Raw genomic sequence first — 72089 nt, forward strand, 5'->3', positions numbered from 1 at the left:
AATTTTGAGTAATCCTGAGAACTTCTAGCATGTTCCAAGGTCATAAAAAGTGGACAATTAGCATAGATAATTGAGAGATTGAATAGGACAAAATTGATTTGCAAATATAAAAAAATTAAGATCTTTCTTGCACGTTGAGTGTCAAGGAGCAATCCATATCTATTACACCAGGGAAGCACCAAGTACCACTGCTATAAAAAGTACATCTTTGTCTTCCAAGTAGGCAACATGGTATAATTTTTCATACTTACCTGTACCTTTTAATAACCCAGAAAACTTGTTAAAATACAGAATTATGGGCTCTATTCCAGATGTACTGAATCATAGAATTGGTGTTAGAATGAAACATGGATATCTATATTTTCTTTCTTTTCAGTCCTGCACTAATCTACGGATTGCTCATAGAGAACCAGATATCTGGTCAGATGATAAAATATCAGCTTTTAGGTTCAGACAAGTCGGGATTTAAATGGAAACTCAGCCACCAAGTTACATAAATTCTATGAGCTACAAATCCTTTATTTGTACGAGGATAAAAATACTTACCTTTTAGGTATATAGGGAGATTAAATGGGATACTATACTTGTGGTTTTCATTTCAGTGTTTAGCACATAGTAGATACTCAATAAATATTAGTACATTTCTCTATTCCTTAATTTTTCTTCTTCTTCTTCTTCTTCTTCTTCTTCTTTTTTTTCTTTTTGTTTGATGGAATCTCACTCTGCCATCCAGGCTCAAGGGTAGTGGCGCAATCTCAGCTCACTGCAACCTCTGCCTCCCAGGTTCAAGTGATTCTCCTGCCTCAGCCTCCTGAGTAGCTGGGACTACCAGTGCCTGCCACTACACCTGGCTAATTTTGGTGTTTTTCATAGAAATGGGGTTTCACTAGTTGGCCGGGCTGGTCTCAAACTCCTGAGCTCAGGTGATCCACCCACCTCAGCCTCCCAAAGTGCTGAGATTACAGGCATGAGCCACCACACCCAGCTATTCCTTCATTTTTCTGCTTGATTTTAGGACATCATTGGAATTCTGAGTTAGTCTACCTTTCTGGTGTCTAATATAAAAGTTCTTTTTAATGTGATGAAAAAACTTTTTTTCCTGTGATGAAAAAGAGCTTCATCTGTAATTGTTCTAGATTCTGACTGGCAGATCAGAATACAGAATGATGCTTTTGAAATGACTATGTTATTGCCCTTAATTAACCTCAGCTTACTTTTCTATAGAATGAAATGACAGCTCTTGTCTGAACTATCTTTCAAGGGATTTTATGAGGATCAAATGAGATAGATAATGTCTCATTTTATAAATTAAATTCCTATATAAATATAAATATACTGTTCATTTTCCATTTGTATGTCTTAGATGACTCTAGGGTGAGAATGCATAAGAAAAGGAAAGAAACATTGATTTGCTTGTTTATTGACTGCCTATTCATGCAATCATTTATCACTGCAAATATTTATTAAGAAGCCATATGAAATTTTTGCACTTGTATTATTTTATGTAATATTTACATTGACCCTAAAAGATAGTTATTATTTTTTTATTTAGAAATTTAAAATTCAGAAAAGATGCATGATTAGACCAAGGTCACATAGCTAGTGGCAAGGTTGAGATGCTACTTTGAGTCAGTTTGACCATTAATAAGACCAGACAGCACACGAACATGAAGAGAGGTCACTTTTAAAAAGATGTTAAAACCTTGAGTGTTTTTGATGTCTCACCCAGACCCTTTGCTGAGTAATAAGGATTTTGTGCCTCTTACCACCACTGCAGTTTTTCATCTGAAGAAATTAGATATTTCTTATTCCTTCCCCTACACTGGCAAAGTCATGCAGACTTATTGATATTTGTGTTTGACAAGATGGCAATTTAAATTCTTCTGTCAGTTAGAGCTCATCCACCAGTCACCAAGTAGAACAAAATGTGCAGTGACATGGAGAACAGGGTAACAATGACGCTTGTGAAACTGAGACAACCACAAATGATTCGTTGAGTTTCTATCATTTTCAGAAATGCAAAGACAGAAGCAACTTGGCTTTTAAGGCAAAACATACAGGATAATTGTGGCTCCATAAATAATTGTCACCCTAAGGTCTTCAGGGTGGTGAGATCACACTGTGATTTCAAAATTGCAACTTAGATCCCAATCATAACCTGCATAACTGTAGAGTCCTCACCACTTTTCCCATTGTCTTCTTTGTCTGGTCTCCTGGATTTCTCATGGTGGGATGAGGTGGCGGGGGGTTCTCACATGGACTCATCATGTCAGGCTAGGTTTCAACTCACAATGCTTTGTGGAATCTCCCTTAATTTCTTTCAGTATTTCCTTTGGGTTATTATTTCTGTCATTGCTTCTTCTCTGAGCCTAAGCTCTTGACTTCAGCATCCTCTAGGCTCTGACCATACCATTGTTGTAGCTTCTCTGTGTGTGAGTCACATGACCTGCCACTAAGGTTCTTTTTTTTTCTCATCATCACTGAATAAATTTTTGGATGAATCCTTTCATCTAAGCCAGGCGACCCCAAACTACAGCCCGCGGGCTGCATGCGCCCCCCTGAGGCCATTTATCTGGCCCACCCGCCGCACTTCAGGAAGGGGCACCTCTTTCATTGGTGGTCAGTGAGAGGAGCACAGTATGTGGTGGTCCTCCAACGGTCTGAGGGACAGTGAACTGGCCCCCTGAGCCCTCATTGATCCTGGTAGCTAAAAGAACCAACCTGAGGTTCTTGGATTACTGTGGGCTGGAGGAAAAGAAAGTGAAATAATGGATTCTGTCACTTAATTAGATCCAATAGATTGCACGCACTGAGGAGGATTCCATGGCATTGCTGCTTGAGCCCCGTTTTTGCCATCCTTTGGTTTATATGCAGCTCTTTTTTACTGGCCAGAGAGGCTTGTTCAGACTGATTTAAGAAACAGTCTTCACACTGCACAGAGACAGGTGAAATGGCCTTGATTTCATGGAGACAGGCAAAGATGAGCAGGGCCACCTCCAGCTAAGTACAGTGGCAGAGCAAGTAATGGCAGAAGCCCTAGTTTGGTGGAGCCCCAGCTTCTTACAAATAACAAATAAAGTCTGTATTTATTATTTTCTTGCTAAGGAATGGTAAGAAGAAATTGGACTGACCTTTTGCTGTAGGAGTGGTAAGAAGAAATTGGACTGACCTCTATTGCTGTAGATCAGAGGCAATAACAATAGCTAGGAGAAGAGGATGTCCAGGAACACTGGACAGCCCTTAGATTCTCTCTCTTCCACATGATTATGGGGTTCTTAGAGTGATCATGGAAGGGAGGAAGAGAAAGTAAAGAAAGACATTTTTGAAATAGGTACTATGTATTCTTAGAGTCTTTTTTTTTTTTGAAGTTTTTAATACTTTTACTTGGAAACTTAGAGCCAACTCCAGTTCTTCTGTCAATTCTTGTTGAGTTTACAGTGGCTATGGGGGCAGGGCCTATTTTTTGTTTTGTTTTGTTTTGTTTGGTTCTGTTCATCTGTTTGTTAACAGGTGCAAGTCCAAAGCAAAAATAATTGATCAGTTGACCAATGGTCAGTTGCATGCCTCCAAGGCAGGAGCTCCTCCACCCACTCCACCACCCCAGCTGGGGTGGGGATCAGAGTGTTTGCAATTATGAAGGAAGGAAGGGGTTCTGAGGACAGCATGCTTGGCTGAAAGCCCACCTGGCTGGGAGTCTTTCTTTCTCTTCAATAAATTCACACCATGGGTTCTGCAGACATTGTTAGCATTGACCTGTTAATGGAATGAGGCCCCCAGCTGAGAAAGCAAGCTGGCATCCTGGAGGAGGAGACTTCTACTGCAAGGCCTGGATGACAAAGAGCTGGTGAAGCCATGGACAAGCAGAGAAGGAGCAAGAAGAGGATGCCAGGCAGAGGGAACAACTTGAGCAAAGACCTGGCACTTATGGGCTCACTGTTAATATTAAAAAGAATTTGCACTCAAACTGTTGAACCAGGTCCTATCAAGTGTTCAGGCAATTCTCCCATAGGGCCTTTGAAGTTTTCAGTTGACCTCCCTATTGTTCAACCATCTGCTATTCTATGTCAGAATCCCATTTCTGGGCAGGGCTTAGATTTTCCTTCTGTCTCAAGACTTCTTGGCACCTGTTACATCAGTGGATACAAACAAAGTTAGGGAGAGGTTGCAAATAGGGCCTGAGGCTATATATAGTTCAGACAGGGCTTAGCAGGTAGGACCTTGAGGTTAGCTTCGCAGCCAGTATTTTTGGGAACATGCTTGCATATTGTACACATTTGATGTTCCTATCCATGTAATAATTCATTCAGTATATTAAGAAAAAATGGCAGTGCTATTTTTTTTTCCTTTTTTCCTTTTCTTTTCTTTTCTTTTTTTTTTAGTGAAGGAGACTGAGGCTAAGAAGGCCTGGATGTCTTGCATGAGATTATGCAAGTAAAGGTTGCTAAGCCAGCGTTTGAGCTCAGGTCTTTTGACTCAAATCTGGTGCTGCTTCCAGAACTGTGGGCTACTTCTCAGGATCAGAACCAGCCCTTATCAAAACCATGAAGTTGATGGAGTTGTCTTTGGGCTTTCACTGTTATTCCCTTTACCTTTTACTCTCACCCAGGGGCAGAGATCCAACTTGTGCTTTCTGTTAAGTCTCTTAGCTCTCACATGTGATGAAACAGAAAAATGACTTGGGCTTTGGAATCAGTTCTGACACAAGCAGGGCTGGCTTTATGGGCTTACAAGTCATGCACTTGCCCAGGATGCTGCCCTTAGAAGGATTTGTACTTGGCTTAATGCTCTGCTATCTCCGTTCTGAAATTCTTCATAATCTGTTGAACACAAGGTCCTGCATTTTTATGTTACTCTGGACTCTGTAAGTGAATTAGCTGGTTCTGCTAATAAGCTTAGGAGTTTGATTATGTTTCTTATCTGGATCTCAGTTTTCACCTCTGTAAATTAGAACCAATACAGTTATTATATCTCAAAGCATTCTTAAGAAGAATAAATCAGATACAATAGAAAATTTCCTAACAAACTTTTGTACATGCGTGATTCTCACTAAATCTTAACCTATTTACATGTAATCTAGCATGGAAACCTCTTTACTAATGCCCTACCTACTAGGTGAGCACTAAAACATTGGTCATATCTATGCAGAGCTTAGTTTTCTGCAAGAGAAGATGGTTATTTAGATTTTGCTGTGGTGAGAGCAGATTAAATAACAAGGGGATTTAATGCATCATGCATCAGTTACTAGTTTGAACAAATGTGTAGACTTGGTAAGCAGGATGATGAGGAAAACAAATGCTGCAGCAGAAACACTGGCTGAGAAATCAGACAGTTCCCATGACTCCCCAGCCAATACCAGGAGCACTCGTACTTCTCAAAGCAGCATTGAACTTGCTCAGCTATGGCTGGCCCAAGGTAAACAATCAAAACAAAACAAAACAAAACAAAGCAACAAACTAGAAAACCAATGTAAAGAAGAGAAGAGAATGCAGAAACTGAGGTCTGAAACTGAGGATGTTTTTAAACCTTTCTGTCTAGGGCTGGTCTAACCAGCTCAAATATATTATTTCATTTAAACTTCCTAAAAACCCGAAGGGGTAGGTAACATTAGTAGCATTTTGTAGATAAGGAAATTAAGCTCACAGAATACTTACAACTTTAGAACACCCGTAGAATTGATAGTGTTTAGAATACAAAGTATTTGAAAAGAACAGAGCTAGATGAGATAATCAAGATTGTCTAGACAGTGATGTCAAATGAGTTGCATCTCATGCCTTAAATGTAATTTTTTTTTTGTTAAGGCTGAGCTATGGTTTGCATATTTGTCCCTTTCAAAACTCATGTTAAAATTAAATCTCCAGTGCGGTGGCATTAAGAGGTGGGACCTTTAAGAGGTGATAGAATCATGAGGACTCTGCTCTCATTAATGGGTTAATCCACTCATAGATTAATGGATGAGTGGGTTAATGGATTAATGGGTCATCATGGGAGGCCAACCAGTGGCTTTATTTATTTTTATAATGTGCTCTCTCAGGAAGAGAGATCTGAGTGAGCACATTAGCACGCTCAGTCCCCTCACTATGTGATGCCCAGTGCCACCTCAGGACCCTGCAGACAGTCCCTACCATCAAGAAAGTCCTCACCAGATGTAACTCCTCAATCTTGGACTTCTCAGCCCCAAACTATAATAAATAAATCCTTTTTCTGTATCATACATCAGCATCTCCTGGAAGGCTTTTACAGCATAGGCTGCTGAGCATCACCAACAGAATTTTCGATGCAGCACATCTGAGATGGGGCCTGAGAATTTGCAGGTTCCCAGATGAGGCCAATGCTACTGTCTGGATCCACCCTGTGAGGCTTCCTATTGGTAATTTTCTTGAGCATTGATCTGATTCCTTTTAAAATGAAATGAAATTATTCAAACATGCATTTAAAAAAATCATACAGACTTAGTTTTTAATGTCTGTCAACAGCAGAATATTTGTCAATAAGAAGTTCTGAAAATTTGCATCAAAAATTGTTTAATTAGTTCTTGCTTTGGCAGCACATATACTAAAATTGGAATGATCAGAGAAGATTAGCATGGCCCTGGTGCAAGGATGACATAGAAATTCATGAAGCATTCCCTGTTTTTTGGAACCTCTCTGTATTGTTGGTGGGAGCATAAGATGATGCAACCACTATGGAAAATAGTATGGAGGTTCCTCAAAAAATTAAAAATAGAATTATTATATGATCCAGCAATCTGCTTTTGGGACTATATCCAAAATAAAACGGGATCTTGAAGAGGTATTTGCATACCTATATTCATTATAGCATTCTTCACAATAATCAAGAGGTGGAAGTAAACTAAATGTTTGATGACAGGTAAATGGATGAAGAAATGTGGTATATACACACATGAAATATTACTCAATTTTTAGAAGGGAAATATGCTTTTTTTTTATTGTGTAGCACATGAATAAACCTCGAGGACATTATATTAAGTGAAATACACCAGCCACAGAAGAGACACATCACTGTGTGATTCCATTCATATAAAGTATCAAAAGTAGCCAAAATCATAAACACACAAAGTAGAATGGTGGTTTCCAGGGTTTGCAGGGAGAGGAAAACTAGAGTTGGTATTCAGTGCTTATAGAGTTTCAGTTTTATAAGATGAGAAGGTTCTAGAGATCTGTTGCAAAACTATATGAATATACTTAACACTACAGAACTATATACTTAAAAATGATGAAGAGGGTACATTTTATGCTGTGTATATTTTATCACAATTTTAAAGATTGTTTATGTAAGGATAACACCTTCCCTGTAGGGCATAACAATCGTTTGTTTTAAAGATGTCTGAAGAGAAGTGGAGAGGGGCTCTCTGTGTGGCCACTCTAATGGGAGCCAGGTACTTACACTAATTCCAGTCTTAGCAAGTCCCATGTTCTCTGTGGATCTTGCCTCTCCAAGGTCCTTCTTTAAAGCATGGGTACCAGGTCCAAGCCAAAGATTCTAACCTGGCCTGTGATGTGACCTGGGTAGTAAAGTTTTTTGAAAGCTCCTTAGAGCTTGAATTGTAGCCAGGACTATAGGTCATTTGTTGGATCTGTGATTTGTCACTTGTCAAAGGTTAAAAATGATCCTGAGGGTCTTGTCAAACTCCATATGCTGAAGTCTCCTCCATTCTCTTCCTCACTGTCCCAGGTAATTCTGATTACCACCGTCTCCTCTCCCTCAACTAATATGGGAAATATACCATTAGAAAGCCCTTTTCAGAGAAAATATGTTCATGAACCTCAGTTGCAGGAGCTTGAGTTCATTGTCAGCTGGGTTTGTACGTGATCAAGGTCCTTACTGAGATTGGTAAGACAGTCACAGTTTGGGCCAGGCATCCCCAAACTTATTACACGGGGGGCCAGTTCACTGTCCCTCAGACTGTTGGAGGGCCGCCACATACTGTGCTCCTCTCACTGACCACCAATGAAAGAGGTGCCCCTTTCTGAAGTGCGGCAGGGGGCCAGATAAATGGCCTCAGGGGGCCGCATGCGGCCCACAGGCTGTAGTTTGGGGACACCTGGTTTAGGCTGTACATGTACACATAGCCCACCTATCTTTTTTAATCCGCAGAGTTGGTCAAAGCTTATAGGTAAAATACAGCACTGGTGCTTAAAATCAAACTGCTGAATGATAACAAAGCTTCACTATTTTGTTTAGAAATTAAGTTTGACAGGCTATGAATAATTTAGAAGATGATCTGAAGAACAAAGGAATAAAATTTTGTTATAAGTTCAACATTTCTGTGGAGGTATTAAGCCCTGCCAAGGGTTATTTTCCTTGACTTCCTAAAAATCAGCGGTGTCAGAGGGAACTTGAAGAATCCTGGAGGATTGTAGCTGTAGTGTCAGAGTGTGCTTAGTATAAAATAATCCCAAGTGGAAACAATTTTCTACATATTTAGTCATTGTAAGCCAGTTTAGATACCCATGAGATCAGAAATTTGGCAGTACAGGAGACAGGGAACTTGCCAACTTAATGTTTAATATTAATTAAATTTAATATAAACCAGTTATATGTTTTTCAGATATTCCCAGGCAGAATGCCAGAGAAGGATAAATAAATCTATATTCATATTATACACAGTTAAATTATATCATCAAAATTTATTCTTAATTATACATTCACATTATATAATATATATTATTATATCTTCTAATTTTCTGAACATTTCTAGAATGACTGAAAAGGAGAAATGGATTACCAAATCAATACTTTTCATGAAATAGAAACATTTACTTGTGTACTGACACAAGTATTATTCATACAAGTACAAATTCTCTGTACATTATGAAGAAGGCTAAAATAACGTTACATGCCCTGCACAATAAACATTCTGGAGTGGGAGCAGTTAACGTTTCCCAGAATTTTGTGAGACAATATGGAGAAGGTGATTACTTAACTGTGTTTTAAAGCATTTCTAAGACTATCCAGCACCACCTGGAAACACCATTACTGAGCTGGTGCTACCTTGGAAAGGTATCCAGTAACACTTAGAGAGCAAAGGGAGGATAGCAATCTTGGTGGATAATCACTGCATCAAAAGCTTTGATGGCTTTCTCTTTAGGATGATAGTCACATCTTACATATGTAATAAAACTTTCATTGTTCCTTGGTCCTCTGGTACAAGCATGTGATATTTACAACAGGGTGAGAAGTCTCCAATTTCTACTGAGTATCCCAATTTCTGTTATAGTTGGTCTTTCTAATATTTAGATGATTAATAATTAATGAAATGTATAGAAAATTAAATTAGGCTTCTCAGCATTGGCTTTAACGTAGCAGAAACACTGGTTGTACATATGGGAGAGAATGAAAAAGTTGTGGCTACAGGGTCATAGAACCTAGGTCCATAATCCTTGTCATGTTCTAAACTCACCCCACAGACCTCAGATTTTGTTAGATTTAAGACAGGAGATAAATCTGTACTTCACAAGCCAGAATTGTTAATAAATTCGTGGCGAGTTTTGAAAATATGCAGATTCTCAAGAATGATTAGCCCATAATTTATGCATGAAGTAAGCCCTAGGAATGTGCATTTATAAAACTCATCCAGAAGAGATTGCTGCTTCCAATCAAGATAGAATAGCAGAAACTATGTTAACTCTCCTACAGAAACTAAAAACCAGACAAAACACATGACACAATGATTTTTAAAACATTAAGTATAAAACAGAAGGCAATAACTCCTGGGAGATACAAAACAAATGAGGTGAGCCCTGCAATTATTTCAGCTAACTGCTTTGAGAGAATTTCCAGGTTGTGTTGTTGGTGGGAGGGATCCAGACTGAGCCTGGTGGTCTCCGTGGACTGGAGAAATTGACTTGGGAATCCAAGGAAGCCAAAGTAACTAGAGTCACAGCGTGAAGTGCCAGAGAAGAGAAAGCAGTGCACAGAAAAGACTCTGAAAAACAGCAGAGTTCCCCCCTAGTCTTCATCTGAGTACTGGTCAGTTAGCTGCACACACGTAGAAAACTACACAATGACAAGAAAAAAAAAAAAAACAACATCAACTCTTGATTAAAGCTCTCAGCACACCAGAATAAAAAAGAAAGCACAGTCAACTTATTAAAAGATATTTATGACAATTTATAGCTAACATTAAACTTAAAATGGAAAAATTATGTTTCTTTAAAATCAGAACCAAGAAAGGATTATCTGCTCTCATCACTTCTATTCCATGTTGTACTGGACATTCTAACTAGTGCAATTAGACAAGAAAAAGAAAAAAAAATGCATCCAGATTGAAAATGGTGAAGTAAATTTGTCTTTACTTGCAGGTGACCTCATTTTCTAAGTAGATAATCCCATGGAGTTTATATAACAGTTATTTGAACTAATAATCAAGTTTAGCAAAGTTGCAAGATGGAAGATTAACATACAAAATTCAATTGTATTTAAATATCTTAGCAATAAATATTTAGAAATCAAAATAAACGTCATGATTAATAGCATATAAACATGAAATACTTAGGAGCAGCAGGTGAGAAAGGAGAATGTATAATCCAAGTATATAATAATTAATACTCTTAAACAAAATTTGAACAGCACTTTCTACTAACTCTGTAGATATTGGATGTTAGTGGTGAGTGGTGAGGATTAAATGAGATAGAAGCATGTTGTAGAAAATGAAGAACAAAATATCACACTTATATTAGGAATTTTGTAATGCTAGTAATGCTAGTAAAAAATACGTGGTTTTCAAGCACCCTCTGCCCCCAAGTCATGTTTTCTTTTAGAATCTGGGATAGTAGAAGCATTTCTTTCGGGAGAATAATGCAAGCTGTGCGATTTGTTCTATTTCCATTGCTGCTGTGGTTAGATAGATGCTCAGAACCAATTATGAATTATAGTCTTAGTAATTCTAAAATACCTATCAATTTTATAACTGAGGTATCTTTCCTTTGGTTCTAGTTTTTTGTTTCAATTAACTTTCTTATAAACTGTTGATAAAAACTCTGCAAAACTAAACACTATACAAAACACATGACACAATGATTTTTAAAACATTAACTATCAGACAACAGAAGGCAATAACTCCTGAGAGATGCAAAACAAATGAAGTGAGCCTATTTTTTATTGAGAAGAGAGAAATAAATAAATAATGTATGTACGTACATTATAAATAATTATAATGATGTACGTATATGTATGTATATGTGTGTATATTTTATATATATATATGTACATAGAAAACCCTAGCTACATATTTATTCACACTCACTCAATAAACATATAGGAACTACTGAGGTAGATTTTATAGAATCCCTACCTGGATGGAAACTAGCCTCATTGTTGTACAATCACCCAGCATTTGTGAGTGGGTGTGTGTGTATGTGAGTCTATCTTGTGTTGTCTGTGTCTACCTTGATTCCATTGAATTTCATTCTTGAGGGACTTTGGGTTGAAAGAAAATCCGTCCTTTTTTGGCCAAGGAGGATGAGGCGTTAGTTAATTAAATTCCGCGTAGGCATTTTCCCTGATGCAATAATACTAAATCCAGGGATAAGTTGTCTTGGCAACTGCTTTGTTACTAACGTGCTTTTTAGGCTTGTGAATAAACATGTTTGAGAATGTAAATCGCCAGCTGAGGTTCAACAGATTATTTTTTCTCTTGTTCTACCAAAGAAACTGGACACTAATTGATAATACAGTGCACTTCCATTTATGTTTGAATAATGCAGCAACATTTACAGCTCAGTCTTTGGATGATCACATATATTATTCATGCTTTCAAAATGTAACGAAGATACATACTTAATATCAGTTTTCCAATTCAACTTTATAACCAAGCTCAGAGATGGTTATAGTTTTTGGCAGAGATTTTTAATTTTCCTCAAATGCTTTCTTGGGATTCACAAAACAGCTTCAAGCATAAACGTGTTTAGCTTGGGGGAAGGGGAGGGGCGAAAACAATGCAAATGTGATGACATACACATGCAAAAATCATTCTGGTGATGAATCTGGCAAAAATTTGACTATAGTTCTTTTTCTCTATTAATTTATTTTTAATTAAAAAATACCTTTTAGCATTCAGTGCACTGGAAAAATTGGCTAGAGAGTCAATTCCTTAACTATCCATTTTGTGACCAGCTAATGTGCACTGATGTCCTTTCTTAACACTAAAATAATATGTACTGATAGAAATATTTTTACTAGATAATAAAGTAGTACTCACTTACAGAGGCTTCATATAGAGGCTTCATATTGAGCTCTTCGTAGAAACCTAGGGTATTAAACAATTATGCAAGAGTGAAAGGGGCCTAAGATCATTTTGTCTGAATACGTCACCTTATAGAAGTGAGTATTGAGATTCAGATAAAACATAAATATCCTAAGCCTAAGGGCTAAAACAATCCCTTCATAACATTTTTTTTCTTCCTTATAGAGATAAAATGGTAGTTAAAAAATATGGGCTTCTGAGTTATATAGATGTTGTTTTAAATTCGGATTACATTAAAAAAAAACAACAACTAACTTCCATAATCTTGATGCTCATATAATTCTTATGATCAGGTAGTGAGTTCCCTCTCTATAAAATACATGGAAGGTTTCTACCAGCTGGAACTTATAAAGATGACAAAGGGCCAAAAATTCCATAGAGAGCTTCAACAGTAGACTCAATCAAGCAGAAGAGAGAATCAATGAGCTCAAAGACAGGTCATTTGAAATTACCCAGTCAGAGGAACAAAAAGAAAAAGAAAAAAGAGTGGAGAAAGCCTATAGGAATTTAGGACACCATCAAGCAAAATAATAAAGATGACAAAGAAAATTTGTGAGACACTGATCCCACTCTGCCATGAGAACTTTATAAGGTGTGCAACACATGGTTATAGTCAATAGCTCTACAGAACAAAATGTGTTTAACAATTGGTTTTCATTTAGTGCCTACTGGTGAACTGTTTCATTTTGGGTTGCTAAGGAAGAGGCTGCTGGCATGTTCTGTCTGAATCTTTTTCTCTGTGACCCATTTTGCTCTTTATCTAAGTAGCTTATTGGGCAACAAAACCCTGTTCTTTAGTTCTTTGTATGTCACAGTTTTAAAAGCCTGAAAGATACTACAGCTCTCTCTCTCTAGCACAATGGGCTTAACTCTTTTTTAAAGCCCAGCACTTCTGAAGTATATGGTATGTTTCTTCAAAGAGAGTCACTTACGAGGGCAATACTGTCCAATAGAACTTTGATGGGAATATTCTGTGTCTGCACCAACCAGTATTGTAGCTACTAGCCTCATGTGACTATTGAGCATTTGACATATGCCTAAAGTGACAGAGGAGCTGAATGTTTAATTTTACTTAATGTAAATTTAAGTTTAAATAGCTGTACGAATAGAGGTTACTATGTTGTACAGTGCAGATCTAGAAACTGAGTGGAGAGATATGGGGAGCCTGCTTCTCTATCTCCGTTTCTTCCCATTTCCTCAACTCTTTCTTTCTACTTCAAGTTTTTTCTCTACATGATAAAGTAATCCAGGCCAAATAGCATTCTTACTCTTATTATTCCAAGGAAACACATGTACTTTTTAATGGAATCCTTTTGGGGGCAGTCTAAACTGGAAAAAAAAAAAGAAGAGAATTTTAAGCTCTGTAGAATCCTGACAGGGCAAATTAAAGTGGTTATCTTGTGGCCCTCCAGCCACACCTGTGAATATTCACTGCCAGTTTAGAACACAGGCCTAGTTAAGCATCACCATTACTATTGATGTTGATATTTCTTGATCCACTATAGTAATATGTTATCTTTTTTATATAATCTGATACATGTTTTAAGACAAATAGCTTTTACTATTTTATTTTCTTTTGGAGAAAGGGTCTTACTCTGTTGCCAGTCTGGAGTGCAATGGTGTGATATCATAGCTCACTGCAGCCTTGAACTCCTGGCCTCAAGTGATCCTTTGGCCTTGTCCTCCCAAAGTGCTGGAATTACAGGCCTGAGCCACCTGCATGAAACTGATGTAGTATAGATATTGTTCCCCTCCAATCTCATGTCAAAATATAAACCCCAATGTTGGAGATGGGGCTGGGTGGGAGGTGACTGGATCATGGGTATGGATTTCCCTCTTGGTGCTGTCATCATGAAAGTATGTTCTCATGAGATCTGGTTGTTTGAAAGAGTACAGAACCTCTCTCCCTCTCTCTCTTGCTCCTATTTCAGTCGTGTGATGTGCCTACTTCCACTTCACCTTCTGCCACGATTGTAAGTTTCCTGCAGCTCCCTAGAAGCCAAGCAGATGCCAGCATCATGCTTCTTGTACAGCCTTCAGAACCATAAGCTAATGAAACCTCTTTTCTTTATAAATTACCCAGTTTCAGGTATTTCTTTACAGCAATACAACAACACGCTAATACAGATTCTGTTGTTAAAACAGGTAACAATTTCATTTTTCAGGCTCTGGTCATCTATTTCTAGTCCTCCATTCCCATGAGTTACATAAATACAGATAGCACTTGCACCACAATAATTCTTTAAATCTTGTGCTCATTCATTGCAGGAACACCACACTTCCTTCTAGTAGTACTGTAGGAAAACAGAAAGAAACAAGATGAATACATGAATTCATTTTCTGGGGTAAAGCCCTTAGGAAGGTTTCCTAGTTTCAGGAGAAATTTCTGTTTCATGCCTGGTGTCTGGCTTGGAGATTTTTTTGGGGAGGAAATTTTTGTATCTCAGCTTCTGAAGTCACATTCTTTAACTCTGTGTGTGTGTGTGTGTGTGTGCGTGTGTGTGTGTGTGTGTTTGTGTGTGTGTATGTGTGTGGAAACAGGGTCTGACTATACTGCTCAGGTCAGTCTTGAATCTTGGCCTCAAGTGATCCTTCTATCCTGGACTTCTCTTGAACATGGATATTTGTATGCATGACCTGTCATTATTGAAGCCCAGTTCTGTTGCATCAAGATTTGGCTTTGTAGACCCCAGCTGGCTCATCACTCAGTGAAGTAAGAATCAAAGGTCAGAGCCTTCTTGATAGCAGAGTACAGAACTATTGTTTAAACCTGTAGTCCAATAAATTACACCCTAAAATGATTCCGAAATATACCATTTAACTCACTGTGGTGATTACACTGGTCCATTCCGCAATGTTCCCAACTCCTCTTAGCTGCCTAAAAGATCATTTTTATACCTTTTTTTTCCTGAGGTGTGCATAGTCTGATTTTTTACACCTTGAAAAAATCCTTCACATCTAGAGTGATGTGATACCAAAATAATTTGTGCCTCATTGATCACTCACACTGATAAGCAATTTGATCAATAAGCTGAACATGTAAAGAAAATTGTAGTGTAGTTAAGAAAACTAATCTCCACTCATTTAATTAATACCTTGGTGTTTTAGAACCTCTGTCTGGGTACATTTTTTTATTTAATATCAATAAAAATTATGAGTGAGTTTTCATTATTAGATGAGGAAATCAAAGCTTAGGGAGTTTCAGTAAATTCTGTAAGACTTCACAGCATGTGGTAGTAAAGTTGGCACACAAATCCAGGTCTGTCTGGCCCCAGTTATGACTTATCACACATTTAATCCAGTTGAAAAAGCAGATGTATGTGAAGAATGTAATTCATACATGATATTTAGACTCCAGGTGCCTTTACCAGTGAGTCTAATCTATTTATTATAGCCAACCTGGCACGACTTGGAAATTAAGATATTTGTCTAAATTAGTTTGTGTCTTTGAAGAAAATGTATTTCTTTAACATTATCACAAAGTGCAATTTTTCATGAAGTAAAAATTTTTCTCAGCCAATTCATCCTCATTATCAAGTTAAAAATGGATATGCTTGTATACACATGTATTGGGTATCTTGTTTTCCATCTACACACATATAAGTCCAGTCTTGAAATCTAACATTTGTTCCTGAATTTTTTCTCTTAGGATGGAAAGGAATTTTATTTTCTCAAGATACTGCTTTAAAACATTGGTTTTCAATTTGAGTTGATCTAGAAGTTTGCCATGTGACTTTGACTAAGACAATTCCTGGGGCCTCTGGCTGTCCTCCTAAAAAATGGGAATGAGAACTGTATTATTGTTTATATATATAATATATATATACATATATATATAAATATATATATACATATATATATATATATATATATATATATATATATATAATCATGGAAGTAAAGACTTCTAAGTAGATTTCAAAAACATATATTTTATTTTAAGTTCTGAGGTACACGTGCAGAAGGTGCAGGTTTGTTACAAAGGCAAACGTGAGCCATGATGGTTTGTTACACCTATCAACCCATCATCTGGGTGTTAAGCCATGCATGCGTAAGCTATTTTTCCTGATGCTCTCTCTCCCCCAATCTCCCTGAGATGCCCTTGTCCGTGGTGTTCCCCTTCCTGTGTCCATGTGTTCTCAGTGTTCAGCTCCCACTTATGAGCGAGAACATGTGGTGTTTGGTTTTCTGTTCCTGTGTTAGTTTGCTGAGGATGATGGCTTCCATTATAAGTGGATTTGACATAACCAATTCTTTGCCCTTAAGTACCTTGTCCTCTTGTGGCCTCTGTCACTTGCTGTTCAACAGGGATAAGTCAATCCTGCTTATGTAAACTCCACACCATACCTGCTATTCATGTCTGCATCTATAGCACTCTCTTCGTGGAGCATCCAGAACTCTCTTTTCCTTGTAAATATTTATTTTCCAGATATATCAGAATATACGTAACAAGGAAAACCTAAGGCCATCTGAGACATACCTGTTTTAAGGCAGCTGATGTAAGTGTCGCTGCAGAGTGCCACAAGGTGGCAGCGTCTCAGAACGTTAGGCCAGTGGAAGTCCTGAGTCCTGGCGTTGGCAGTTGAACTGGCCTTCACAGCTCAGTTATACTGAGATAATATGGTCAAGTCGGCCAAGATGATGCTACTGGGAGGTCCACTAGCCAGCAGTCTAGAAAACCACTTTTTGACAGTATTTTCTAAAAAGCAGTAGCAACATCATTCTTCCATTTTAGAGTGCCTTATTCAGAAAAAAAAAAAAAAAGCTTTCAGAATGCTTTATTTCACTTAAGAATGTAAAACCTACATTGGTGAGGAAAAAAAAAAAAAGGAAGAAGTGGACTCTTCCTTGTATTTTCCTGTCATTCAAAGTCACTGATTCTCAACCTTGACTTTACATTAGAATATCTTGGGAAACTTACAGGAGCCCAAAGATTAATTTTTGAAAGCACTTTAAGTGATTCTAAAGTGCATTCAGGGTTGAGACTCATCTTTTCCGTTCTTCTCCAACCATTCATTCATTCACTCACCATTTATCGCATACTTCCTCATGTCAGCTTTGAGCAAGGAAATGGTGATGATGTAAAATGAGATTCTACAATTGCCCCCAAAGACCTTGCAAGTTAGTAATTCAATTTAATGGAAGTCAATTCAGCAAACATTTATCAAGCTCCTAGAACATGACAGGTGCTATGCTAGATACTGAAATGGCAGAGATGAGAGCAATTCCAGCTGCCTAGCACTTATATTCTAGTGGGCGGTGTGTACGACTGAGTATCAGATGAGGCAGAATATGGTATTATTTGTATTTTACCTTTCTGTAACATTTCACAGTAACACAAAACATTTTCACCAACTTATATAAATTGAAGCTATATAATTCAATAATTATTGAGATTTGCAAGCAGCTAGCTGTCATTATCTGAAGTTCAGAGAGGAGCCTAACATGCTTTGCCAATATGAAGCAGAATAATTCACCATATCCAAGTCCAGGGACTCTGTGTTAAATGCTTACTGCCTCATTTATGCTAGGTATGGGGCTCAGAAAAGGGTGGTTGATTTTGAATGCAGAAGTGAAGGTGTCTGTCTCAGGGTATGTTTGTGCATTTGTCTTGGAGATTTTATTTCTGAGACAGTGAATAGAAGATAATTTCTGTCTACATATTTTCTGAGACACTGCCTCCATCTAATCAAAGGCTTTCTCTGGTCCAGTCTTAATGTATATATTCCTTCTATATGCTCTCCTAACTTTCACCAAAATGATCATCTCTAAAATTGCTCTGGATGTCTATTTTTGTGAAGAGAAAACTGAAAATATTTAGTTCTATAAGCAGATCTAGTTGTCATCAGCTTCTGTCAATCACAGAGAGCATTAATTAGGGGAATGAAAATTAGTTCACATGTATGTAAAGAAGCCATACGGGTCTCATTTCTTTCAGAGATCTCTATTCTTTCAGCTAATAGAATGTTAAGCCAAATACCATCTGGATTAGGACTCACACATGAGATAGTTGATCACGAACATGTTTTAAGAATTAACCTTACAGCAGATCTGGAGTTGACTCCTGAGGGAGTCAAGGGTGGGTGAATACCTTCCCTGTGTGGAGAACCAAAATGACTTGAGCACCCTTCAGGGTCAGCAAGCATAGGAAGATATTCCTGGCTAGCTTGTAGGTTTTATGTTCCAATAATAGCAGAGAATCCACTCAGTGGTTGACTTCTAGATGATCCATGACCTCTCTATTATACAGAAGACTCTTACCAAATATCCCACCACGTCACTGTGGAATTGCCTATCCTTTCCCTAAATGCTCAACTTTATTAGGACTTTCAGATTTAGGTGCCATAGCCTAAGAGAAGCATGAATCATTTGGAATATATCCAGCAGAAAACATTCATATGATGGCAAATGTGAACATCATTTTACAGAACAATTGAGGAGCTGTGAAGTTTTCAGCTGAAGCAGCAGCAACCCAGAAATGCAAATGGAAGCACAATAAAGTCAAATATGCAAACATCTATTTGTGCAAGAGGGATTACACTTGTTCTGTCCAGCTCCAGAGAGAAGGAAAACGACCAGAGGTGGAAGTGACCAGGGGGAAGATTCCAGCCTATCCTGAGATGGAAGAACATTAGAATTGAGCAGAAGAAGCAGTTGCTTCACAAACTCCCTTTTTTCAGAAGTGTTCAAGCACATTATATTAAGAATGTGGAAGTGCAGCAGATGAACCCCATTAGTAGCAGGAGGCAGCAGTCCTGGGAATTTAGGAGTGATCTGAGAAATTTTTCTTTGAAAGAGGACCCATGAGTTTGAAGAGAATGGCCTTGGCCTTATGCCAATAGGGAATGCTTTGAGGACTCTAGCTGGCCCTGTTTTGGGTCCTGAAATCCTTTCATTAGTTATTTTACTAGTTAGTAAGTCTTTGAAGGCCTCAAAGACAGACCTGAAAGCAGTCCTTTATCCAGGGGCTGAGACTGATCACTGCTTAGGCCAACAGTTAGGACTTAGGAGAGGGGACTCTGGCAGATTTGGCCCAAACTAACAAGCATGGGTAGGGCTCATATGAAGCCTGAGGAGGAGAAGATTCCGAAACTGTGAGCTTTGGGTGCCAAGTACCCATAGCTTGGACCTAGTTATCCCTCTTGTGATCTGGAAACTCAACTTTAGGAAGAGATGCTTATGTCTATTAGACTTTCATCATGGGACATCTGGATGTTTAACTTAAAGAAATGATGACTCAGAAGTGTGAGTGGGCATATGAGAAAGGCCTATTGGGTAGAAGAGGGGTTAGATTCTCTCCACCCAGCACTAGAAGAAGGAAAATCACCAACAGTGGACATGTTGAGGGGACCAGGTTTTAGTATAATCAATAACTGGAGGGACTTTAGAATTACTGAACAGTGGAAACAGCTGCTTTATCATAAGTCCTGTCTGTAGAGATGTTTAGGAAAAGGTTGTCACTTCAGGGAAGAGGAGCCATCATTCATTCATCATCATCTTTCATCCTTATTGAAGTAAGACTTGAGATTAAATAAACTCTAATGATGTGTAGAAAGTTGGATAAAATGTGTTTTCCTGAAATTTTGTGAAACTACAAAACAATTTATTCAATGTCCTTGGATGCCCTAAAAAGAATAGTTCTCCTCCACATGTATCTAGTAGTTCTGATTACACTGTCAGTGCCAGAAGACACTATGATCTCAGCTGAGGGCGGAGACTATGTGTTTATTTTTCTCTGAATCTCTACCTCATAGAACACTGTCTGCTATAGAGTAAGTATACAACAAATGTTTGTTGAGTGAATGTCAAATTAATTTATTAATTATATGGTTCAAACATGGACCAAGTCCCTTCTGTGTGTAAGGCATACCTACCCAAAATATATTCATAGCTAACATTTATCAAATTCTTGTTATTGGCTAGGTGCCAGGGTTTCATACACTGACTCATTCGATCCCTACAACTACCCTCTTAAAAATATCAAGTAGATGCTATCACTATACCCTTTTAACTAACAAGGAAACAGGCATACGGAGGCCAAGCAGCCCTCCTTCCCATGGTTACACAGAGAGTATCTAGATAATACAAGATTTAAATTTAGTTTGTGTGACTCCAAAGCCAACATAGTTCATTATTATAGTATACTCTCAGTAAAGGAGCGATCATTAATAGGGTAAAATATTTTTAAAATATAGCTAACAATTATTGCATGCTTTCTATATGCCAGTTCCTAAGCATTTGTTCATGTATCACTCACATTAGCCTCACAGTGTAGGTGCTATTATCTTGTCCATTTTACAGATAACACATAGAGTCTAGGATTTTTGGATCTGGGCTTATCAGACCGTAAAACTTATTCTCTGAATGTTATGTGATCTTCTTCCACTGTGAGGGGACTGAAGAAATAAGTATCCCCCCAAAATGAAAGAGGAGAAGGACACTGAAGGAGCAAAAACATTTTTGGGGATACTGAAGGAACAAGTCGTGACTCCTCTTCTGTGAAATGTTTGTGTTACTTTAACATTTGTATTTGGATTTGACCTGCCACTGGATCTCGGCTCATCCAACACTTTATTAGGATATTACCATTCCAAATGTTTGTTATGCATGCCTTCTGGATATTGATTAGCTATGAGTTCAGAGGCAGGTTAGAGGTGATATGGAAGCTCACCCTAAAAGCAGCATTATCGAAAGAACAAAAAATTTAGGATAAAATGGCAGTGGATTCTGGGCGAGGCTCACCATTTTGTTAGCTATGAAACTAGCTAATAAAATCCCTTATTTGCAGGCCACTTAACCTCTGCATGTTCTAGTTTCAACATCTATAAAATGGGGTGGAGGGAGTAATTACACCCCTTTATAGTGTTGCTGTAAAGAGGAAAGGATCCAACACACGTAAAACACTGAACTTGGTGCCTAACCCATGCTGCCCTCACCTATCCCTACTCCTTCTCATCCTGTGCTTCTCCTTTCCCTTCTTCCTCTGTCTTTTTCCTCTTCATTCTCCCATTCCTTCTTCTCCATTTTCTCATTAAAACTCCTAACTTTTTACATGGGAAGAATCAGGTGTATCGTAAGGCAAATGGAGTTAGGTGGAGAAAAACTTGTCATGCCTCATTTCATGATGTAACCTAACTTTGCTTTATGAAATTAAGTCTACCTCAAATGGGCATCAGAGCCTCAGAATCCCACAAAATGTGGCCCCTGACTCAGAGCTGGAAGAACTCAACCAGATAGATGGGCAGACTTAGGTTGTCTTGGGCCTGGAACTTACACAAATTTTGGACCCTCTTTAGGTAAAAGAATCAAAATTAGACACAAATGAGATTTTGTCGGAAATCTTTAAGGCAGATTAAATTAAGTCACATAAGAGATAATTCACTCCTTTAAAAATATCTTCACCTAATCAAAATCAATCATACTTCTAAAATAATTCCAGATCTCATATATTAATTTGAAATCAACAGCTGTGAATCATATTATATTATAACGAGTGTGGCTTTGTTATAATATGGAATTATAATATAACAAAGAAGCATAGCTTTCCTCTCCCCCCAGTGGTTTTATATTTTAAGATCAAAAGCCTGTTTGCTGAGAAAAAGAGAAAAGGGCTAATAAATGCAAGAGTGCATGTGTGCCTGAAACAGCAGTTTGGTATGGGGAATTCTCAAGGATAGCCAGGAGGTAAGCCATGGCAGGAAATCAGGAGGAAGCCAGGAGTTCATCCACATTAACCTTACACATCACCTGGGCAAGTCACTCATTAAGAAAACTATCTGCCTCTCTTGGCCAGGGAATCCCTCCTGAGTGCTTCTAGGCTGTGAGTATCAAATTGTTTTTTAGGGATGCTGAACAGAAGAGGATTTTCTGTTCATCTTTTGGCCTTCCCTTCTCCCTCTCTCAATGAGGACTAGTGCTGCCTCCTGCCGGAGTGTTGTAGGGAAGATTAATTAGCTAATATTGGTTAAGGGCCTTTGATGATGACTGCTAAGTGTTTGCACCGTGTAATAGCCATTTTTTTCGAAGGAAATACCCATATAGTTACTAATGAGGCATTGTTGAAGCACCTCATGGCCTATTATTTTACAGTTGTCTTGTAATTAACTGGCATCAGTACCATTTCAAATGACATTTATTGCCCATTTTCCTGGTTTAATTTTTGGAAATTTTATGAGAAGCCTGGGCATTGTTTCTTATTCAATGCAACTTGAATAATTAACAAGGTAAATATGGCTTTGGGTGGTGATATTCATCAACAACAAGAGTTCTTCAGAGATTTTAATTAAGAACACTACTGCTGTACTTTATGTGAAAGTTTATTATGGTGCCTAAGCACTCTAAGCGATCCTTCATTGTGGACTGTGGCTCATGTCTGAGTGTTTGTGTCCGTGTGTGTGTGTGTGTGTGCACGCGCACTTGTGTGAATGCATAGTTTTTATGACAAATGGTATAATATGAGATATGAGAACAACAGCGAAGTCCTCCTTTGGCTTGCCATTCTCAAAGGCACAAACTGGAGAAGCTGATTAATTATTTTTTTTGCCATTTTCTTTCTACAACCTAGAGACTTGAATTAGCTCAAATCAAACATCATTTGTTAAATGTCTACTATAGTATGAATTATTGGACCAGATGTGTTTTATGATTTCTTTAATCTTTACAACAAGTCAGTGAGGTCTCTTACGATGATGACAAAGTGAAGATTCAGAGAGGTTAAGTAAGACGTCCAGAGCCACATAGGTAGTAATAGATGAACGTAGAGGTCAAATTCAAGTCAGTCACACTCTGAAGCCTGGGCCCTTTCCACTCTATCTTTCAAGCAAAATTACAGAGCTTTCTACTTGGAAATGAGTCTTGATCACTCCAAAAGCCAAGTTGTGCCTTTTCCAGGAAGTCTTGAAAGATCATGTATGTAAGTGCATCCTCTCACCTGTACACTGATTTTACTTCCTGATGCTTCTCATAGTTTGACTTTTATTTAAGCTGTGTGCCAGTGGGAAGGACAATATAATGTAGTGCTTTGAAAAGCATTGTCTTTGGAGACAACTGGAATGTATTTCTTATTCTGCCTCTTCCTATCGGAGTCAGTTTGGACAAAATTCAGCACAGCTTAAGCTTCATGTTGTTGATGTGAAGATGAAAGAAGAGCACGTGTGGAAAGTTCTCAGAATGTGTCGTGGTATATGGAAAGCACACAATACACGGTGGCTGGTTGGATGGATAAAAACAAAATAAGTGAAGGAATGCATGGCAGTGACCTTTGCTCATATCTGACTGAGTTCCAGGCTGCCCCACTGTAGTAGAAAAACCTGACTAGATCACACTGATCATAATGGTGTATACAAGTTTTTAAAAATAATTGGCACTAAGACTAGAATATGTCGATTATTAATGAGCTGAAATACATGGATCTATTGTGTTTTGACTTCTTCTAACCTATTTCATTAATGAAGCAGAATGATGGAGACCAACAGGAGACCTGGACTTGAAATCACAGGACTCTTATCAGAATTTCAATTCCAGTTCCACCATGTTTCATTATCTATGTGATCTCTATACTCAATAAGCAGTGAATTTCATAGAACTACCAGAACTCCAGGAAGCCGATTCTGAATTTGAAATTTATTTGTGTAAAGTTTACTGGGGGTGTTTTCTGGAGCAGCACCTATCGGGGGGTCAGAGAAGCAGGACTGGGTCATAGTGGTTGCAGGTGACTTCCCAGGCATTTCTGGAGTTGGAATAACCCTTCAGAGCTGAATTGAAGAAAGAATGCCAAGACTTTGAAGCCTCGTAGACTGTCCCCAGGACAAGGGTGTAGCATTAGACAAAACAGCTTTGTTTGGCCAAGAGAGAATATTTCCTGAGAAGAAACTTGGCTGTGAGATGTCAACAACCCATACTCACAGCAGCTGTGGGCAGGAGTTTCTTAGTTCTGGAATCTGAACTAAGAATTCAGATTCTTAGCACTACAGCATCCACTACAGTGGTGAAAGAAGGTTTTGAACTCAGGAAACATGACCTCTCATGACTTCATTATAATTTCTTTTTTTGCAACTCAATGACTATTATCATTTTCACTTTGCAGGTGAAAATAGAGAACCTCAGAGATAAGTAACTTGCCTGACTAATATGCCAAGAAATTATAGGTCACATAATATACCACTAATGCCCTTGTGCATTTCCTAGGACCATGTATCTGTCTACTTTGATAGCAAATGAAAAGTCACTCAATAGATTGTTAAATTGTCCAACATTTAATAGTTTGCTAAATCTTAGAAGATGCAAGGGGATTACGTGTGCATGTGCTTGCATGCAACGTTTTAGAACAGGCAGATACATATTAGCTGTTTCCCCCTGGATGGTGGAATCACTGAGGACTTCAGGGGAGTTAGCAGCAGAGAGCCATTATAACACACTTCATATCAAGCAGATTTTATGAGTCAAGTAATTGCTTGTAAATATAACACTATGCAATAAAACCTGATATGTATATTTTGGACTTCACAAAATAATTCCATATTATTTCTGCAAGTATTTTTTGTGTATCTCCGATGTTCTGATGTGCTCACTAGGGATACAGAGGTAAATGGAGCTTATAGATTGGCGACAGTGTTGTGTTGGATTTGGACTTCAATACTGCAAGAGATTTCTACAGATATGGTCACCCAGAGAATATTATAAACAGACAGAGAATAGTCTTAAAACTCAGCCCACTCCATCATCCCAAATCTGAAGCAGAAAGAAGGGAAGGAGGGAGAGGATTTACTGAAAGCAGTAACTTATTTTCTCCAGCCTGGAAAATGTCCTACAATCTATGGGGCTGTACTAACGTGTGAATGGATCTCAATGACAATGTAAATCCCTGCTGAGTGAGTCGGCATAATCATCAGCCTACCCACTCACAGGATGCCAGCTTCTGGGCCACAGGAGCTCATGGAGGCACAGTAGCACCGTGAGACTTGTCTTCATAACAGGACTGGTCCAGGCATCCACTTTTTTCTCCTCGGAGACCCCATCTGCTGTGGGAAGTTAGGGCTTCACTCTAACCAACTCCATTTTCTTAATATTTGCTCTTATCAGCCTGGGCCACCTCAGGATGTGTGTGTCTATCTAAAGGCACAGGTGGTTCTCCCAGGCCTCTCCCAACTAAAACGTGAGAGCAGTCCAGCAGGACACTGGATTTGCAAGTAGAATGATGTGGACACAAGTCACGATTCCATCACTTTGCAACCAGTAGGCTACTCAGCTTCTCTGGGCTCTGATTTCTTCATCTGCAAAATGAAGATTGGATGAGGAATAATAATATTTCACAATTGTGAGGAGTAAATGAGAATATTTGTGTTTTTTAGAAGGAATTATATGAAAGTTCCACTCAAATAATGATGCTAAGCTGGATGGGTGTGCAGATGCATTTAGCTTGGAGGAAAAGGCAGAATCACAGCTGTTGAATTTGTTCTAAAATGAATACAAGACACCTTTGTAAGCCAGACTGACAAATAAGTCGACCCCACTCCTCATGTGCTGGCTGACAACTTGCACCCCACTGCATCCTGTTCCCCATGTTTAAATTCAGTAAAGGTCAGAGCAAACAGTCACCCACTGCAATTCTAGAAACCTGTTTTCTCCTATCCACTGCACATCTCAACCCATCACTTTAGAATGACATAGTCAGATGCAATTAGCCCCAGACTATTCAATTACGCAACAGGTTTCCATATGACATGAAGCATTGTACTTGTGAGACCACAAGAGAGCTGCACACACAAAATGGTTATTTCCTCTGCTTTGCACTTTCAGCAAATAACACTTGAAGTCAGGTTGTCATGATAGTCTTGATTTAACATATCTAATTCCAGTAATTTAGAACTTTCCTTGGATCTGAAAATGCTCAGGACCCATCACTGAGTGTCTATTTTGATGTCCCTGGAGGTTGAGAAGAAGATGCTTTTCTAGGTTTCTGAGAAAATACATACTTCTTGGGCCTTCACTTCCTTGCACAAGCTATTCTTTTTGCTATCAATATGTTTCCTTCTTATCTTAGTTTGCAAATTCAGAACACAAGCTTCAGATTAGCCTCAGGTGGAACTCACCTGTGGTTTTCCTGAAGTTTGCAAAAGCAGAGTCACAGCCATCTCCCTTGTTCAAAACTCTTTTAAGTACATCAGTTCCAATTTCCAATTCTGCGATTACTTGTTTCAATATCTTCCTTTCCTGTAGACTGTGAAGTCCTTGAAGAATAACACTGTATTTTGTTCATCTTTTTGATTCAGAACACTTAGCATGGAATGAGCCAGAAATTATATATTGAATAGATGAATAAATATACAAATAGGTACTGTTCTCAAATGTTTATTTTCAATGGAAATATTTGACTCATTGTCTTTTGGTGCGGTGACATTAATTTTTTGAACACCATGCAAACTTATGCTGGCTGTTTTTCAAGGAATAAAACATGGAAAATTATACCAGAAAGATGACATTTCTTCAGGTTCTCCTTTCTCCACTGTGGGTAAGTTTATGATTTTTTAAAATTTCTGCTTTAGCTATGGGCTGCTATAACCTGCATAATTATTTAGGGGACTAATAGGTTTACTTAATGATAAGCCCTGTCTGATATGCAGGATGATGTCTTAGAACTGTCACAGCTGAGTTGGGAGAAAGATATAGCTCAAGATGAATGGTTGAATTCAGATTAAATGGTCACTCTTTGGGCATCTACTAAAGATTGGCTATGGTGCTGAAACATCACCTACATTATCTTAACAATCAATTGACCCTGACACTCCCATTGTGCAGTTGTAGAAAGGAAGGCTCATAGAAGTGATTTAATTTGTTAGAGATGACCCAGCTATTAAGCATATGCTGAATCCAGGTATCTAGTCTCACACGGACTGGAGATGGGCTGGGATTCAGAGAGGACAAGGGAGTGCCTAGCCAGTGGATGTGTCTCCAAGATAGCCAAGACCCTGCCAACCCTCCTGAGGTTCTGTGATCTACGTGGCTTGGTGAGGATCTCTACTGGCTGAACTTCCTAGGCTGGTGAAACGCAGTGAGGTTGGAGACTAGGGGGAAGAAGGGCAAAAGATGTGAGTTTGAGTATTAGTCTAGTCACTTACTGGATACATTGGGTGTTTCTTGCTTCATGCCACTGCTCTGCCTACGTCCTTCCATGGCTCCCCAGTACTCTTTGCATAGAGATTGTGACTCTATCAGTTGCTGCATGGCCTGCCTTTCCTTCTTACTCCAGCCTCAACTCATTCCATACCCTGCTCCCTGCCTTGGGGCTGGCCGTACCAGGAGGCTTCAGAGCCTGCTCTCTCTTGCCTTTGCAAGTGCCATTTATTCCACCTAGAATTATCTTGTCATCTTTCTTGTGCCACCTTAAAAAAAAAAGCCTTTTCATCCTTCCGTTCTCAACCCAAGCACCTGTTTCTCAAGCCAAGACCTTCTGCTGCTCCAGGGCCAGCTCAGCTTACTTTTTGAGTCCCTGATATTGACCTGTCTTCCTTTCCTTCAGAGCACCTCACTTGCTTTGCAGGTAGCATTCACTAACAGATTGGTGATTAATACTGGTCTTTCCTTTTAGACTGGAATCTCTATAGGAGCAGAAACAGCACAGCACGGCCTGCACAGATCAAGTTATCTACTCACAGACAGCTACTCTCTAAACATTCACTTGCCCTCTCTGAATCTCAGATAGTCTCCACTCTGTATGAAACTAGACTATGGTAGTTGGAAAATCAAACTTTGTGATTCACTTTTTAAAAACTGTCAGAGTACAAACTCAGTTCATATCTACAAACTCTAATGGGTCCAATGACTACTAGCGAATGAATGGAGAAGGAAGGCGTAGACACAGCTGGTCTTACCAATGCTTAGCTGTCTGCAAGGCTTGAGTTTCAGAGTGCTTGCTATTTTGCAGGTTTTTGACCTCTCGAGAATTCCAGGACTTGTCTTCCTATCTAATTAGGAGCCCATGTTCATAGTAAAATCAATTCTTCTTGTAGTATGGGGTTGAGGGATTGGTAAAAGCATTGACTTTGGAACCAGACTGCCTAATGTCTACCGCTTATTAGCTCTGTGAATTTAAGTGACTTACTTAATCTGTCTCTGACTTAGTTTTGCCATCTGTAAAGTGGGGGCTATCACAGTATTTATGTTGTACTGTTGCTGTGAAGATTAAATAATTTATATTTATTTTATAAAGTGTTTACAGTAGTTCCCGACATGTAGTGCATGCTATAGAAGTAATTTCTATTAGTTTCATTTCTCCAGGAGATAGGACATGTTATGTCTTTTCAAGTGCCGGTGCCTATAACCACTTCCTTCCTAGGCATCCTCCCATTTCCCCAGTAGCTGTAGCTGTTTCTGCTTCCCTTTTGAGTTGCTAAAATTTGAGTGTGTCTTACTCTTAATCTGAATTGTCTTAGGGCAATATTGGTTATTTTTTCCCTCTGTGTTTTCCATTGCAAAGGCTTAGTTCTCCACTAGTGGGAAATAGTCCTATTGTCTCAATTATGCCCGGGCTCTACCCGACAAATATTTGACTCACCAGATGCAATCAGGCAACAGGAACTTATGCTGGGGAGGTAACACAGCTTGAGAAAGGTGGCTTTTGCTGGCATGAGTCAACACAGCTCAGCTCCCCTGTGCTAAGTGGAGCTGCAAGTCGCCCTGTGAGTCTGTGTGCTCACTCACTCTCCCTGGCTCACCTCTCAGTGGGCTCCCTGGCTGGTAAGCTGGCACGACACAAACAGGAATGCTGAAAAAATGCCTTTCCAAGATGGGCTGCTGGGGGGTTTAAACACAGAACTAGTTATTAAGGTTCTCTAATGGCATAAGAGAATTGAGGCTAGAGTCTGAGCTGGCTACTAAACACAGAACTAGTTATTAAGGTTCTCTACTGGAATAAGAGAGTTGAGGCTAGGGTCTGAGCTGGCTACTAAACACAGAACTAGTTATTAAGGTTCTCTACTGGAATAAGAGAGTTGAGGCTAGGGTCTGAGCTGGCTACTAAACACAGAACTAGTTATTAAGGTTCTCTAATGGCATAAGGGAGTTGAGGCTAGGGTCTGAGCTGGCTACTAAACACAGAACTAGTTATTAAGGTTCTCTAATGGCATAAGGGAGTTGAGACTAGAGTCTGAGCTGGCAGAGAATGGTGTCTAGTATGGAGAACAGAATTCAGACTGTACCAAATAATGTGTCAGTGACCTTAGGGAAAGTCCCTTCTTCTCTGTGGCCCTCCCCATGTGTTAAGGAAAAAGTTCATTCATCCATTCAACACATATTTATTGAACTTCTACTGTGTTCTAGGCACTGCTGGACAGTTGAACTCTCAGATGTATTATGTTGAAATCACTTTGTGAAATACATGACTCAAAGCTCAAATATGGTGAACTCGGGGACAGGAGCAGATGGGCTGCCTTATCTTAATCTGTGTAATCAACATGTGACAGTAAGCGTGGTGCATAATATGAGCTCTGGAAATATTTGGTGTTCTTTAAAAAATTCTACTCTTGGCATTCTTTCTAAAATGTTTGTGTACTGTTTTATTGATGTAGTTTTTCATATTGATTATTTTCTTCCTTCTACTTACTTTGGGTTTACATTGCTCTTCTTTTTTCAGCCTTTGAAGGTGGCAACATGAACCACTCTTTCTTAGTCTTTGATTTTTATAAAGTTGTAAAATTTTCCCCAGCGTTGCCTTAGTTGTGAATAATTTTTTTTACTTGCTGTGTTTATATTATGATCATTTCAAGTATTTTAATGTCCTTTGTGATTTCTTTTTCAACCTACGTGGTATTTGAAAGGGTGTTGTCTGATTTCCAAATATTTGTATTTCTTGTTTTTAGTGGCTGAATTCTAATGTATTTCCTTTGTACTCAGAAACACGGTTGGCAAGCACGGTGGTATTTCCTGTGAGCTCTAGAAGAGACTGGCTCTGTATATGTACAGGCCAGCTCTGGGCCAAGGATCCACTGAGATTTCTCCATACAGTGCTCTGAGGACTCTTGTCTGAATAGTGCCCCTCTATTTGCTAATCTGCCCTGCAAATTCCAGTTGCAATTGCAGCCTTCAACTTTAATCTCTGCCATCCCAACTCAGCAACACTGCTGTGCTTTCCTTCGGCTCCATCTCCTGTGACATGCAGATCCCTGAAAATTCCCCATGGCAGAAAGTTGAGAAAACATTGAGCTCACCATGTGTGTTTGCTTTTCTGCTAGCATTACAGTTCTCCTCCAAAAAATGTTTACAGTCCAGGTAACACCCACACTCAGTTGCAGCCAAACCCCAAGTATTACTTTATAATTTCATCTGATTTAAGTTGCAAATATTGACCTAATAAGGTGGGTTCTGGAAGTTTAGGTTTTAAAAATGCATGTTTTTAAATTTTCAAAATGTGCTTATTTTATTTTTACCAGGGCCATCTTTATAGGTTTTAAATTTAACTTTTCTTTGCATTTCTAATTGTGATTTATTTATGTTTATTAATTTTGATGAAAAAAATATTAAATCGTCTTTTCCACATTTGTGAGCTTCCATCATTTTGAGCAACTAAGTTGTACCTGCAATTGCTATATAAAACCTCTTTCTAACAATGTCTGAACAGTGCTTTTTACTTGGTGCTTTTTAAAGGTAACATAAAGAACTAGTTATGAGTGACTAATTTAATACATAAGATCAAATGTGAATGACTTACTAACTGGTTTACTTAAGCACAATGTTATCATCTCACAGTACAAACAATATCCTGATAAAGCATAACAGGCTGATATCTCCCATCTCTGCTCTCTCAGGTGACAGTGAGTCCTACAGTAATGTGTTCTCTTTAGTAATATTATAGTAATATTTTTAGTAAGATTGCTCTCTTGTGCTTGCTTAGATGTTTTTACTAATTCATGTCTGACTTTACACATTTTGCTGAATCTCTTCTGTGATTCATGCTTGTCCATGCCAGAGGTGCCCAATAATTCTGTTTCAGATAAGTCACTATCTTGTATCTGTGTGGAAAGTGTAACTCGGAGACTTCTCAAATTCTTTGTTTGTAATTCCCTATAGAACACCAATTATGAACAGCTTTCGTTTATTGCACTTTTTAAAAAGCTATTCATGTTTCTATTGCCTACTGCATTCATCCATAAAAATTCTGAAATTTGAAGGATTTTCTTTCCTTCCTTCAAAGTATACTCTGCAAAATTACTTTGCTTAGGCTCTTTGTTATCTGAGAATGGCTTCTCTCTATGGCAAGAAGAGGAGTTTAGGCTATTTGGGTTTGGATAGAAAAATACAAGTTTATTATCTAAAAAGTCTTGTTTCATTTGGTCAAAGGTTATTGATGCTATACTTAATTCCTGTGTCATATTGTAAAATAATTCCTAGATGTAATCATCTTAGGTTTTGTCTTTACTTATTTAATGCTCATTTAAGATGGTAAAAATGGGTTTCGTAATATTTATTCTGGATATTTGAAAGCTTTTCTTTTTCTTACAGATGCTTTCATATATTTCAAATAGATAAGACTGCTAGCACAGTGAATTTTGGTAGATGAGGTATGATTCTATCTTCTCACTTGTATTGATTCATCTGGCAGATAAAATTTAAAATCATAAATGCTACTATTTTAGGGAAAAGAATCACGCTTCATACTCTGGAGGATACAAAATAAATGGATTTCTGATGCTCAAGTTGCTCAAAACATAGATAAAGTTCAGGCAAAGTTACATGCAAAATTAAATGACAATTCAAATTTTTTAATGGAAAAAGTTAAGGAAATTTTGTAAAAAATAAATGGTTGGGCAAGTAATGTGGACAGTTCACAGAAGAAACTGAGGATTGGAGTGGCTAAACGAACTTTTTATAGAGACTGTGTTGTCAATTGTATAGCCTTTCTATACTTACTATAGCCTTAAAAAATAAACCCTTGCTGTTTAAACCCTATAATTGTGTTTATAGGCAGAGGTTTAGAAGGCTCTTTGCTCTTTGAAATGCAACAGGCCATACTGTCTATGTTGTAAATATTGACATAACAAGATGGGTTCTGGAAGTTTAGTTACCATCATCTCTCCATTCTATTTAATTCATAATATCTAATTCTTCTACTCTCCTTGTTCCCATAGAGAGCCTCATGTGCTTTCTAGAGCCCCAACTTTCCACTTTTATTGTAGCCTTCTCAATCACAAGGCTGTCCAAAGTTCCCCTGAGGCCAACTCTGGGATCAGCTCCATATTCTAATTCCAAACAAGGTTACAGGCCACCATGGACTTCTAGGCTCCTGCCACCCATGACCCTGAACTGAAATAATTGGGCAATTATTTGTTTCGTTAATCTTTCACACACACACACACACACACACACACACACACACACACACACATAAGATTTTTCATATACATGAAAGATTTTTAATGTATATATATATATAAAATATATAATATATAATACATATAACACATATATATATATAACTCTCTCTCATATATATATTTTATATATATATGAGAGAGAGTGCTCACATTTGTTTCAACGTTTACTATTAGAAGTGCTTTGGTCTTTATTTAGAAGTTTGGTGATGTTTCTGTGACCAAAAATATGCTGTAGGAACTTGTTTGTATCAATTAACCTATTTTGTTACAAATCCTTTCACTTAAAGTCACTTAAAGTCACAGTTTCCAAGAACCTGTGGATGACATTGAGGAAACTTGTATTTTCAATTCATCCTCTTGTTTAATCCACATTATTACTCCATCGAGTAGATACAGTAATTTGCATTTCTATTTCATACATGAGACTCATATATTGAATAGGGGAAGGTAAAACCTGAGACTTCTGACTTGGATTCTAAGGCTCTTTCTTTCACCCTATACCTCATTTGGAGGTGTAAAAATTGGCAAACAAGACAAAGAGGATATAAAAGATAGTGTAAGGCTTTCCTTACATTAAAAAAGAAAGAGTCAGAAACAAAACGTTCATTTTTTGATGTGAAGGAAGGTTTTTTTTTGTGTGTTTTTGTTTTGTTTCCCCATGGTTTTGAGTTTTCTAACTTTCTTGCTTTCCCTCCTGGGCTAAAAATTCCATAAAGTTCCTTCAACTGATTTCCAGCTCAATTATGCAAACTCAAGAGACTTGTGTAGCTTGAATGCATTTGAAGATAACCCTTAATTAGCGATGCTTGGGTGAAATCCTCAGGCATTGGTATCTCATTCATTTTACTGGGGCTCTGGTATTTTACTTAAAGGATCAGCAGTGTGTAATAACAAGGTGAATTATGTGGTCATGACCTGAAACTCATTATGATCATCATAAAACTTTTGATTCTTTCCCCTCCATTTGCCGAAGTCCTTGGAATAGAGGAATAACTGAGAATGTAAAACCACTGTGCGCCCAGATCTTTTTGACACAAATTCACTCTACAAATATTACCTATGCATGATCATGAAAAAATGGTATTTCTTTTTTTTCTGTCTAGGATGTGGCTATAAGGTACTTTGTTCACTAAAGTAGGACATGGATGACTGGGGGTGCCAGAAACAGGAATGGAACCTACCCAAGGAAGGAGGGAAAGCTGGGTATACCTGGGATCTGATAGGGAAGGGCTAAACAGGTGGCTGGTACAGCTGGGATCTGAGTTCGACAGAAATGCACAGAGACCTACTCAGAGAAACTTTTTGATTGAAAATCCTGTGGGTTAACAGCATCAGGGACAACTGTCCACAAGTCACAAGACCTCAGTTTCTGAGCTGAGTTGCAGGGTAGAGAGGAAAAGAAATTAGGAAGAACTAAGAAAAACAGGACAGTTTTAGAGGAGTTAGAGTATTAAAACAAGAATTTAAAACAAGCTCAAGGAACATGTCAGAGATTCAGTTAACTAGGGTGGAGAATGAGATCCTGGCAGAACCAGTAGCAAATATTTCTTTAGTCTATATTTTTATGTGTTAGACAAAACTTGCTCTTATCACGTCACAGGTAAGAGTAAGTTTATTCATTAAATTCACAAAAGCTTTTTGAGCACTTATCATGTTTGTAGTCGGTGATGGGAATTGAGTAGATGAAACAGAAAGGCACCCTGCTGTCAGGCAGTTTATATTCTAATGGAGGGAGAGAGACAAGAAACATAATAAATGGAAGAAGTTAAATAGAGACAACATTTAGTACGTTAAAGGTAATGTGCAGTGTGAAAAAATGGTATAGGGCAAACACTATTGAGAGTGCTAGGTGTTCAATCAAAATCAGTGCAGACTTAGGACAATGGAAACTTTACTTAAACAGATATTTCACCGGGGAGAACGCATCCGCCTCAGAAATATTAAGTGTCTCAAAATCAAACAGAAGCAGACAAGTCTTTTGGAGAGAGAGAGGGGTAAAACTGGCAGGGAAGTTTGTAGGGACAGAAGGCAAGAGGGCAGGGTGAGCAGGCATCAAAATCAGATCGCTTCAGCAGACAGACTTTTTTTTTTTTTTTTTTGTGGTCGGCTGATTCTCAGAATGAGTGTTGAGGAGGATATTTTTCACCTGAAGTGCTTAGTGCTTATATAAACTTGAGGGCAAGTCAAAATATAGGGGCCTGTGTGGAGGGGCCTGTAACTCATCTAATTTTCCTTATCTTTAACAATATTAACATTAATGTGGGTTTTTAGGGCCAGACACAGTGGCTCCTGCCTGTAATTCAGCATTTTGGGAGGCTGAGGTGGGCAGATCACCTCAGGTCAGGAGTCTAAGACAAGCCTGGCCAATATGGTGTAACCCTGTCTCTACGAAAAATAAAAAAATAAAAAAATTAGCCAGGCATGGTGGCAGGTGCCTTTAGTCCCAGCTACTTGGGAGGCTTAGACAGGAGTATCATTTAAAGGAGGCAGAAGTTGTAGTGAGCAGAGATTGCACCAGTGCCCTACAGCGTAGGCGACAGAGCAAGACTCCATTTCATAAAACAAAACAAAACAAAACAAAGAACATGGGATTTTAGGACTCTTCATATTTTCCCTCCTGTGTTTTCCTATTTTTAAATTAGCGGACTACTTGTCCTCTCTGAGAAAGAGGAATCTAGGCAGCCTCTTGGCCTACCCTCTGTTAGCAGATGATGTCAATTTTAACAAATCTGGCTACAAGTGTTCATAGGTCCTTCCAACAATCTTAACGAACATGTGGGCTACAGATCAATGGAAAATGGGGCTCAAAAATGGGGCTCGGTCAATGATTATTTAATCTCTTTTCCAGCTATTCTATTTAACACCTAAAGGACACATTAATATAACTTCTATTCTGAGTTCTTTTCAACCTAAGTGTAATCTGCAGCACTGACTTTCACACCAGCCATATACTCCAGCCCACAGACAAGGTCCATGTGAAGGAATTCTGGAGCAACAGCTCTGGGAACACAATGGACTGTGCTCTAATTTTACAAAAACTTCTTGTTAGAGGTGAGGAAAAAAAGTTGTATGTATTGCTAGCAAGAAGGTTGGTCTAAAAGCGAAGTGACTTTGACATCTGGCAATTAACAGAGCGTTTGTATGTTATAGGTCCTTTTGTATGTTATAGATCAAGGCAAGTCATAGGACCAGTGACCCAAGAAACGGGTGTGATATGGGGGATGAGGCAGATGCTCTCTAAGAGGTATCAGCTGTTTTCAATTTTATGAAAAGATTGATATCTAAGAGTAAGCCCAGGACAGTGCATTTAAAACTTAACCATATCTTTTCTCAGAAAATGTGATCGAAAAAACAAGTTTGAGAAAGTACTTTTTTGTTCTCTTTGTGGTTTGGAGCTAAGAAGTGTAAATGGGTTGAGTCCACTTGAGGTTTACGTCGTTTTTGTTTTGCTTTCTGACATAAAGATTTTAGTTCTTTATACTCTTGGGCACCTTTTGCTTACATACATCCCTTTGGAGGTCAGCTTTGTCCTTCATGGACAGCAAATCACAGCACTAAAAAGTGCCACCAAAACAAAATGAAGCTCATGTCACAGATAGCACTAATTCCCCAAAGACTAAAAGGAATGCCTACATTTATTTTCCTTGTCCTTTAGTCTAAAAGGAAGCTTTAGCCGAGATGTTAAAGGTACAAATTATCTTGTCATGTCTATAAATGACAGAACAAAATCCACAGCAAAGTTTTGAAAAACTGTATAGATACAAGAAAAAGGACCCTGGGATTATTGGTACAAACATGCAAACTACTGGTCTACCAGCAACTGTATTTCCTAATGTTACACTTTGCCTACAGTTCTAACCTGTAACTACTGAACAGGGAGATATTCTTTCCTTTCTCTCAGCTCAGCCACCTCCTGTAATTTCTCATACATTGATAGTGAGCAATTACAATGCCTGCCAAAATAAAATGATAGGCTCATTAAATATATGTTTTGTACAACCACAGCAGAAGGTAGAATTTCTAGCTTCCCCAACACCAAATATAATTTTATTCAAAGCGTCTCAAACTACTTGTGGGGAAAGAATAATTTTATTTTTTAAATTTCTAATGCTGATTCTTTCATAAAATATAGTAAAAATCAATTACTACAAAAGTATTAAAAAGGCATAAAATGCAGATCTTTTTAATTATTAGATTCAACAGACATGAAATTTCTTTACCAAATGACTATAAAAGTTTCTAAAGATGTACTCTCAATTTCAGTACTCATCTTGTCAGAGATCAAAATTTGCAGCCCTGCAGTGGACTGTTGATGGCCTTGGAATATCGTCTTTCTCCAGTAAAATATTCTGAGTGAATATTGTGATTAATCTTTTTTTGAATGCACATCAATTGAAATATTTCTTTGTATGTCTACATCTATCTATCATCTATCTATCTATCCACCTACCTATTTATCCTCTATCTATGATTTACCTATCCATCATCATCTATGTTTACTTCGTATGTTGTCGCCTCCCTAATTTCAGACCATATGCTTAAATGCTCTTTTCTTTTCTTTTCTTTTTAAATTTGTTTAACTTGTGGCTACAAAAACATCTCTCACTAATGAATCCCAAACCAATTGCCAAAAAGCTGGGAAGAATGTGAGGTGTGTGTGTGTGTGTGTGTGTGTGTGTGTGTTTGTGTGTGTGTGATGTTGGTTGTCTTATAATAATTTACTGTAATGTGTTAAGTACTTGTGGGAGAGTAGTCACTTGACTCTGATTAGTGAATGTTCTTTTCATATTTTCTGACTGCAGATTTTTAAGTAAGTAATAAAAGTCACATTAAAAAGGTGAATTTGTTTATATTTTGGGTTTCATTTCTTTTATTTCTTAATATTAATCTTAAGGGTAATGCTTTGATGTCAGAAATGTTTTTGGATATTCTTTGGTTATACCTCAAGGTTTTCACAATGAAATGCTTAACTGACCAATCTGTTTTCTTTTTTACTGCTCTTGTGTGTGTGTGTGTGTGTGTTTTAATCATAGTGTTAATTTTTAAAAATTCTGTTCCACTTAGTTTGAATCTTAAATTATTTATTACTTCTCATTTTTAAAGGTGAAGGACTTAGTTGACAATCTTTCTCAGTCCCTATGTCTTAATTCTGTTTTCTATGACCTGCAGAGACCAAAATTAGCATATCTGGGACCTAAGGCTCCTTGTGATTGCTTTGTTTATCCTAAGTTTGCATTAATTTTCATCCAAACCCTTGTCTTCTGAAAGTCTAAAAGGCAAAATCTGAAGCCATTCATCTGCTTGTATCTTTACTATTACTTACCTTCTTCCTGGACTCATGTAAGATTATCATTGCATTTGGACAGGAGGGAAAAATATTTTCCATCTACTCTCTTCTAAATTCTCAGCTGAAGCTCTGCAACAAAAGACAGATTAATGAACGAAAACTAACAAAGGTTTACCAGTGTGCATATCTCATATATACATAAGAGAAACTCAAGGATGAGTAACTTAAAAAAGTTTGGTTAGAACTCGGATGTATATAGCAAAGGAACAAAAAATTTTTTAGAGAAGTGACAAGACAGAGGAACGAGACCTATAACCTCTAGGAATAGTAAATTGTGGACGTGCAACTATATGAGAAACAAGTGGTAGTCAAAGTCTAGCTGGTAAAGTTTATTATGCAGATCCATCTGGTACCACATCCAGGCTGACAAGGATCTAATGCTGTCATTAATGATTAACTTTCATCCTTCTTGGTACAGAGGTAAAGAGGGACACTTTTACAAATTTGCTTCCTACTTTTAGGAAAATAGGTGGAGGGGAGAGTTCTTTTTTTTTTTTTTTTCCTGTTATCTATTTCTTCACAATTGTTTTTACGCAGAATAATTCTTATGCCAAAGTGGCATTTTTTGTTCCCTGTCACATTTAAGGTCATAAAACTTGAAAATTAGAGGAAAATTTTTCTCTTTCGATATTGCTTCTAAGAAATAAATCAATGGTAAATTAAAATTAATGTATGTATGAGATTTCACATCTGAGATTTAAAACGTAATGTGCACTGAAAAATCACATCTCTAATTACACAAAAAATAAACACAGATCATGAAATACAAACAAGAACTAAAGAGTAAAGAGGAAAAAGTAGATAAAAACATATGGAAAAATCTATTCTGAAACAGTACCTGGACTTGAGAAGAAAGTCAAGTTGCTTTCTTGCATAGCATAGTAATTAAGAGCATGGACTCTGGAGCCAGATACCTACATTAAAATCTATCTGACACCATTAATATAATTGCAGTTGGGGTCAAACAACCTCCTAAGTCTGAAATAAGTGGGGCTAAAAAGAATGCCTCTCTCATGGTATCATGAAAAATAAATGATTTAATAGATTTAAAGCATTTAGAATAGTGGCCTAGAAACTATAGGTATAAAGATGAATGTGACATACTTTATGTTCTTTGAGAGCTATCAGTAACTCTTATAAGCAAAATGTAAAACAGTGAAAGTTAAATGCTTGAAGATGGACAAATGATGGACAGATAGATGGGCATAGCAATGTGGTCATTAGAATATCTATTCAATAAATAAAGAAACTGAGACCCAAAGAGTTTGTGATCTCTCGGCTAGCAAGACATGGGCTGAGAATACAACTTCTTTTGCCATCTCAAAGGAGAGGACTAAGGAGGGAGGCTTTTTTCCTCTGTGCAGCCTAAGCTCAGTTTCTTTTTTCTTTCTTTCTTTCTTTTTTTTTTTCTTTGAGATGGAGTTTCACTCTTGTTGCCCAGGCTGGGGTGCCATGGTGCAATCTCGGCATACTGCACCTCTGTCCCCTGAGTTCAAGCTATTCTCCTGTCTCAGCCTTCCGAGTAGCTGGAATTATAGACACATTCCACCAAGCCCAGCTAGTTTTTGTATTTTTTTTTTATTTTCTAAAAAATAATATATTGATGGTTTTAACCTCTGAATTTAAATTTTCTTTTTCTATAGAAGAAAATAACACAAGCACATACATAGACAGTTTTTACAGTGGTTTCACACATATAAGAAAATGATGACAAGTATATTTTAAAACCATAGTTACTTTAAAATATAGTTATGACAAAAATCATAAAATGTTTACAATTAACTTTTAGTTTGCTCTAATACCTTAGGTATTGCAAAAATAATGCACAGAACAATACTACACACTAAAATCAAAATTATAACAAAGTTTCAATAAGGATATGAATACATAAATTTCTATAAATATCACATTAACAGTACATAATAGCCACCTTTTACTTGTTTTTCCATGTTTATTACCAAAAGAAATTGAGGAAATACTAATTATTTGATTTAGAAGTACCTAAATGATTACTCCCAAAATATGTCATTTTTACTGATGGTCCACTTTAGTAACCTATAGTTACCAGAGCATTTTTGTATTTTTAGTAGAGATAGGTTTCATCATATTGGTCAGGCTGGTCTCGAACTCCTGACCTCAGGTAATCCGCCCGCCTCAGCCCCGCAAAGGGTTGGGATTACAGGTGTGAGCCACTGCACCTGGCCAAGCTGTTTCTTTACTTACTAGTTGCATGGTCTTTGGGAAGTTGTTGAGCTGCCCTGAGCATCTATGAAACAGAGATTATAATAGTACTTGCCTCTGAAAATTGCTGTGAGTATTAAATAAGATGATATGTATAAAGTGCTCTGCAGAGTGCCTGGCTCACAGCAAGCATTCAATAGATTTTAACCTCTATTAATAGTAACATAAATATTTTGTTTCAACTCATTTAATACAGCAATTTGGAGAGCAGATTACATGCCTGGAGACATATAGTCAAGATTAGTACTATTTTTGTATACAATTTTTGCTTCTGAATAGAGAATACAAGACAGAAACAATCAAAAATAATAAATATATAGAGATAAATACTATAATTACAAGGCAAAGTCTTCCCAGAAGAAGTAATTAATTGCAAAACGAAGTGACGTGAGTTTTCCTCCTTTCTCTTTAAGCTCCTGCAAGAGGCTATAAAATGCTTCAAAATGCTCCATCATATGAGCCTCAGAAAAAAATAGAAGAAAAAAAACCTCTGGACAATACAGTCTATATGAAGTCCCTCGGGCAATTCCTGGCACCCAAAAGGTATTGAATGTAAGTTGAATTGCCTCTTTATGTAAATGTTTATATTCCTCTCTCCACAAATACCCAGTATCTCTAAAGCAGGCTTATCAACCTCAAGGTCTGAGTAATGCCAAAAAAGAAAAAACAAATCTCTCTTTGTAGGGGAAAGTTATGGCATTCATTTGCACATAATTTGTATTAATAATAAAGCATCTAGAAATATGTGCTTTTAAGGGCTGATTTTAAAATGTCATACAGTCAAACCTCTAGAAGCTGTCAGTTTTTTTTTGAAAAACGATTGTGGCCTGAATGATAATGAGTGTCACTGGCAACCGAATAATTTAGAGAGCTCTTGGAAGCAAGACTTAAACGGTGAGAAAAATCACAATTTAGTTCTATGGTGCAGAGATGTTATTGTGTAAGCTGTTCAGTTGCTAACTCATCATGAGTTTCCTGAGGCCTGGGAATGCAGAGCAACCTGCATCTGGCACTGGAGGCAGCCAGTGAAGTGTGGGATAGAACCCTGTCCAGGTGTTCAGGTTCCCATTGGAAAGACAACACATACACTCACAAGTCAACAAAATTACACTGTCCAAGGTCAATAAAAATTCTGCAATGGGAAATTACAATGCCGAATGCAATTCAGGCCAGACGAGAGGCATAAGCAGTAACTTCTTTGAGTTATAGGGATGAGAAGGCACTGAGGAACGCAAAGACCAGGGAAGTCTTCATGGAAGAGGTGAGATCTTGAGCTGACACTCAGTGGATGCTCAGCAGCAGCAGATGCATGTAAGAGCTGAGTTGCCAGGGCCATGAGAAGGGATTGCTGCTATATAAGGGGAGCAGACAAAATAATGTTCTGCATTTGGGACACCTACTGGGGCATCATGCTATGGCTTGATAAAATTTGGTAACTAGGGGCCTAGACTCCTCAGGAATGGTGGTTTTGATAGCCCCTCCAGGAAAGTCACCTACACTGACAGGGGCACTAGCTAAAGCTTCCTGGGGAATCCAAAACAGTGTCAGAGAAGGGGGATGATGACCATTACTTATGGCCTCAGGTCTAAATGCTGTAACAGATTACTTTATTCTACTAATTTTTCCATTTATAAATTTTCTCCCAGAAATTGTGACTAACCAGAAAATGTAAGAATCTGTGACAGATGAGACAAAGTTAATGCACCCTCCCAGAGTATTTCAGGGCAGTGTTTCCAATGTCTGATTGGCTATTGGGAATACAATAACCCAGCTCCTTTGTCTTAAGACATGACCACTCCTAGGGTATATTTTATACTTTAGAGCCTTCTGCAGAACAGGCTTCAGTTGGAGTGTCCTGATAAATTATACTTCTGCTTGGGTTCTTTCCTTCTCTCTCCTGCTTCCTGTCCCCCCTTCATGTAAGGGAACATCCTTAATACATCACTTATCCTGGGACCCCTGCATCAGGCTCTGCTTCTGGACCTACAAGAAACATGCATTGGATGTGGAATGAGTAAAGATTTAAAGGATAGAATAAGCGTGATTGATTTGCTTGAGGTGACCCTTCTCATTGAGGCAGAAAAAGTGACTGAACATTCTGGGAATGAGTTTGGAAATCCAGTTATTGGATGGTGTTTTTCAGAAACCTAATGAGGCGAATAAATTCATAATTCTTTTTTTTTATTTGCCTGCCTAACAGTTGAGACAGCTTATTACACATGCAATAGCTTAGATTCACCTAAAATATGATAGAGTCTGTCTTCTTTGTGCTACAAGGACCCATGACTTTCTACCTAGGGGCTCCATCTGCCGTGGTAATATGCCTGACCTGATGTCAAGTGGGCTGAAACACAGGGAATTAATATCCTCAGGGCAGCTCTCAACTAACAGCCAATAAGAATTGTGATATTAAATATTTCAGATTTCTCACTGCTCAGAGAGAAATCTGAGGCTGTTCTACTCCATCTCCTGAAGATTGAGACCTTGCTTCCTACAGTCACATTACCCTTTAGTTTCTTTCTCTTGCTTCTCCTATTCTCCAGCCCCCTACTTTTGTTTCCTGGGATTCCATTCCAGATCTATTTGCAATAATCCTGTGTCAGAGTCTTCCTCTGGGGAAAAAATTAAACCATACAGTTTCCACCTCAGACCTTTCCTATTCCCCTGAGTGCCCTCTCCTTAGATGTAGTGTTATAAGAGGCGGTTCACCTATGGCCCCACTCTTCAGTGTTGGGGTATGCTCCTTCTGAAGTTACTTTAAACTTCGTAACTCATGTTTATGAATGTGGCTAGTTAAGGATACATATTTTCCTTTTTTAAATTCTGACTATGATCTGAACAATCATGAGTGATATTGTAGACAATATATTTGGAATAAAGAAAACCAAGACTCAAATTAAGGAAATCATAACCATCCCAGAAGTGGTGCACAGTTATTCTGCAAGTCACCAATTCAACCAGTATTATCAAACCTTGATCATGCATAGGGAACTGTGTGGGAGTCAATATAGTTGTGAGTGTGGATTTGATTTTGAGGAATACATCCAATAGTCATGAAAGCCAAGAAGATGTTCACATTGGTTAATTGAAAGAGAATGAAACTGATTTCAGTATGTGGCTTGCTCAGAAGCTGTCCCAAGAGTTAGCTTTTAAGGAGAAATTTTGAGTAAAAAAAAAATTTTTTTTTTTTACTGGGTTTGAGTAAAAGAAAGTCAATCCTGAAATAAGTGAACATCCAGACCCCCAAAGTGTCTGGTTACCATGTTCTAACATTCATTAGGTTTCATGAGATGTAACACAATTGGTTACAAAAATCGTATCATACCTCTTAGAGTCTTCAGCTTTCGCTAATTGCTTTATGTGAGTTTATCTTGTTTCTACAGGATTTGGGACGTGTTCTATAAACCCAGTGTATTGTACAATTTTGAACACATATGGTGAATTCACCCACTTTTTAATTTCATAAGGTTTCTGAAAGTACTTATAGTGCTCTAGGTACTGCCTTCTGAGAACAGATGCCCACTCACTACTGCAACCCTATGTCTCCCCTTGTCATGAAAAAGCATCAAAGAACACATGATCTTGACCTGCAGGGAGTTTCTGGTCTGGCTTCAGAGACAGAGAAAGAAGGAAGAACTTACTTGCTAAATGGTGTGGTAAATGCTGTGATTGGAAAGGGTAGGGAATAGAGGAATTTCAGCCAAACTCAGCTTCAAGGTGACGGAGAACTCTGGGGGCTGAAGTGGGGCCTGGAATAAATACAGAGGCGGTATCTTCTAAATTCTTGGTTGCACACATTGAGACTTAGCCTTGGAAGGAGGGCATTGGAGGTGGAAGGAAAGGCACAAGCAAAGGCCTAGACATGGAGAAGAGCAGGTGGTGCAGGAAAGCAGCTGGAGGTTTCACACAGTTGGAACATAGAGTTGGCTAAGGGCTGGCAAGGAAAGGGGGTGACCTGAAACAAGGAAGGCTTGAATGTGCTATGTAGCATAGGTTTTCCTGGAAGGACAATAGGGAGAAACAGAAAAATTTGAACGGGTTGGTAACAAAATCAGATTTTCACTTTTGTTCATTCTGGATGTTCTGAGGGAACGAAATTGTGAGAAAAAAGAGTGGATGGAAGGTGGCCATTTGGGATAGTAGCACTATCCCCAGGTAGCCTTGGAGGGATGCAGTGACATACTGATTGAGTCAGCATGAGTGCAAATAGAGAGTTGTAGAAATGGGTATTGAAAGGGGAAGAAAGGCGGTGTGTAAGCAGGTCAGTGGGGTGGGGGCAGGCAGGCATGGGAAGGAAGTGCAGCACCTGCATGTGAGCTGGGCTGAGGAAGGATGTGTGCCTCTGCCTCTTGGCCTTATTTGGGGTGGGAGTGGGGGTGGGCAGGACCAGCAGCCTCCTTCCTGTCCCTGGTCTTTCTGTTTGATGTCGTCTCTGTGTGAAACTCTTCTAGAAGATCTTTGATCACGTGTGGCAAGACCTACCACAAACCCTTTCATTTGCTGACAAAATCTGCTGACAAAGCAAAAACTTCCACATCCTGTTCTTTGTCTCATAGCTGATTAGCTGAGATAATAACTCTGCTCTTTGAAGCTTACCAAGAAAAACCACCAGGACTACTGAGAACTGTTTTGGAAAGTTAACAAAGTGTGATGTCTGCAGTTTGCAAACTGACCACAGTGTTAAGCCACACCCTTTGGATTTGGTTACCCCTCCCTATAAAAGCCATACTGCCTTAGCGGCTGAGCCGTTCTCATTATCTTCAGATAAGGGTAGTTTCCCTATTGCAATAGCCTAAATACAAGCAATTTTAACTTGTCTGTTTCTTTGACAGGATTGATGCTATGACTCAAAATGGTACCATGCTTTCAGATCTCCATCTACTCCACCTAGGTAATAAGGACACTTGGAGCCTTTGTGCCCCATTTATGGCTGGCAATTCAGGGACCTAAAGGTGAGCCCTACTCCTAATTCAATGTTCCAGACTCTTATCTCTTGGTAGCATGGTAGGAATTTAATTTTCATTGAGTATGCAGTTGATCTCTAGTGCTGGATTTGTGTGTGTGTGTGTGTGTGTGTGTGTGTGTGTGTGTGTGTGTGTAGGGAGTGACTTGGTAATCTCTGTAAATGAATTAAATGGTTTGCAGATATTGTGTCTCTGTTAGGTTAGAAAGATGTCAGAAAATCTGGTCTGTTATTTTTATTTATCTAGTTTTTCTCTATTTTGAACTCAAATCAATTAAGAATTTTGACCCAGTGGAAAGAAAAGAGCCCCTCCTTCACTTTTTTTTTTTTTTTTTTAATAAACAAGTTAGTTATGTATTTCTGTATTATGCCTGATCTGTGGCTGAGGTTTTAGAATTAAAATGATAAGTTCTCTAGATCTGTATGTATATTTCTGTGTCTGTGGGTATGTAATATTTTCCTGCCTCCAGATGGTCTTACTAAATTAGATTATAAAATTTTTAAAGGCTCTATTTTCTGATTGACTTAGAGCTAAATAAGGTCTGATGTAAATAAAATATTCAAAAATTTCTGGAAATAAAGATAATTGCATTTCTGCTTTCAATACTCTTATAGATACTTGCTCAAATATTCTAAGAATTTACATTCACATAATTTTGGTACATTTTGGCAAATGAGATTAGCTTTATATTGTTGGTTTAATTAAAACAGCTGTGTCTTCTGAGTTCTTGGTATTAGATTCTACACAAGCATACATTTTAATTTACTTGGGCATGTTCTTCCTCTACTTATACAGGTTTGTTGCTTTAACAATCTATCATTTTAGTTACTATATGTTTATAATTATAAAAATATAAATTTGCACTTAGTTAAATTGAATCACTGTTTTGACAAATGTTAATTCAAAAATAACTAATTACATTTTATAGTGTGTCAGCTTGGCTCAAGACCAAGATCTTTTGATAACATAAAACTTTAGACTGATGCTAAATATAGTGAATCAACGGGCATTTATTAGATACCTAGATTATCTAACTAGAATAAAATACTAAGCATTCATTACTGAGTATAATTTTCTTCTTACAGACTTTTTGCCTCTTATTTTTTATGTAATACAGAGAGTCTATATATTTGGGTGTGTTAATAAACATGTTTATTTTTTGCTACAGTGAGTTGTATTATAGGGATATTTATTACAAGAATTTTTATTGCAAGAATTATAAGACATATATTCATAAGCTCTGCTAGTCTGCTATAAAATAGTGTGTATGAAAGATAGTTTATAATTATCCACTGAAAAAGACTTTTCTTTTGACCAAACTTGAGTCAGGCTCCTTGGAGCATTCTTTCTAAGTAAACTTTGACCTTGGCCTGCCCAGCCCAGTTTTAGCAAAGATTCCTGCTTAGCCAATTTATCAAGAATGCACTAATTCTTGATATTGGACTACTCAGTATTTGATCAAGTTTCTCACTCTCCACTCTTGACATCTTAGTTCTTGGCCTGCCTGTCAAAAGTAGTTTTATTATTAATAATGTTATTAATTCATAGTTTTAATATTAAAAATAATTAAGCCAGTTTTCTCTACCTTTGATATCTAGTTAAGTTCTTAGTAATTTTCCATCCGCTTACCACCTTGCTGTATTCCTTGGCTACAAGTCCATAGCTGTCTTTGCTGTATTAGAAGTTGAGCTCAATTTCATACAGAAACCTCTCTCTCTCTCACTGCAGCAGTTTGAATAAGATCTATCTGGCTGTTTTAATACATATCCAGTGAGTAACTTTTCTTTTATACTATCTCCAAGGTTTCTCTATGCAATAGGAGTTACTGTATTTAAAAGTTATAATCAATATATGTGAATGAGATGAATGAGACTCTAATAGAAGTGATTGTGGCAGAGAGGAACACTATGTGCAAGGTATGCAGGATTTTTTTTTGTTAAGGAAAACAAGAGTAATTTTTTTCTGAAGTAAAATAAGTAGTTATTCCAGTATGAGAAACAGGAAAATATAGGGCAAAACCTTACAAAACCCTAACTAGATAGAGAAAACTCTAGAAGGTTCATGGATAGGAAGTTTTATTTCTTGTAGTCATAGCTGGCTAAAGTTCAATGGGTTTACTTACAAAATTTTTAATATAAGCTTTAGTATCAAGTATGCAGATGCAAAACTAGAATTTGTTTTATTCTCTATTAAAATATTTTTTCTTGGATTAGTATATTCTCTTAATAAGAGCTTGTAAAGTATTTTTCTTCACCTTCTGAGTAATCTGCTTAGAAGATAAGCATTCAGAATCTCATCAGAATCATTTCCTGTGCTTTGTTATGACTTTTTCAAGTCCTTGATCATTTAAGAGAAAAGTCTTCATATAAAAGAGATGACGTTCTTTGCAATTATGTTATCTCCTATATCTACTCTAAAAATTATTTCACATCATTTTTTGATTACATAGATAACCAAGTACTGTTTCTCAGTAATCCATTATCCTACTTGATTAAGTATTCAAATTTCCTGACAATGTTTTATATTTTACCTTCTGAAAATCAAATCCTGAATGATATTTTTTTGCCCTGTCAAGGAAAAAAGTGTACAAATCTGAAGTTAAGTGAGGAAAACATTACTAACGGAGAATCTTGCAATAGAAAGATGCTCAAGGTCTAAGCCAGGAAAGTCTCAAGCATGGAGTGAGCAAACACAGCTTTTATGTGCAAACACCTTGGGAGATATGCTTATGGAAAATGGAAGGGGGTTTGAGGCTATGTGTATGTGTATGGCGGGGGTGGGGGACTGTGGGGAGGTGGGGGATGATGCTGAAACGTGCTGGGCTACATCAAATATTGGTAGCAGAGAAGTTAAGGCAGGGAGGCTGGTTTGTGATTAGGCACATGGGGTGGGATTCTGGGTCTAAGGCGGAGCAAACAAATTAGAATGCTGGAGGAGGTTCATATAGAGTTAAGAATCTAGTAGTTTAGGAAAACCAACCTAAAGTTGTGTTAATGACAGAGTTAAATCACCCTATCAGTTCTCCACTCCTGTTCAAGAAAGCCTCAGAAAAAGTGTCCTTGAACAGAGAGACAAGAAGAATCTCAAGTAGAAAATGATTGAGTAAAACAGTCCCCAGGTCAGATTTGCTCAGTGTTGTTCCTGGAGGACTATTTGAACCATCTGTTGGGCATGCTGGCAAAGGTCAGTTGTTTTAGTGCCCTTCAGATCAGGCATCTTAAAAGTGGGATACCTAAAAGGAAAAAAGAGAAATGTTAATATAAAAGGATATGCTAAAGTGAGAAAGACAGAAGTTGAATTCAAGGGTAACTATTCCAGGGAGTTCCAAGAGGTTAGTCGATGAACCTTTTGATCATGCAGCATTGCTCTTTGAGCGTTTCGATGCTCTTGGTAATGTGACCCAGAGTCTGGGTTACTTCTTGTATCAGAACATGCATGACCTGGGCATTTCCCCATACTTCTTTTGTGTTCCAGTCAGGGCTTGTCCAGAGGAAAAGAGAACCCATGCATAGTCTGCTAGCAACAATGGGTCTTTACAGGTGTAAAACAAGTCATTAGACTTGAGCTTGCAGTAATTCTTCAGAGCCTGGGGGCCAGCCACAAGGCAACTTAGGGTCTGAATTGGGACCTGGATAGTAAGGTTTTCTCAGTGACTATGAGTAAAAAGAAAAGGAGAAAAATTGAAAGGTTATTTTAGGGATTTATAGCTAGATATTGAGGGAAATTGGAAGATTTGAAAATTTAGTAAAAATTGACTCTTTGTGGAAGATAGCACATTCAAGTACAATTTATTAGTAGTTACAAAAACTGGTTTTCCCATAGTGTGAAGGAAAGCCAATTAAATCTCTACCAGACAAGAGACAGTTTGCATATTTACTAGTTACATGCAGTTTACAAAGAGGTACTAAATAGCTCAAACACAAATAAACAGCATCAGAAACTGATAATCCAGAAGGATGTGCTATGATTTTTCCATGGAAACACAAATTTTCTTTCTACAGTTACTCCTCCCCTTCTAATCAAAGATAATCTCAAAGAAAGATTATTCTTGATCACTAATTGAGGTTAATCTCAAGAGATTTGGCCTGGTTATTTGCATAGGTACAGCAACAGTGGCAATTTACATATCGATTTTCTTATATTTGCTTTGCTGGAAGTTTTCATAAAGAATGTCAAGTTGGACTTTTCAAAGCCTCTTGAGGATGAGAAGCCAAGCCAAAAACTCACATCGGATTTCACATGCAGTACCTATCGATTTGGCAGGCATTCCTTTTTCCTTGAGATCCCACAAATATCCTGTTTCCAGAGCCTTCTGGGAAATGACATTCCTTGCTCACCTGCAGAGCTGTGAACCCCGCAAAGCCAGGTTTCAAGCCAGTTTTCACAAGAGGCGCTTTGGAAGCATTGGCCCCATAAGGTCAACTTGAGTTCCTTAAAAGCGTCTGGTCATATCTGATCAAATAAGCATCATTCTCAAATACGAGATCCAGGCAAAGCTTTGGTTGTATTACCAATGGTTTTGTTCATGTCCTGTTAACATGGAGGACAGACTCTTATGGAATCTATGCAAATAACTATATTGCCGTGAAGATAAGAAGACTCAATGAGAGTTTCCAAATTTTGAAAGGGTGAGCTGAGGAGAAAAATATACAAGTTTCATTTCTGTTTACAAGGAATGAGCATAGTCCTTAAAATTGTTGTGAGTGATAGATAGCTTAAAAAAGAGGAGGGGGTACTTATGTCCAGAAAAGAGAACCTTAAAACCATAGCCCTATTCCAAAAAAGTCCCATAATTATCCATCATCAGTTTATTCACTCCTATATAATTAGTTTTTGTCCCACTTGGTCCCAGATTAGTAGGCTTATGAACCCATCTCTTTCTCAACTAGTGTTCTGGAATTCCTGACTCAGTTCATTGTTTTGGTCCCAAAGTTATTTAAGCAATGTAATTGGAAACTTTTACACAAGAGTACCTAGAATAATTCTTTTCCGGGTTTCTCCGAGTCAGTCCTTTTTCATTGAAACAAAGTCCTAGGCCTGTAATAGATTTGCAAGTGTTTGATGGGAAGCATTGGTGAAAAACACAAAACCATCCATAGATGACAAAAGATTTAAAATTGCTATGCTTAATATATTCTTGATAATTTTTAAAAAAGATGTGATGAAAATTTACTATAAAAATGATATAATTGAAAATTTTAATTTTTGTTATGGCACTTAAAATTGCTTCAAAAGGTTTCTGAGAAAATATGTGTAAACATAATTTATTTTATTTTCAAAAAAAGGTGGATATTACATCATATTTATGAAAGTGAATGGGCATCATTTTTATAGAGAAAAAATTTTCAGATATAACATGAGTGGACGGGCACGGTGGCTCACACCTGTAATCCCAGCACTTTGGGAGGCTGAGGCAGGCAGTTGGAGACCAGCCTGACCAACATGGTCAAACCCTATCACTACTAAAAATACAAAATTTAGCTGGGTATGGTGGCAGACATCTGTAGTCCCAGCTACTTGGGAGGCTGAGGCTGGAGAATCCCTTGAACCCAGGAGACAGACGTTGCAGTGAGCCGAGATTGCGCCAGTGCAGTCCAGCCTGGGCAACAGAATGAGATTCCATCTCAAAATAAATAAATAAATAAGAGATATAACATGATTATCGTGAGACATTATATGTCATGAATATATCAAACATATAATTAGAATATACCAAGAATATATTTCGATTATCAAGGAAAGAGATTCAGTATATTCGTATAAGTTTAAGAAAAAAAAAACTCAGGTAGAACAAAAATGTATTCTTACGATGTGGACAACTCAGAAGACATAGCTATGTTTATCAAATCAATTATATCAAGCTACTCTCAATGGCCAGAGCTTTATCTAAATTGGATGAACTTGAATTTTTTTTTTAACATTTTGTTAAGCTTTTATAAAAATACTTTTTTCACATTGATAACACTAGAAATTTGATTTTTCTAATTTCAGGGAAGTTCAAGAATATTTAACTTATGTAGGGTCTCTTTCATCTCTAAGTGAATCCAGAAAGTGCTTATTTAAAGGATTTTATAATTTAATGTGGTAATATCATCTAGAGGGAAGAAAATGTTACACAAAAGGTATGTGCACGTGTACAAACACATATACATTAACATATAGACATACATAGTGAACTTACAGCTTTAACTTTTAAATTTTAGTCATGACTTAGGCATAATCACAGAAATTCAAAACTCACTGGTTCATATAAAAAAACAGTGACATCATTGCCTCACCTTTATATTTTTACCATCATTGCCTCACTGTAATATTTTTGGTAGATGGGCAAGTTGAGGTAACCTGTTCAATATGAGAACTGAGGCATCTTCACCAATAAATAGCTGTGTAGGAGACCCAGAAGCTGCCCTTGGCTCTGGTGTATAATTCTAGGGAAGCTGTAGACTCAATTTCAGGGGGGGTGGCATGGAGGAGAGACCAGGCGGTCATCTGGTGTCTCCAAAGCCCACCTCAGTGGATAAAACATTCAGCCTGTTTCCAGGCAGCCTTTTCAGCCTCAGGCTGTTGCTCTCAGTGCCCCTGAGCTCCTCTAGAGCCTCCCATGAAGGGACAGGACTTAAAGCTCAAGGGATTATAAGGAATTGAGGGGCCAGAATGGGAGGGGAAAGGTCTGGCATGCGTGGACAGAAAGGTGGAGGAGACAGAGGGGTTGAAAGAGGAAGATCCAAGGATTAAAGGGAGCTGAAGGGAACATGGAAGACGGTAGAAAAGAGATCGGGGATAGGTGCTGAGAGGACGCAGGTCTCAGAAAGTGTTGGGGAAGGAAGACTGTCTTTGAAAGAAGCAATGGTCATTGAAAAGTTTTTGAGAGAAAGCATTTTTTTTTTGTCTCTTTGTACCAAATGCCCACCACCAACAGCAAAGCATCTATTGCCTGAATGAGATCTTGGTGGCACAGGAGTCAATAGCCCTTTACAGAGGGAAACAATTTGGAAAAATTCTGCACTCCCCAAAGAGGCCACTGAAAGTTAAGTTTAAAAATATTGCCCTTCCCCCGACTTTTTTTTTTTTTTAAGAAAGTGGTTGGAATTATTACTATAATAACACAGAGCATATCCCACTGTTGAGGGGTCTGGAGAACAACAGCCAAATTGATGGTTATCTCATGATAATGGAAGGAACGCCTGCCAGTGCTAGAGACCTTAGTCCTTTAACTCAGGTATGATTATCAGGAGACAATTAGGGGCTTTCACCACTCTCAAAAAAGGCAGGAGGAAAAGACAGAAAAACAGAATGACAAAAATGAGAGAACTATAGGTCAACTGCTCACTGTGCTACAACAGACAGATGTCTGGAACACTGGATTAGAAGTCATGACTTACCACTGTGGATTCTGATTTCTCCAGCCAAGGAAAGGCACGAGGAGTCCACTAAGGCAGCACTGGGTGAAGAAAGCAGGAGCCAGGGGCAGCTGGCATTTTGTCTGAGTCATGGCATCGTTACTGTCAAAGAAAAGACGTTTAATATGGACATTTGTCTAGAAAAACTTTCTTGAGAAGAGGAACATCACAATAGGAGTGGGACAGTATCGTAACAGAAAGATGCTCAAATCCTAATTCAGAGAAGGGATGAGTGAGCAAAGATTTTAAAACACCTGTGTGAAGTTGAGGTGTGAAAATCTGGGGGTGGGAGGGAGTTCTTAAAACTTAACAAACATCCCCAAATGCTGTATGAATAGGAGAACTGAGACAGGATACATTGGTTTGTGGTCAGACACAAGGGACAGGCTCTGCACCCAAAATGGAGCAGTCAAGCTAAAGTGAGAAATTCAGATAAAGCAGAGGCCGGTTAGTCCTCTGCAAAACAGTAAAAAGTTGTTTTGGCTACTAGTCAAGCACAGTCTTCTCAGCCTCCCCAGCGTCCAAAATGGCCTTTGAGATTTCCCAGAGGACCTCCGGAAAGTCTCAAAGATGTGTTCTTTCACCTTGGGAAAAGACAAGCGTTGGAACTAGTGAAGGTTATTTGTTTAATATGTTATTGACAAGATGTCTGGGAAGCATTGTCAAATCAAAAGAGATGCTCAGATTTGCACAGTTTTAATTTGTCCGGGGAAAATGTTATTAACACGAACATTTTAAAACGTGTATTCTACGTAAGAAGTTTCTGGAGAATTGTGAATGTGTTTTTTTCTTTACACTTTTAAGATTACAGTGTTAAATGTTTATCAAGTTCCGTTTCTACAGCTAGCAGGATAACTGATGTGTCACTGGCACTTGGACCTCATCCTAGGGAATGTTTACTGGGAATTCCCAATTACGTCACAAGTCAAAGGACTTCCAGCATTTCCCATCTTTGTACTTTCTTCATGTTCATCTTTGCCCAAGTCATTTGGTTTTTCATGGACCACCATTGTGGAATGGCCTCCTAAGAGTGAGATCATAGAATCTTTGACAGACACATCAGTCGCATCATCTTTGCCAGCAGTCACATTGTCCAGGTCTCCAACATTCCTCTCTTGATCCTTTAGCTTATGTGCTTTTGGGATAGAGGATTAAAGTGAGGACCTGCACTGGTACATCCTTGTATATTATTTCCAAATAATGAACATGGAATCTGCTGTATTTTTTTTCTCCCTGACTCCCCCTTTCAAAATTTAGAAACTCCAATTGAGTCTTCTTATCTTCAAGGCAATATAGTTATTTGCATAGGTTCCGTAAGAGTCTGTCCTCCTAGTTAACAGGACATGAACAAAACCATTGGTAATACAACCAAAGCTTTGCCTGGATCTCGTATTTGAGAATGATGCTTATTTGATCAGATATGACCAGACGCTTTTAAGGAACTCAAGTTGACCTTATGGGGCCAATGCTTCCAAAGCGCCTCTTGTGAAAACTGGCTTGAAACCTGGCTTTGCGGGGTTCACAGCTCTGCAGGTGAGCAAGGAATGTCATTTCCCAGAAGGCTCTGGAAACTCAGGATATTTGTGGGATCTCAAGGAAAAAGGAATGCCTGCCAAATCGATAGGTACTGCATGTGAAATCCAATGTGAGTTTTTGGCTTGGCTTCTCATCCTCAAGAGGCTGAAAAGTCCAACTTGACATTCTTTATGAAAACTTCCAGCAAAGCAAATATAAGAAAATCGATATGTAAATTGCCACTGTTGCTGTACCTATGCAAATAACAAGGCCATATCTTATGAGATTAACCTTAATTAGTGATCAAGAATAATCTTTCTTTGAGATTATCTTTGATTAGAAGGGGAGGAGTAACTGTAGAAAGAAAATTTGTGTTTCTGTGGGAAATTATGGCACATCCTTCTGGATTATCAGTTTCTGATTCTGTTTATTTGTGTTTGAGCTATATAGTACCTCTTTGTAAACTGCAGGTAACTGATAAATATGCAAACTTTGTAGCTAAGCTTTCTCTCTCATTGTGGAAACTTCAGTTTGGTATTTACCTTGCATAGATTGTTAACCTTGCACTGACTGACATCCTTTACCAGATTTTCAATTATTCCCGTTTCCTTCAGCATCTGGCTACAAACTAACAGCCTTGAAAAGAATGATTCCATTTTTATTTCTACCTCTAGACTTGTAGTCACTGGGAACTAAAATCTGCCTAGATCCTTATTGATGCTCTAGGTTGCCCTGTTGTTGGTCTTTACCCCCTGGGATTTGAAGAATCACTGCAAGTTCAAGTCTGAGGGTTTGTTATAAGCCTAGAAGAGCTTATTATCATTCCAGCTAACCACTCATTTTCCAACTATCTCTATGGATAAGCCACTCTTTGGACTACTCAGAAAGTTTGGTAAAATGCTCAGGTCATGCACGCCTTTATTGGGTAAGTGACCAATGCTGTGGATGACATTACCAGTATGATCAACATCTTAAAAAACTCAGTGAGTGGCGGGAGAGTGAATATACAAACAGAAAATTGCCAAACCATATATAAAAATACAACTTTGACCTCAACTTCTGTAACAACCAGCTTGAAGCCCAACCGCAACCTCTTCAACGTCAGTAAGGACCTAGTCAATAATTGCCAGATTCCATAATTTTTGCTTGTATGTCTAACTTAGAACCAATCACAGGAAGCCAAATACACACTCCTAACACATCAAATAGGATGATCCACTTCTCGTTAGCCTGTTTCTACTTTCCCCATGCCAATAGCCTCCAATCAGGCATACCTAATGCCTTCCCTTTTTCTACCATACAGCTTTCCCATCACGCTACTTGCATTTGAGGCACTGCCAAACATAATTGGTGATTGGTGACTCTTTTGCTCAGCGAGCTCTGAATAACTAACATTTGTTTGTTCTCATTTGAGTGATTTTTCTTTATTTCCACAGTTTCCTTGGAAATTCGATCAAGAAGTTCTGCTCTGCCTATCACCACAGTCTCTAGCCTTCAGCTGGGGCAGGACCCCTTTGCCTTACTATTTGCCGCTTGTCAAGTCGACAATGATGTTGGCAAGTCAGCACCAGGTCTGAACTCTACTCTCTTTGTGGTGAGTTCTTTGGCTATTTGTTATGTGGCTGATACTCTGGTTTTGTTATCCCTTACCATTTGTTTGGCATTTTTGGCAAAACCAAGCCCTTCTTTTCATCCTTTTTCTGTTATGTGTTCATTTGTGTTACTCTTTTGTGTTGCGCTCTCTAAAAGCGTAGTTTGTTATAAGGAGAATCACAGGGTAGAACACTGGCATGGGCCTTCTAAGACAATTGTTAGTGCCAGCCTCAGATGCCAGTGAGTTTTAGTTCCTAACCCAACTACCATCTTTTAATCAATTCTGCCTGACACCGTTAGCTTCACTGTCTTGGATCTTTGCTTGGCCTTTCTTGAGTGTGTCTGTAGACCAGAATACACCCTTTTGCCTTCCTCTGGGGAAAACAACAACATACCTGGACTTCCATGCCTCAGAGGTTCACTGAAACCTCCTCCTATTTTTTCCAGGTCTTTAATTAAAATTTACATGATTCATGAATTTCTTTTGTGATTCTGTTCTGATACAATATGTAGATGATCTCTCACTTTGTTCAGTAAACAAGGAGGTCTATAAAGAGGTCCCCACTTACTTGCTCTCAGCCCTAGCAGAAAAAGAACATAGTACTTCAAAGACATATTATAAATTTTCCAGAATACAGACCATTATTTGGGGCATGACCCATTTAAGGAGGAAAAAAATTCTCTGCTTTTAAAGACTATTAAAACTATTTCTAGACCCTTTTCAAGGTGGCAACAGAGATATCTTCTAGATACGACTAGATACTGCAGACACAATGGGGACCAACTATTTTCTGTGATTGCAATATCTCTTTATAAATTGGCTAAGTCCCAAGTAAAAGACCCTCTGATCTGGGAACTCAAACATGAGCAGGTCTTCCGTAATCTGAAGAAGACTCTTCAATAGCCTCCTTTCTTAGTCATCCCTAACTATTGTACAAAAAGCTATCCCACTTTTTTACATGAGTGTTATGGACATGCCCTTAGGGTTTTAGCTCAGTTTCATGAGATTCATGAAAACCCTATTGCTCACCACAGCCTCAATTTTGACTCAGTTGTGATGGCTTATCCTTCTTAACTCAGGACAACAGGTGCAGCTATGAAACTTTGCAGTGCTTGTGCTGAACTAGTTCTAGGCTCTCTGCTTCACCTCACGGTTCCTCGTGCAGCACAGACATTCCTATCAACTGAGTATACATAACACATTTTGCCAACTTACTAGCATCTAATACTCTATCTTCCTCTCACATTACTATTTATCTCTGCAACATGCTAAGTCCTACCACTCTCCTGCCCCACCTGAAATAAGTGCAGCATCGTGGCTGTCTAATTTCAGTTAGGGAACTTTATTTGCCTCACTCAGATATATTAGAGAACCCACTGGGAAACCTGGTCTAATATTTGTTGATGAATCATATCTCAAAACTGAAACTAACTAGAAGTTAGCCAGTAAACAGGTTGTGCCATCAATAATTTAAGAAGATAGGCTTTTAGAATGTAGTCCTCTACTAGAATTAAAATCAAGAAACAACAGATGCTGGTGAAGCTGTGGAGAAATAGGAACACTTTTACATTGTTTTTGGGAATGTAAATTAGTTCGATCATTGTGGAAGACACTGTGGTGATTCCTCAAGGATCTAGAATCAGAAATGCTATTTGACCTGGCAATCCCATTACTGGGTACATATCCAAAGGAACACAAATCATTCTACTATAAAGACACATGTAAACATATGTTTATTGCAGCACTATTTTACAATAACAAAGACATGAAACCAACCCAAATGCCCAAACATGGTACATATGTACTATGGAATACTATGTATTCCATAGTATATATGTAAAAAGGAATGAGATCATGTCCTTTGCAGGGACATAGATGAAGCTGGAAGCCATCATCCTCAGCAAACTAACCCGGGAACAGAAAACCAAACAGCACATATTCTCACTCATAAGTGGGAGTTGACCAATGAAAGCACATGGACACAGCGGGGGAAACAACACACACTAGGGCCAGTTGGAGGTCAGGGGGTGAGGGGAGGGAAAGCATTAGGACAAATAGCTAATGCGTGTGGGGCTTAAAACCTAGATGAGGCATTGGTAGGTGCAGCAAACCACCATGGCACACGTTTACCTGTGTAACAAACCTGCACGTTCTACACCTGTATCCCAGAATTTAAGATAAAAATTTTTTTAAAAAAGTTGCATTGTCACTTTTGCCACATTATATTAACCAAAGCAAGCTACAAAGCTAGCCCAGATGAAAAAGAACGGAGCGAGAACTCGAAGACTGATGAATGGCAAAGTCACATTGAAGTATAGCAGTGTCTACTGGAATAGGAAAACTAAGGACAATTTAAAATGTCTAACATAAGCTTATAAGGAATTTGAATTTTATCTTTTAGTGATTGAGGCATCTCTAAAAGATATTAAACAGGGGAGTTATATGGTTAAGTTTATATTTTAGAAAGGTAACTAAGAAGGTAGTATGGAAGATAAACTGAAGAGAGAAAAGATTTAAGTTAGGCAAAATGTATTTAAAAGACTAATAAAATAGCCTAGGGACAGAATTAGGGATGACAGAGGCTTGAACAAAGATTGAGGAGATAGCTTACAGATTTTTCAATCTGAATCAGTGTCTAGTAGGTTTCAAAATTATATGTAACATGATAACTCACTATAGTATGACTCTGTGTGTAATAAATTATATATCACATTTTGGTAAAATGTATGTGATACCAATATTTATCAAGTGAAAGTAAGGGAATCATAAGCATAAGCATAGGATTTGGCTGGAATAATGATTGCCTTAGGAAAAGTTGTAAGCTACTTAAAAGTTCTGCATTTTCTATGTTGTTGTGGGCTCATATTTACTAATTATACTGCCAAAAGAAATAGAGAGAGAAAGAAGAAAGATAATTGTAGACCAAAAATAAGCACATAGCATGCAGCAAGGCTTGCTCTGAATCTCTGATCTGTGAATGGAAATGATAATAGCAGTCTGTTGTGTGAATATCTGGTGAGATGGATTTGTATGCAGCATTTCACAAACTTGCTTGCTTTTGAATCATTTGTCCACAGATACACTTTGGGTAGTACTGAAGAACTTAACACTTCATTGACAGATAAGGAGACATAAACATCCTTCTTTCTGATTCCATACTTAATTTTTTCTTCATTTGTTTGTTTTAGTGGCTTTAAAAATAATTTTGTCAATTAGTAAGAATTAAATAACATTTAATAAGAACTGAATACTTTACAAGGTCCTTAATACTATTAATAAAAAATCATAAAAGCCATATTTTAGCATCTGAAGATGAGGTGCCCAGTATGGTGGCTACAAGACACCCAGGGATATTAAACACTTGAAATGTGGATAACGTGACCAAGAAACTAAATTTTAATTTTAATTATTTTCCATTAAATATAATTGTATTGCTTTGGTAGAAGCGTATTTCACTTAAACTATTGTAACTTAGCATCCAATTTATGATGTGCGATAAGCATAGAAAACTCACTGGATTTGAAGACAATATGAAAAAATAGTAAAATATCTCATTAACAATTTTTATATTTATTACATGCAGAAGTGATAATTTTTGATATATTAGAACAAATAAAATATTAAAGCTAATCTCATCTGTTCTTACTATTTTTAATGCGGCTGCCAGAAAATTTAAAGTTCCATATTTGGCTCGCATTTATTTCTATTTGACAATACTACTCTAGAATAATTTTATTTCTTTGTTGAAGTACAAAGCCCAAACTTTGAAACACTGTACCTGTTGTGTGATCATCAAAAAGAGGAGAATCATCTATAGCTTTCTCACTTTTAAATTGTTATTGGCCATTGACTCTTCCCAACATATGTGGTCACAGCCCTGGAATGTAAGAACTGTTCACACCAATGCAAGTGAGGCTAAGGTATGGGAAGCCAAAAAGGTGCCCTTTCTTTGTCACAGTATAATCCAGGTAGATCAGACTCTTGACCGATCAGAGGCCTCTGCTGGACTTATTTCAATCTTGAAACTACTTATTGCTTGCTTGATTAAAAAGTGATGGAGATTATACAGTAAGGAAACTTTATCAACTCCTTCTAGAGCAGAGCATTCTCCTCTAGGGCTACAGAAATGCTTGTGTATATAGGCCAATTGTGAGAAAAGCATGAAGGATAGAAGGGAAAAATATAACTGAAAAATGTGAGAGTTCAAAAAGCAGCCTAACCGTTCATACGGGTGTAATTTATCTGCAGTTCAACCTGTTCAGAGAGACGCTCAGAGCCCTCAAAGACCTGAAGGAATGACAGGAGAAATAGTCATTCCTAGCTAGAATGTGGTTGAACAAATAAGCAGATTTTTGGAGGGAAAGAAGATCCATTCCATCTGGACCAGTGAAAAGAGGAAGTGAGAATGTGTAAACAGATTCGGGAATCCTACATGCTAGCCTCAGCTCTGTAACCTTGGAGAGGTGTCTTTCCCATTGGAGCCTTAGTTTCCTTACCCCTAAGATGAAGACATTGGACGATATGAGCAATCTGTTGGTTTAGGAAGCAATCTGCTTCCTAAATGACTAGGGGTCCTCAGTCTTTGCAAATATACTCTGAATGGCCACTGGTTAAAATATAGGAGTTAGACCCCAAGACCTCCATTTCTTAATGCTGACTCTGGACAAGTCATGTGATCTTTCATAAGCTTGATTTCCTTAATTAGAAGAAGAGTCTCACAATACCTACCAACTCGGGTCATTATAAAGACTAAACAAATTCAAATCTGTAAAATACTTAGTACAATGACTTTCACCTGCAAGTTGCTCACTAAAAGTAAACATTATATTCTTTTACATTTTCTTTTTTATTTATTTTTATTTTTCCATAAGTTTTTGGGGTACAGTTGGTATTTGGTTAAACGAGTAAGTTCTTTAGTGGCGATGTGTGAGATTTTGGTGCACCCATCACCCAAGCAGTATGCCTTGCACCCTGTTTGTAGGCTTTCATCTCTCACTTCTCTCCTATCCTTCCCCCTAAGTACCCAAAGTCCATCGTATCATTCTTAAGCTTTTGCATCCTCATAGCTTAGCTCCCACATATTAGTGAGAACAGAAGATGTTTGGTTTTCAGTGCTTGAGTTACCTCATTTAGAATAATAGTCATCAGTCTCATCCAGGTCGCTGCAAATACCATTAATTCATTCCTTTTTATGCTAAGTAGTATTCCATCACATTTATATGCCACAGTTTCTTCATCTAATCATTGATTGATAGATATTTGGGCTGGTTCCACAATTTTGCAGTTGCGAATTGTGCTGCTAAAAACATGCATGTGCAAGTATCTTTTTCAAATAACAACTTCTTTTCCTCCGGGTGGATATCCAGTAGTGGGATTGCTGGATCAAATGGTAGTTCTACTTTTAGCACTTTAAGGAATCCCCATGCTGTTTTCATAGTGGTTGTACTAGCGTACATTCCCACCAGCTGTGTAGAAGTGTTCCCTGATCACTATATGATCATGCCAACAACTACTATTTTTTAATTTTTTGATTATGGTCATTCTTTGAAGCGTAAGTTGGTATTGCATTGCGGCTTTGATTCGCATTTCCCTGATGATTAGTAATGTTGAGCATTTTGTTATGTTTGCTGGCCGTTTGTATATCTTCCTTTGACAATTGTCTATTCACATCCTTGGCCCACTTTTTGATGGGATTGTTAGTTTTTTTCTTACTGATTTGAGTTTGTTGTAGATTCTTTCTCTTGTCTGATTGCTGTGGCTAGGACTTCCAGTACTATGTTGAAGAGGAGTGGTGAGAGAGGGCATCCTTGTCTTGTTCCAGCGCTTACAGGGAATGCTTTCACCTTTACCCCTTTCAGTATTATGTTGGCTGCATGTTTGTCATAGATAGCTTTTATGACATTGAGGTATGTCCCTTGTATGCTAGTTTTGCTGAGAAAAGATAAAATTGATAGACTATTAGCAAGACTAACCAAGAAAAGAAGAGAGAAAATCCAAATAACCTTTTACATTTTCTATTTTATCTTATCAAGCCAGAGTTCCAGGAAAATCAATAAAGAGCACTTGGAAATTATATTTAGTTGATTTTATATGTTTGCTTAATTTCTCTCTAGACTTTCGTGGCCCTATTTTTCCCTCATGCTTACAAAAACCTTCACAATCATCAGAGTTAAATAGCATTCATTTTTTAACCCTTAGAACCAGTAATATTTCATATGAATAGTGGAATTATCCCTGAGAGCTTTCCGAAGCATTTTTAGCACAAATTTTTATTTATCAAAGGGTAAAATACACCTTCTGTAAGAACACATTATTTCATTTGGAGAATACAACAACAATAATTGTTTTATTCACTTGTAACAATTTCACCATCCAAAAACCTACTCACAAAGGCATCTTTCAGTCTGGAAGTCCTACTGTCAGACAGCTTGTTTGCACATTTTGAGAGGAGGGGCACAAGAAGGGAGTGGGCATTTATTGTGATAAGCACTGTGCGATGCTTTTAAAATTAATTTTAATAGTCACATAACATTTTAAATATATAAATGGTTTTTCATCCTTTGAAAATCGATTGTAGCAATATCTGGGTGCATGAATGTTCTTCAGTTGCTTGTTAGATGCACAGGTATTTAATTTGTACCTTTTTGTATGTCTAAAATATTTCAGAATGCCTTTTGATTTGGCAACAGTATCTGCTGCATGACCTCAGTCTTGGAAAGAACTATTTCCCTGCTTGGTGTTACATGCAACCCATCTTGTGCCTTATTTCAGTTTTTCACACATATTTATGTTGAGTGATAAACACTAAATTGGTTGCAGTTTTAAACAAATTTTTTCATTGCTCTTGCCCCAAAGATACAATTCCCAAGTCAAAGTGAAGAAGGAAAGAAAGTTTTGTGAGTGCAGAAATAAAAACAACTTATCAGTAAATCTTTAGATCGATAGTCTATGTGATGCTTCTTGCTTTTATGAGAAAAGGAAGAACTAAGAAAGAAATACCCTTGACTTTTTTCTCCTCTAAGTGTTATTTTTCCCGTTGCCTCCTTTTTTCTCTCCTGCAAACAGATAAGTTTTTTCCCTTTTCACTTTCAATTTCTTGACTGAATCCCTTACTTTCCTTTCCAATCATTTAAAATTGCCTTCAAATGGGATATTCCAGTATTCAATGATTGAACAGAGGGATTGTAATCAATCCATAGGTAGTGAGAGCGGAAAGACACCTTCGAGATCATCTATAGGGTTGTTCTCAAACTTCATCATGCATCAGTATTATCCTGAGAGGTTGTTACATTGTTGAGTCCCATGCTCAGAGTTTCTGATTAAGTGGGCTGGACAGGAGACCTGATAATTTGCATTATAGGACTTTCCTAGATGTTGCTAGACATGCTTGGAGAACTTCTGATCAGTGATTCGGGAGATCAGTGCTCTTTTCTTTTATTGAAGAAATACTTACAAAGTACTTTCAATGGCTCAGATAATAAAGTCATTTAATTATCATAACCGTGCTATAATTTGACACCAACCTTATTCCCATTTTATTGTTGAGGAAACTGAGAAAGAGAGATAAAATAATTTGCTCAAGGTCACAAGGCAGGTGAGCAGCAGAGCTTTGGTTTAAACGCAGCAGGCAACCTCCACGTTTGAGCTGTCACCCCTGTACTTTGCTGCCTTTGTGTTGAGTTTCAATAGCACAAACAGGATGAGTGTGGGAGGGTGGGAAGAGGACAGAAAAGGGAGTAATTCATTGAAACTTGGGGATCCTAAGAAAGTGGTAGAAAAGAATTTGAGGATGTTGAAAGCATTTTCACTAGGTCGTAAAGAAAACATAAATTTTGACATGCTGAGAAATCAGGAAGAATACTCCAGACTTTGGAAGAAAATCATACAATAAAATAAGATGAAGAAAAGTGCCTGATATATTATGAGAATGAGGAGTCTGGCTTGATTGAGCCATACTTTGCCTAGATATGTTGAGCGAGAAATGAAACTAGAACATATTGGGAAGTGAAAGGAAAATATCTTGAGCCCCCAAAATCACTAAGCTAAAAGGAAAATTCAAGCTGGGAACTGCTTAGGGTAAACCTGCCTCCCTCTCTGTTCAAAGTCATTCCTCTGCTAACTGAGATAAATGTATATCTGATTGCATCCTTTGGAAAGGCTAATCAGAAACTCAGGATAATGTAAAAATTTGTCTGTCATCTGTGACCTGGAAGCCCCTTCCCTGCTTCCAGTTGCCCTGCTTTTGCTTCAAGCTGTCTTGCCTTTCTGGACTGAACCAATGTTGATTTTACATATGTTAATTGATGTCTCACATCTCCCTAAAATGTATAAAACCACCATGGGCACACATCGCCAGGACCTCCTGAGGCTGTGTCATGAGTGTTCATACTCAAGCCTGGCAAAATAAACCTTCTAAATTAACTGAAACCTGTCTCAAATTGTCTGGATTCACAGGGAGAAGAGATCAAAAGGGCCTTGACTGCATGCCAAGATTAATTTGAATTTGTCCTGTGACAAGAGATGGACAAACAGGAGTCACTGATGTTTTAAGTATGAATGGAGCAAAGCTCACTATCATTTTGACATCAATGTGGAGAATGGATGGAGGAGGGTGATATTGGTTAGAAGACTACACAAGATTCCAGTTGAGAGATGAAGGTGGCCTTGGACTCAGGTAACAAGAGAAAGAATGGAGCTGAGAGGGGTTGGGTTTCAGAATTATTAAGGAGGTTAAATCTAAAATTTTTAAACATTGATCAACTAGAAGCAGATGATACAGAAAGAAGAAAAAAGAAGTGAAACTAAGGCAGACAAACCCTTATTGTTTTGGACATTTGTTCTAGGCCCTATAAAAAGCATTACTAACAAAAATGATAAATACAATTGCAGATTTAGGGTCTGGCCAGAAGGCAAGGAAGACTCCAAGGCAGCGTCAGCAATAACTCCTTCAGCTAAACCCACACTGGCAAGGTGCTGATCCAGAGTGTAATTCCCCATGCTGAAGCTTGGTTGGGCAAAACAGCTTTGGATTCAGGATCATTTCCCATCAAGAAAAATGGAGTGAACTAACCACAATCAGCATGTCCCACAGAAAACAAATGCCTCTACAGCAACAGCATTTTCAACTGGTAAATAGACCTGACATTTAGGCATCTATTGCTCCTTGTGCACTAATAAGTCTAACTTGAGGCTCAGAAATCATTAGCAGAGTGAGTGCTTTTAATGAGCTCTTGGAGAAAAATATGGTTAAAAAATATATTACCTGCAGTTAAGCATTACCACGGATGCTCATGTTAAAATCTATGGGAAAAGTGCTTGAGGAAAGCCTGAGCCATTATAGAAGCTGGACATAATTTCTATTTTAGAAGAAAAGTTAGATCATTTTTTAAAGTGTCCACTCTAGAGTTTATTAAGACCTCATAATAGATTTTATCTCATACTCAGGTTTTTTGCTTTCCCCCACTCTTACTTCCCCATGGTGGTTAAAGAGTAGGCTGAGAATAGGTGACGAGGCTATGTTGTGATCTGGTACATGCAACCACTAGCTCTTTTTTTAAAAATGGTGCTGCTGGCCAAAGTGGAGAAGGGTCTCCCCAGTCATTTAACAAACTAACTAGGGGCAGTCAACGCGAATGCATCCATTAAATCCATCCATCTATTTCATTATTCACTTAACAAACATTTTAATTCAACATTTATACTTATTCAACACTTACTTAGCTAGGTTAGCCATGCGATATGTTGTCCATAGAACAATACTTGCGAGAGACAAAGGACATTATTAATAATTGCTTTTGTTATCTATTGCTGTGTAAAAAAACTCCAAAACTTATTGGCTTAAAGCAGGCATTGTTAAGTGGCTTAAACCTATGATTCTCTGTGTTGACCAGGCTCGGCTTGACTGGGTAGTTCTCACTTGTGGTCTTTTGTGTGGTTGTTGGCTGGGAGTGGTATCATGATCTGAAGACTCACCTGGACTAGACATCAGTAATGAGCTTCTCATATGGCAGGAAGTTGGTGTTGGCTGTCCACTGGGAGCTTAGTTGAGTTGTTGACCTAAACACCTAGGTATGACCTCTTCATGTGGCTTGGATTAACCACAGCATGGCACTGGGTTCTGAGGAAGGGCATCCACACCAACAAGCATTCTCTAAGAGGCACAGGTGCAAATCCCAAGTCCTCCCAAAGGGGATGCTCGGAACTGGCACAGTGTTACATGCACAACATTCCATTGACCAAAGGACAGCCTGGAGTCCAGAGAATGAATAGATAGATGCCATGTCTTCATCACCCCAGGGACTGCCATCCAGCCTCAGTCTCAGTCTCCTATTCTGTAAAATATGGGTAATAATAATGTAGCTCTCACTGACCTGCAGTAAGAACTGAATGAAGTAATCCTGGTGAAACCTGAGGCCCTGTGTCTGGCACACTGGTGGGCGCTGGATGAGCTATGACTGTTTCATGGTCTCATGTTGATTGTACTGTTCTTCCTCTTCATCGTCATTGGCCAGTTTAGGCCCTCATTATCTCTCACCTGAGTTATAAAAGATGTTGGACCAGACTTCCCATTTCTATTTTCTCTTCTCGTCTATCTCTCCTTCAGATGAGCAGCAGTATCTCTTCCTTGGCCCTGTTCCAACCATGCCTGTCCCCTCCTCTCATGACTCCAGCATGTCCTAACATGGGTGCAAAGGACAAACTAGCTTTCCTGGCATTGGAAGCCTGTGCTCCAAACAAACTGGCCAGGCTATTCTTGCTATAAATGGGCCCTCCTCTGCTGCCTGCTTAGTTCCAGGCTGCTTTTTCTTCCAAGAATGCCCTTTCCAAGTCCTGTGTGTTTAGCTCCCCATCCTTCAAGACTTATCTAAAAGCTGATCGTATTCTCTCATTTACCTCTTCATCTCATCCATACACATTATAAGGCCCTGGGGAAATTCCATCTTGCATTATAATGACTGAAATACACAGATGCTTCAGGACTGAAGGGAGGGAAGGAGAGAGAAAATGAAGTAGAATATTTTAAAAATATTAATGATTTTTTTTCCAATTCTGTAATCATTTGGCTCTCTTTAATCTAAGCTGTTCATTAAGTGCTTCCAATAAAGGATACAGCCACATTAAGATAGTTTTGAGATTCAAGATCTTAAAACTTAGTGACTAATAAATAAAAATCCAAGGCATAGAGAATAAAACTGCAATATGTGAAGACAAGAGAAAGGCTTCTATAATGAGACCAGGTAATAATTTCCTCAGGCTATGTTGAGGGGAATGAGGGCATAGACAATGTGCAAAGGGCAAGGGGAATGTGTGTCCCAGGTGAGGGGCCAGATCTGAGCAGATTTTCTTGGAGGAGTAGAATCAGCAGCCCAAAATAGTTTAACTTCTCTTGAGTGAGTGCTATTCTCGTTGCATCTTGAGGGGCTACACTGATGATGTCATCATTAGTGTCCACAGCACAGCCAGAGATTGCCCATGAGCTGTTCGTCAAGAGTGGTTCCCATGTTTGCCTTAAGCCTTTGCTTGGTCCTTGCCTTATTTACCCTGTGGAACAGCTACCCTCACTGCCATCATCCTTCACCCACAAGAGAAAAGGTGAGCTCAGGTAGTCAACAGGTGGAGGACGTATGGGAGGAAGAGTCCCTTAAACTGTGGTTTAGTCAGAGCAGAGCAGATTCAATCTGAGAAATCTCAAGCTCAAACAGGTGGTAATCTCAGGTCTGAACCATTGTTATTGTCATAAATAATAATCCGTAGATTCTTAAGTAATATAAGGCCATCTCTGAAGGCACATGCAGTGTTAACCAAAATTCTACACAAGAGATGTGTTTCTTCTCTTTCTTTTATTTATATGGGCAATCCCTTATTAATATATAAGCTGGGCATGGTGGCTCATGCCTATAATACCAGCACTTTGGGAGGCTGAGGCAGGAGGATTGCTTGAGACAAGGAGTTTGAGACCAACATGGGCAACATAGTAACACCTGTCTCTACAAAAAAATTTTTTTAAAAATAGTCGTATGTTTGGTGCATGCTTATAGTGTTAGCTTCTCAGGAGACTGAGGCAGGAGGATCACTTGAGCCCAGGAGTTTGAGGTTACAGTGAGCTATGATCGTGCCATTTCACTCTAGCCTGGGCAACAGAGAAAGATCCTGTCTCTAATATAAATATATTTGTCTAGTATGTGTGTGTGTACACATGAAAATTTATGTTTTGGGTTATAATCCAATATTACTTTATTTTGTTGTTGATGTGGTTTCAGTTTTAGCTGCTGGGATCTTTTTCAGTTGACTCCTGAGTCCCTTTGATACACACCCATCATTTTTGTTTTGAGCACTTCCTTTATTTCTGGCAATGTGCTTCCTACTCATCTTGTATATTCTCTACCTCAATCCTAGAATGGGCCATTTCTTTAAGGTGTTCTAGTCCCCTTTATTAGCGAACAACATTAAAAAATATATATTGGTACCAACTGGACTTTATCTTTTGATTTAGGCAGGGGAACTCTTTCCAGAAGACTTTGCTTTATTCTCATAAGCTGACCCAGAAAATCAAGTATCTGGCCCCTTTTACCCTTGCGATGGAGAAAAGCATTCTTGGGAATAGATGTCAAGTGAACCAACTTACAAGATTTGCCTCTGTTAGGAAGGCAACTACTTCATGTGTAAGTTTTCAAACCAAATCACCATAAACACTGCCCCTGCTTCCTTGGAAATTTGAGAACCTGTATTTTGTAAAATTTTATGTTGCTCTTTCATCTCTGTAAGTACAGACTACTAATGAACCCATATATACACACACATGCACACACATACACATACATGTATTTATATATGTAGATTTTAGCCATTTATAATGATGATGATTTCTAATGTCTCTGAAGTGCTTATGATATGCAAGGGACTATGTTAAATATTTTATAGGCATTATCAGATTTGATTTTCAAAAATCCCTATGAGATAGGCACTGTTATTACCCCCAGAGGAGGTCACTGAGGCCCAGTCACATTAGTGATTTGCCTACCCAGCAAGTAGTGAAGGTGAAATTTGAATCCAAGCAAACTTTCACAAGACTCTCAGCCTCAATTTCTCTGTTATTGCCTTGATCATTTATAAGGGAAGATGCTGTGTATGAGGGGATTGCATCTGCAGAATCTGTTGAAAGACACATCGTCAGATGTTCATGTAAACGCGTAAGAGCTGTTATGTACCCTACAATTACGTGATGTTCATGTTTTCAGACTGAGTGCTGCGGGATGAGTTGTGTCCTGGCCTCCAAATTCATACGTTGAAACCTTAACTCCCAGTGTTTTAGAATGTGACTTTATTTGGAGATAGGACCTTTAAAGAGATAATTCAGTCAAAATGAGGCCTTTAGGGTGGACCCTAATGAAATTTGGCCGTTGTCTCTATAAAAAGAGAAAATGTGGACACATAAAGAGACACGAGGGATACACAAGCACAGGGATAAGACAGGGTGAGGGCACAGCCATCTGCAAGCCAAGGAGAGATGCCTTGGAAGAAACTAAATTCACCAGAGTTTTGATCTTGGACTTCCAGTTTCTAGAAGAGTGTGAAAATAAATTTGTTTAAGCTACCTGACTATGGCATTTCATTATAATAGCCTTAGTATGCTAATATACCAATCATGCCACAAGTGAGTTCCCCTACTCAGATTCAGCCAGATGCTGTTCAGATGTGAGTCATATATTCAGCATGGTTTGTTTATGAGAGCTATGAAAGCTCAGGTCCAGGAAAAGATGAGATAGCAATTCATAAACAGCATAAACTGATTGAAAAAGCCAAGTACCCATTGGTTGGTAGCAGGAAAATAAGGTTATGTTCATTACAAAAATGCCTGTAAGGAGCAAAGATTATGACAAGGGAATGATATTGGAATTAGGATACATTAAAAAAATGAAAAAAAAAAAAGATGTCAGAGGAATACAACTTATTTGATGTGAGGCTTTTGCTTAGGGCCTAGTAGAGCTGCCCCTGATTTTGTATTGTGGGTTTCAGGACTAACTGAGAGGAAAACCCACAGGGTACCCACATTAAGTATGTTTTGGTGGTCCATCATCACCCTGTAATGTGCTGATTAAAAGAACATGCTCCTGAGTTTGAAGCCTGGCTTGACTGGACCTGTCACTTTGGGCAAGATGTCCTCTCCATCCCTCAGTTTCCCATCTGTAAAACAGGGTGATAATTGTTCTCGCCTTGGTGGGTTCTGTATTATGAGAGAGGATATGTTGTTAAGTGCTTGGAACAGTAGTTAATACATATTAGTTTTATTATAAATTTTATTTATAAAATATCTGAATCACTGTAATTTATTTATAATAAAAATTTTATGATAAATTAACTTCCTAGATAAGCGACTCTGCACTCTTCACATGAATCTCTTTAATTAGAATATGCTGAACATGACTATGTAGCCTTTGCTTGAAGATGCCGCTACCATCATGAATATCACAATCTCTAGTTTTAAATATGCAGTTCGGTCCCTTCTGACCCACCAGGGCATGACCTCCAATTGCCTTTCTACCTCCACCTATCGACACCCATAATCCTGAGAGTCTGAATTTTTTTTTTCCCCTGTGGCTCCTATTTCTATGCAGTCCTCTGTCATCTCCACAGAATTTTATACAAGCCCTCTTCTCTGTGTCAAATATTCTACCTTCTGCCTACCTTCCCCTGATTGTACTTCTCTGTACTCATCACTTAAGACTCATCTCAGTATCATCTTTCCTTATCTTCTAGCCCCTGATATTCAGTATTAGCTGTTATTCAATGACATTTATGATGAGTATTATACTTCTTTGCTTATTTTTCTGTACATATCCTCATTGGATTCTGAGCTCCATGAGCTATTTCATTATTTCTGATCTTAAGTGCCTACGAGAAAAACTGCCATTAAATAGTCACTTTATATAGGCTTGAAATAAATGATAGATTTAAAAGCAAATGGACGTTGGGGTTTCCCTTTGGCCTGAGCAAAAGCAAGTCAGAGTTGGACCTAATAAATTGATGGCAGTAAAGTATTTAATATGTATTATTTAAACTGAGTGTCTTATTTCAATAGACATTTATTGACTGCTTAGGTGTATGCAAAGTACTGGGATCAATTTGGTCTAAAGGGAAGAAAATACTGTTGTACTCTTTTCTCTAACAGGAAGATTCTACCTCTCCTCACTTAATTCAAGCTCCCCTCCAAGATAAGAGAACCTGCTAATTCAATCAGGCTAGAGTTTGGCTTGGATAATAGTTATTAGTGAGTCTGGTGACTGGAGCCTGGTGACATTAAAAGGATGGAATACACACATGCAGATGGCACTCTCTTGACCTTTCTGCTTCTCCTTTTCATATAGGAAGCAGACACTGGCAAGGTCAATAGCTCTGAGCTGGAACCAGAGCCATATCTCACTTCTTTCCATCTCAGAACTTAAATTCAGAGGGATCCAGGGGATCCCATTTAAGCCTCAGGCTTGATCTATATTCAATCTAATTATTACCAGCTCTCTGATTTAAAAGTTAAATAAATGGTGCTATTCCATCAAATAAAGTAATACTTTGTTTTTCATGTAACCTCTGTTCTTATATGTTGCCCTCTAAGAAACTGACTTTGATTGGGGTGGGTTACAGGGTGGGGATTAGAGGTTGAAGAAACAATGAAAAAAGGAAAAATAAATCATGCAGCAGGACTCAGGCTTTTCTGGGTTTCTATCCATACCATGAAAAGAATAATGGAAAAGATATATAAATAGAGAACATTTCACCCTTGCCTTATACAAATTACAGTTTAATCTATCTTTATGAAATTTTTGTTAATGAGGAGGGCTGCTGTATTAGTTTCCTAGAGTATAATTATTCCACGGTAACAAAGTACCAAGTACCAAAAGCTGGGTGGCTTAAAACAACGGACATGTATTATCTTACAGCTTATGAGGCAAGAAGTCTGAAATAAGGATATTGACAGGGTTGGTTCCTTCTGCAGGCTGTGAAGAAGTCTTTTTCTGGCTTCTTTTCTAGTTTTGAAGTGAGAGATCAGCAGAACTTGTTTTCTGAGCACTGGTAATGACCTTGCTGATCAAAAACAGGATGCTGTAAAGAAACCTGCTGAAACCAGCAGATGGTGAGAAAAGTGACTTCTGGTGCCCACACTGTTCATAAATACAGACACTCCCACCAGTGCCATGACAGTTTACAAATGCCATGGCAACGTGCCTTGGCAACAACTGAGAAGTGACCTTACGTGGCTCCAGGAACTCCCCACCTCTTTTCTAGAAAATTACAAATAACCCACCCTTAATTAGCATATAATTAAGAGCAGATATAAATATAGCTAGCCAGCAATCAATGCCAGGGCTGCCTCTGCAGCTGTGGCTTCAGTTGTGGCCACT

General features: G+C 38.1%; 1 long non-coding RNA gene and 1 other non-coding gene across 3 annotated transcripts; one reads left to right on the forward strand and one right to left on the reverse strand.

Moving 5' to 3' along the window:
- The first annotated feature begins 6532 nt into the window (after positions 1 to 6532).
- LOC120362394 (U6 spliceosomal RNA) lies at positions 6533 to 6634 on the forward strand. Its single transcript, XR_005578310.1, has one exon. It is a non-coding gene; the product is annotated as a U6 spliceosomal RNA (small nuclear RNA).
- A 7470-nt stretch (positions 6635 to 14104) lies between these two features.
- On the reverse strand, positions 14105 to 52838 carry LOC141581495 (uncharacterized). 2 transcript variants are annotated; one of them, XR_012514175.1, is made up of 5 exons: positions 52566 to 52838; positions 37955 to 38047; positions 26356 to 26483; positions 16746 to 17005; positions 14105 to 14559 (listed from the first exon to the last, which is right to left on the reverse strand). It is a non-coding gene; the product is annotated as an uncharacterized LOC141581495 (long non-coding RNA). The 2 variants fall into 2 exon arrangements; XR_012514174.1 differs by lacking the exons at positions 14105 to 14559; positions 16746 to 17005 and adding an exon at positions 17046 to 25536 and having other exon boundaries at positions 52566 to 52836.
- Positions 52839 to 72089: the final 19251 nt, after the last annotated feature.

This window comes from Saimiri boliviensis, chromosome 15 (genome assembly GCF_048565385.1).
Source record: "Saimiri boliviensis isolate mSaiBol1 chromosome 15, mSaiBol1.pri, whole genome shotgun sequence".
NCBI lineage: Eukaryota > Metazoa > Chordata > Mammalia > Primates > Cebidae > Saimiri > Saimiri boliviensis.